This window comes from Hordeum vulgare, chromosome 5H (assembly GCF_904849725.1).
Source record: "Hordeum vulgare subsp. vulgare chromosome 5H, MorexV3_pseudomolecules_assembly, whole genome shotgun sequence".
NCBI classification, from domain to species: domain Eukaryota; kingdom Viridiplantae; phylum Streptophyta; class Magnoliopsida; order Poales; family Poaceae; genus Hordeum; species Hordeum vulgare.
In genome coordinates this window covers 475,053,265-475,125,353 of record NC_058522.1, presented here as the reverse complement: position 1 = coordinate 475,125,353, position 72,089 = coordinate 475,053,265, and the positions used below count along the sequence as shown (strand labels likewise).

The 72,089-nt window shown below is 43.4% G+C and overlaps 1 protein-coding gene across 1 annotated transcript; it reads right to left on the bottom strand.

Annotated features, from left to right (window-relative positions):
* Window positions 1–24,864: 24,864 nt before the first annotated feature.
* Window positions 24,865–26,928, bottom strand: LOC123398355. Its single transcript, XM_045092833.1, has 3 exons — window positions 26,836–26,928; window positions 26,563–26,664; window positions 24,865–25,909 (listed from the first exon to the last, which is right to left on the bottom strand). Exons 1-3 carry the CDS (start codon window positions 26,920–26,922, stop codon window positions 25,133–25,135), a joined length of 966 nt encoding a protein of 321 aa, XP_044948768.1. The 5' UTR covers window positions 26,923–26,928; the 3' UTR covers window positions 24,865–25,132.
* Window positions 26,929–72,089: the final 45,161 nt, after the last annotated feature.

Genomic DNA, 72,089 nt, shown 5'->3' with positions numbered 1-72,089 from the left:
TCATTGAGCTATCGTGGTTTGGATTTCACCTAAAGCTTTTCCTATGGATTGTTGCTATCATGGTGCTTGTCATTAATCCAAGTTCTAAATGTATCCTCTTGGTGTAAGAAGTGTTCATATCTTTGCTTTCTAATATCCTTGTTCTGTTAGTGGCTGGTTGTCACTTCGTTAGTTGAAAAGGTATCCATAAGCCACTACTATCTTGTTCTTTTCGTTGTTGTCCAACAACTCCGTCCAATTCTTCTTGCAAGGATGCTTGCCAAGTTCATTGCAGTTAGTAGTTGTCATTCTCTCTTCATTCTCTTCTTCCGTATGAGCTAGCTCCTATTCTATTGTTCCGGAGGCATTGTGATGTTGCTCTTTTGGGTCAATCTTGTTGTTCTATCAAGATCATGGTATTCCCTTGTTCTATTTACTTGTTTGTTGTGAATATTGTCTAATTCTCTCTTCTTATCGAATTTTTTGTCCCATTTTCCTACCGAATTGCTGTCGAAATTTTCCGTGAATTCTTGTTTCTTTCAAATAACAGTCCTCATCTCTTTGCAACTTTCAAGGATCATTGGTTTCACTCGTTTGTCAAAGAAGCGACTAAGTTTTTATCACTTGTTCTTTCTCTTCCTCTCCCCCTTTCATTCTTGGATCTCGGGGCGAGATCCTCTTGTAGTGTAGGAGAGTTGTGATAGCCCGATGTCGACGTTACATAAGATTCCCCTTTTCTTTCCGTTTTCGTCGTGTGTCTATATTCTTTTGTCGCATCATCATCGCATCATGCGCATCATCTGCATTGCATCGGCATCTTCGTTGCCGCCAGTTTTCAAAAGTTGCATTCGTTGTTAGTTGTCGGTCATCGTCGTTGGTCGTTCCGAGTCCGACCGCACTCGCACGCGCCCGCGGCATCGTCAAACCCTATTTTATAAGTGTGCGTAAAACTTTCTCTAATGAGGTGAAACTTGGCACGCGGTCGCGATTAGTTATAGCCAGACCGCCTGTCGAATTTCGTCGCGATCGGGGTCCGTATGGTACCCGAACGGTCGACCGTAGCGGCACCGTATACGGTCTACCGTCACACGTCTGTCGGTGTTTTAAAACTCGTTGCTGCGCCGCCCGTTCTTCCTCTCGTCTCCTGATTTCCCCTCCACACAGCCTCGTACCCGTTCCCGCATTCGGAATTATCCGATTCCGACTAAGCGGTTGGATCCAGAACGCGATTCCGGTTAACCTAGCCCCCCATTTGTCTATATATAGGCCCTCCTCCTAATTTTTAGACAACCATCCCTCTCCACCTCGAAACCGCGCCCCTAACCCTAGCTCCCGCAGCCTCTCTCTCCCACCAGCGCCGCCTGCCCACCAGGCCCGATCCAGGCCCGCCTTGGGCCCAGATCCGCCGCCCCCGCGAGCTCCCCAGCTCCAACGCCATGGCCTCCCCCCCGAGCTCCCTGCCCACCTCGCCTGCGCGCCGCCCCAACTCCCCGTGCCGCCCCGCACCCGCTGCCGGCAGCTCGCCGGAGCCCCGTGCCCCCCTCAGGCCCCGCTCGCGCCGTCGCCCCGCCTGCTCCTCTCGCCGACTCGCCCCCGTGCAGTCCCGCCAGCCAACCTCCGCGCCGCTTGCTCGCCCCGCGCCACGCCATGCGCCGCCGCCGCTCCCCTAGATCTGCCCGGATCCGCCGCCCCTCGCCTCCCGGAGTCCACCTCGCCGCCGCCTCCCGGCCCCCTCCCTGCCGAGGCCGGTGCCGCCATGGCTGAGCTCGGGAGCGAGCAGGAGAGGAACGAGAGTGTCCCTGCTCGTCGCGTGGGCCTACTCCTCCGCGTGGGACGGCCTCACCTCCCGGCCCAGCTCGGCCTCCCCACCGCCACCAACCGACCCCCCTCCAGCGCCTCCTCTCCAGGTCGGCCCAAGAAGCCCATGGTGAGCGCCTCCGCTAATCCCCGCCCGTAGCGCTATTTAATTATCTTGCGCTCAATGCCCTGTGTAGATTCGGCCCGATTCGGTTTTTCTAATTAATCCGTGATTTAATATTTTCGGGATATGCTAGATATTAAAACGCACGTAGATTATTATTCGTAAGTCGGAACGAAGCGAGTAATATATGTAATTCGTGTAGTTTCTCGTGTAGTATACGTTGGCGCAACTTGCCTAATTGTGTGACGTTGTTTAGCATGCCATATGCCTAGAAATGTGTGATGTCTATATTGTTTCGTCCCGTAGATATTTTTTTCGCGCGTACCCGGATTGCTCGAATGCCTTAGGTAAAATGCTTATGTTTTAGGAACCATTTTTCCATGCATTTTAGAGCGGTCATTTGTATTTTTGCATGTAGGGATTGCTGCTAGTTTATTTTCCCGTGTATAGGTTATTTTTCTCGCATTTATGTGTGGCATTATTTTTTGTGTTGCAGCCCCACATATTTTATACCTTTGGAAATGAGATTGTTGAGTCCCGTGTGGCTCACAGATTACTACAACACCAATTGCAGGTATACGTAAAGGTTACTTGACGCGAGCGCGTTGATTGTTCATTTGGAGTTGCTTCTTCTTCTTCTTCTTCATCGATCTAGGATGGGTTCCAGGTCGGCAGCCTGGGATAGCAAGGATGGACGTCGTTCTTCTTTTGTCGTTTGTTTCCGTCCGTAGTCGGACCCTGCTCTTACTCTTGATGATTATGTAATGTACTGAAGTGACTCTGATGTAGCTTGTGGCGAGTGTAAGGCAATTCTATTATATACCTCTTATTTTCAGTACATGTACTTGTAACGATATCCATTCTTGCGACACGACGAGATGCGCTTCTATCCGTGACGAGGCCTTCGTGCCAAATTGAGGATAGGGTCGCATCTTGGGCGTGACACCTAACCAATCTAGGAGGCACCACCCTCCAAAAGATAATAAATGCGGTAGAACGATGAACTTCTTGCTCTTGTGCTTCAAAATATAGTATCCTCAACACTCAATCACTCTCTCACCGATTTGGCATGGGTACAAGAGATTGATTGGGTTGAAAGCAACTTGGGGAGACTAGAGATCAAATTTCTAGTGGATGGATTGGAATCTCTTCATCTCAACACATTAGTAGGCGGCTCTCTCTCAAAAAAATAGATCTCACAAGTTTATGTGTATTCTGAGTGCTTCCTGTATGAATGATAGGTGGTGGAGGTGTATATATAGGCATCTCCAAAAATCCAACCATTACAACATTTTTTTCCAACTCAGTGACACCGACATGAATCTCGGTGGTACCGAGTTGCACTAAATGTGGCAACTTTTGAATTCTCGGTGAGACTGATACAGGAATCTCGGTGGTACCGATATGGTCACCTAGGGCAGTTTCCAAATCTCGGTGAGACCGATTTCAAAACTCAGAAATTCCGATTCTTGAAATCGACAAACCAAAAGTTTATCACTGGTTTTTTGGTGGCACCGAAGCGAAAGTTGGTGGTACCGATATTCTAGGGTTTGGCATAGGATCTCTCTCTAGAAAAATCGGTAGGGCCGAGTGGAAATTGTTGGTGGCACCTATTTTGATGTTTAGGCTTTGGAGAGAGAATTTTGTGGGAGAATGATTGAATATTTTTGGTGGCTATCTCTAAGCACTTGAGCAACCAATTCTTCATAGATACTTCACCCACTTTTAATAGTATTGGATTTCCTATGGACTCAAAAGTGATTTCTCACAAATATAAAATGTAGATTCCTCTTGCTTGAAGCTTGGCCAATTCTATCCATTTCCTTCCTTGGGGCTTCTCCATACAATCCTTAATTAGCCAATGCATGTTTATGGACTATGCCTGAAATTTACTAGGTAAAAGTATTAGTCCAAGAGATAATGTATGTTTTCATGAATTATCAAAACCACCAAGGATGCATATGTGCTTTCAATCTCCCCCTTTTTGGTAACTGATGACAACATACAACCAAAGCTTTAAATAAAGATAAGTAGTAGAATATGATAGCTTTGAAAGATACATGAGTAATACAAGCTCCCCCTAAATGTGTGCAATCCCTTTTAAGAGATGTTTGCTTTGGACTGCATGAGCACACACATATATAGTAGAAAGGACAAGACAAGTCATGTGAATCTTGTCTATATACATCAAACATATGAGAATGAAATATTTCCATGTTCAAGACTCACCCTTGCAAATAATATGTGCAAGAGAGAAGAGATCATCTTGAGCAAGGATATGATGCATATACTTACCTTGAGGTTCTTGAGCATCTTAGCACTAGGAGTACACTTGGGAAAACAAATGTTAGATAACACAAGAGTATTCTACTATAAAGATGCAAAGAGCTTCAAAAGTACCAAGATATAGAAGACATATTGAAAATAGGATTTAATGATAGATATGTCTCAAAGAATATTTAGAATTTTCTCCCCTAAGAATGAATATGTAAGATTTCCTGTCCCCCTGAATCATAGCATGTAGATATTGGGAGTAGGTAGGGTCAAACAAGTTCAATCCAAAGTAGGAAAAATAAAATGCAAATAAAACTTTCTCCGTTTATATCTCTCCCTCTTTTCTCTCCCCCTGTTTGTTAGGGATCCTAGATGATTCTCCCCCTTGTATTATGTGATCATTTAAAGTATCTCCCCGCTTTGACAATTTCGGGATAACAAGATTATCTTCCCGTTTGGCATAAATGGAAATGATCAATAAGAACTCAAAAGTAATAAAATAGTGGGATGACTAGGAAGTTTCTCCCACTTTGGAAAATGTCCTGAAATGCTAAGAAAATCACAAAGATATTGGGCGGTTATAGAATTTGGATTCTCCGGTGCAATATGGTTCAACATGACCAAGAAAGATATTAGGCCTCTCGGAAATTTCGGTTAGACCGAGTTTCCCATATCGGAGAGACCAAGTTGCAATTAAAAATTTAACTTCTGAACTCAACTAGACATAAAATATCCAAAAGTTTTGAAGAAGAAAAGAGAAGACAATTATATATACATATATATATATGAGAATTGAATGGTTCCAAGAAAGCATGCAACAAAATGTGAACCATGCAAGAATCTTCATCTAGATGTTGGGCGGTGACTAGGTCACCTATATTAGAGTATATTGACTTGAGGAGTCAAGCAAGAATGCTTGATCATAGGTCATACTCATTGTTAAGAACAAAATGGGGTTACCATTTTTTGACTAAGAATTTAATGTCTTCATATCACCTGAGTTGCTTTACCGCATGACTTGGTGTAAAGATATATCAAGGATACAAGTACATACCTTTGAATTATGTTGATGGCATGGCATGTAGATGAACTTGTTGTGGATGCTCAATGTTGATGAAGTTCATCTTGAGTTGGGATCTATCATTATTGTTTTGGTTCAGTTTTCACCTACATTGGTTAGTCATGCAAGGAAGAACATACTATATCCAAATGATGAGAGTGAACATTATCATCATATAGTTGTCAAGGATATGATTTTGTTGTCTTCTTCCTTCATCTCCGAAGAAAGGGTTGTTGATACTTGGCCATGACAAGATTGCTTTTGATGTGAGTTGATGTGAATCTTGTGGAGTGTAGTTCTTCCAAGTACCTACAAAATATTAGATGCAATACAAGGGAGCATGGTTTTCCAAGATATAATATAGTGCCATATCAATAGCTTCATGGAATAATCAAGTAATATCATGTCCTTGCATGCATCCGAGTGAGTATGGCTCAAGTTTGAGGCAACATTGATGTTCAACCCACTCCTCAAGTGACAAAATATTTTCTCATCAAGTGCTTTGGTAAAGATATCAGCCAATTGTTTGTAAGTACAAACACGCTTGAGATTAATATCTCCTTTACCAACATGATCACGAATGAAATGATGCCACACTTGAATATTTTTAGTTCGAGAATGTTGCCCAGGATTATGGCCAATTTTAATAGCACTTTCATTTTCACACAACAATGGAACATGTTTCACATGAATGCCATAATCCTTAAGAGTTTGTGTCATCCATAGTAATTGCACACAACATGATCCGACAGCAATGTATTCCGCTTCGGTAGTAGATAAAGATACCGAGTTTTGTTTCTTGGATGACCAAGACACTACAGATCTCCCAAGAAATTGACATGTACCCGAGGTGGATTTCTATCAACCTTGTCTCTGGCATAGTCCGAGTCGGAATAGCCAACAAGATTAAAAGTAGATCCCTTGGGATACCATATGCCAAAGTTTGGTGTATGTATCAAGTATCTCACAATTCTTTTCACAACCTTTAGATGACACTCTTGCGGTGTCGCTTGATATTGGGCACACATGCAAACACTCGACATGACGTCGAGACGGGAGGCACATAGATATAGCAATGAACCGATCATTGATCGATAAAACTTTTGATCAACCGGTTTGTCCTCCTTAGTGAGGTCAGCATGTCCACTAGTAGGCATGGGAGTTTTCATACCTTTGCACTCTTGCATGTTGAACTTCTTGATTAAATCCTTGGTGTACTTGGTTTGAGAGCTAAACGTACCTTCTCTCATTTGTTTGATTTGCAAACCAAGGAAGAATTTCATCTCACACATCATAGACATAACATATTTCTTGGACCTCAACCTTCCAAACTTCTCACTGAAATGTGGGTTAGTAGATCCAAAGATAATATCATCCACATATAGTTGGCATACAAATAGTTCGCCATTAACTCCTTTAGTGAATAAGATTGCGACAATTTTACCAATCTCAAAACCATTTTCAGTGAGAAACTTCATTAGGAATTTGTACCAAGCTCTAGGGGCTTGTTTAAGACCATAGAAAGCTTTACAAAGTTTATAAACATGATTAGGCTACAAGAAGCCGGGAGGTTTTTTGACATAAACTTCCTCCTCAATTTCACCATTTAGAAAAGAACTTTTGATATCCATGATGTAAAGACTAATACATGGTGATTGGCATAAGTGAGAAGAATTTGAATGCCTTCAAGTCTAGCAACGGGCGCATAGGTCTCACCATAGTCCATACCTTCGACTTGCATGTAACCTTGAGCTACAAGACGCGCCCTATTGTGTACAACTTGACCATCTTCATCTTGCTTGTTTCGAAACACCCATTTTGTACCAATAATGTTGCGCTCGTCCTTGGGCTTTTCCAAGAGTGTCCAAACTTCATTCCTCTCAAGGTTGTGTAGCTCTTCCTTGATACGTCCCAAACGTATCTATAGTTTCTGCTTGTTCCATGATCTTTTGGGTGACATTGTTATATGTTTTGCTACACTTTTATATCTTTTTACACATATTTGGACTAACCTACTAACTCAGTGCACCCAGTGTCAGTTTCTGTCTGCTGATGTCTTTTTTGCAGGGGCTTTTATCCAAATTTCCAGAGCCCCAAAAATCCCAACAAAAATATATAAAAATCAGCGTGGCGGAAGCTTCCGGAGCACCAGAGGTGGGCCGGCGGGGATCCAGGGGCTGCCCAAACGGCCTCCCTGCGCGGCCTGGCCGCTGGCCGCGCCCACAGGTCGCCTGGGTGGGCCCCACGCCCTCTGACACCCTTCTTTGGCCTATATTTACCCCTCCAATTGGAAACCCTTCCATCATATCCAGAATCGCGAATTTCTCCATCGTTCCGCCACCGCAGCGCTTCAGAGATCAGGAGCGTTAGGAGACCTCTTCCCGGCACCCTGCCGGAGGGAGGATTGACCTCCGGGAGCTTCTCCACCGCCATGGACGCTTCCCGGACGTGTCGTGAGTAGTCCACCTTGGACCATGAGTCCATAACCAGTAGCTATGTGATGTCTTCTCTCCAATCTTATGCTTCAATGATTAGCCCTTGTGAGCTGTCCTACATGATCAAGGCACCTATGTAATTTTCCTGCTATTGCAATGCTTGGTTTGTTGTTATCGGATGGATTATGAGATTATGTTCAGATTGTGATGAGTTATATATTTGATTATCCTTTTATATTATGTTCTTTAGTGATTCATGCATGTTCTCCGTAGCTTTTTATTGCTTTGGCCGAGTAGTAGATTGTAACTCCAAGAGGGAGCGTTATGCATGATTGTGGGTTCATGCCCCCTGATGTCTAGCCTGAGTGACAGAAACATGAGACTAGGGGATATGTTGTTGCCACCAGGGAGAAAAAAACGGTGCTTGTGACCGCGGTTGCAAGGATTGTTTACCTTACGCAAAGTTCGTTAATGTAGTTGTCTGTTGCTTTGAGTTTACGCTTTGGGTGGGGCTTGCAACTTAATACCAGTGAGATGTTCTGGATAGATATCTCAAGGTGGATGATTAGTAAGTAGATGCTGATAAATAAATGGTCTACTTGTCTTGTCGTACTGCCCATTACTATTGAGCCTCTAACTTTCAAGTAGCATAATTAGCATTGCGGTGGGTTTACAATTCTATCAATTGCCCAGCTGTAGTTTGTTTACCCATGCATAGTTGTTTATCGTCTTTGGGGGGAGAGACATCATGTGACTCAGGTCCATATTACAACCATTGCTTACACCTCCACCATTTACTGCTTTCATTTACTTTTCCGTTGCAATCACTATCACTATTCCTGCTTGTGTTTTGATCCTTTGCAAACTACAAGGCCGGAGAGATTAACAACCTCTCTGTACTCATTGGGAGCAAAGTTATTTGTTGTGTGTGCAGGTCCACGTCTTCTGCTAGCGCCACAGCAGCGAACACCTACTTGTTGATCCTCGGAGTCCTCCTGGTTTGATAAACCTGACAGTATCCGTGTAAGGGAAACCTGTTGCTGACTACATCTCCACCTTACACTTGGGGTAACCAACGAGGGGGAGAAGTATATCTATCAACTCGTCATCATTTGTGCATGGCATTCACTGAATCCGGATCTTGAAGTGCTAGAGATGAATGACTAATGCTCACAAAAGTTAGCTAAACAAGTTTTAGAGAGAGTGATTCTCCCGGTTTATATGTCACCAAAGATTCGATTCAGCGGATGATCCTTGTCCACTCTTGCTCGAACTCATGTCAGCTTTTTCCTGTTGGATGGTGGAGCTTCCTCATCATCTTCTTCTTTGTTGTCGTCGAAGGTGTCATCTCCTTGAGGTGGTGGTGAGGAAGGTTGAGGTGGATCATCACGATGTACTTCTTCCTCCTCTTCAAGATGTCGCGTACCGCTAGTGGATTCCTCCATCTTATTTTGTGGTTCGCCTTGATGCGAAGTTGGGGCTTCCACTTATGTTGATGAAGTGATTTCCTTCACCTCCATGGGACGAATCTTGCCGATGGACAAGTCTTCGATGACTTCTGAAGGTTCCTTATCTCCTACATCATCTAGAAATTGTTCGACTTGTGAACCATTAGATTCATCAAACTTCATATCTACCGTCTCTTCAACTTTTCGAGTGAAGTTGTTGTAGACACGGTAAGTGTGAGAGTTTGGTACGTAACCAAGTAGGAAACCTTCATGATATTTAGGAGAAAATTTAGAACGACGATGCTTATCAAGAATGTAGCACTTAGAGCCGAATAATTGAAAGTATCCAACTAGGGTTTGGTTACCGGTGAGTAGTTTGTATACCGTTTTACCGAGAAGCTTGTGTAAGTAGAGTCGGTTTATGGCATGACAAGATGTTTCCACGGCTTCAGCCCAAAAGTGTCTTGGCGTCTTGTACTCGTCAAGCATCGTTCTAGCCATCTCTAAGATAGTATGGTTCTTCCTCTCAACAACTCCATTTTGTTGAGGTGTGTACGTCGCCGAGAACTCATGTGAGATACCTTCTTCGTCAAGAAAGGTATCCACATTTGTGTTCTTGAAATCCGATCTGTTGTCACTCCAAACTTTCTTGATCTTCACTTCAAACTGTTTTTGAGATTTCCGGGCGAAGTTCTTCAAGATCTTTTGTACCTACGACTTGTCATCAAGAATGAATACCCACGTAAATCTGGAAAAATCATCAAGAGTAACTAGACCAAAAGAATTTCCAACGAGGCTCTTGTAAGCATTGGGACCAAAGAGATCCATGTGAAGCAGCTCGAGTGGCCTTCTAGTAGTCATGATGTTCTTCACGGGATGACTTCCACCGACTTGTTTTCCTGCTTGACAAGCACTACAATTTCTATCTTTTCCAAAGATAACATCTTTAACACCAAGAATATGGTCACCTTTGATAAGCCTGTCAAGATCACGCATACCAACATGTCCTAGCCTTCTATGCCATAACCAACCTTTAGAACATTTTGCAATAATACATGTGCGGGGTTTGGATCTTTTAATGACATCGACAATCACTAGTGGAAAACGGGCCTTTTGCCTGGACCCTTTAGTCTCGGCCTGCCTTTGGCCCGGGACTAAAGGCCCGGCCACGTCGCCCCAATTCCCAATGCCTCCCTCGAGGCTTTAGTCCCGACCCGTAAGGAGCCTTTAGTCCCGGTTCGTGTCCCAAACCGGGACTAAAGGGCTACGCGGTGGGCAGCCCGCATGTGCGCCACCTTTAGTCCCGGTTTGTGTCTCAAATCGGGACTTAAAGTCCTCTGCCTATATATAGCACAGCCCCCCTCTCCCCTCTTCCTTGCATTTTTCTTGGATGGAGGATTGTGGGTGGGTGCTTTCTCTCCACTTTTTTTGATGCACTAGAGGTGTTTGTTGAAATGTGTGTTAGAGCGATGCCGCTTCAGTTCACCGAACACAACTACGATATGAGATGCCTGAGCCACGCTTAAACCTCTTCCTCTTTATTTCTACTTATTCTAAAAGGTTAGCAACTATATTTCCTCGTTTAGACCGTGCGGTACTAATTTTTAGGATCGTGATTGTATTTGATATACTGTCATATAACACAGATGAGCCATCCATGGATGTACGGTGATCGACGCACAGCCACTTACAGAGAAGACGTGCATTCTTTTTGAGATGCAGCCGATGCGAACAAGCATGGTGGTGGCTATATGTTTTGTCCATGTGTTGAATGTCGGAATGAGAAGGATTACACTTCCTCAAGAGTCATTCAGAGCCACCTGCTTCGGTCCGGTTTTATGTCGGGCTATAATGTTTGGACCAAGCACGGAGAAAGAGGGGTTATGATGGAAGACGACGATGAAGAAGAAGAGAACGATGATGACAACTACCGATCTATGTTCCCTGAGTATGCTGATACCGCAATGGAAGACAATGAAGAAGAAGATCAGGATGAAGAACGGGAACCAGATGAGCCCGCTGATGATCTTGGCCGGGTCATTTCTGATGCACGGCGAGGTTGCGACACAGAAAAGGAGAGGTTGCAGTTCGAGCAGATGTTACAGGACCACAACAAATTGTTGTACCCAACTTGTGAAGATGGCCAGAAGAAGCTGGGTAGCACACTGGAATTGCTGAAGTGGAAGGCAGAGACCGGTGTGACTGACTCGTCATTCGAAAAGTTGCTGGTACTGATGAAGAAGATGCTTCCAAGAAAGAACGAATTGCCCACCAGCACGTACGAAGCAAAGAAGCTTGTCTGCCCTCTAGGATTAGACGTGCAGAAGATACATGCATGCCCTAATGACTGCATCCTCTACCGCGGTGAGAAGTACGAGAATATGGATAAATGCCCGGTATGCACTGCATTGCGGTATAAGATCAGAAAAGATGACCCTGGTGATATTGAGGGCGAGCCACCCAGGAAGAGGGTTCCTGCCAAGGTGATGTGGTATGCTCCTATAATACCACGGTTGAAACGTCTGTTCAGAAATAAAGATCATGCGAAGTTGTTGCGATGCCACATGGAAGATCGTATGAAAGACGATAAGTTGAGGCACACCGCTGATGGTCGGCAGTGGAGAAAAATCGAGAGAGAGTTCCCGAGATTTGCAGCTGACGCAAGGAACTTATGGTTAGGTCTGAGTACAGATGGCATGAATCCTTTTGGGGAGCAGAGTTGCAGTCACAGCACCTGGCCCGTTACTCTATGTATCTACAACCTTCCTCCTTGGTTGTGCATGAAGGGGAAGTTCATTATGATGCCAGTGCTTATCCAAGGTCCAAAGCAACCCGACAACGATATTGATGTGTACCTAAGGCCATTAGTTGATGAACTTTTACAGCTGTGGGCCGAACCAGGTGTACGTGTGTGGGACGAGCACAAACAAGAGGAATTTTACCTTCGAGCGTTGCTTTTCGTAACCATCAATGATTGGCCTGCTCTTAGTAACATTTCAGACAGTCAAACAAGGGATACAATGCATGCACACACTGTTTGGATCAGACAGAAAGTATATATCTGGACAAATGTAGGAAGAATGTGTATCCGTACAATCGTCATTTTCTTCCGCCCAAGCATCCCTTAAAGAAAAAAAGGCAAGCATTTCAATGGCGAGGCAGAACCCCGGGGGAAGCTTGTCATCTGTACTGGTGCTGAAGTATTTGATATGGTCAAAGATTTAAAAGTAATCTTTGGAAAGGGTCCTGGCAGCCAACCTGTTCCTAACGGCCCTGATAAGCACGTACCCATGTGGAAGAAAAAATCTATATTTTCAATTTTTTCTTCAAGTATTTGTTTTCTTTTCCAACCAAATTTAACTTCTCAACAAGAATTTTTATGTGGGTTGGAATTTCTGGTTCACATACCTCCTAGATTAAAAACATATATGTCGCGTTGGTCGTCATAATTGTCATAAACACTAAATAAAACAAATAGTTATAAAAGATAATATATACCACATCCGAATCATAGACAGGACGAGGGCCGACGGAGGCGGATACCAAAACCATCGCACTATATAATAACAAAAAATAATGAAAGTGAGTAATTTATACAAGTATGTATCTAAATCATACAAGTAAGATTTTTTTTTTCTTTTACAAAGAAGATAAGAACAAGAGGCTCACCACGGTGGTGCTCGCGACGAGATCGGCACGGGGCGATCGAGAATGGTGAGGACGGGCACGGGACGACACCCTACGCATGTGCAGACTCTAAGAAGTTAATTTGAGCATTTGAAATGAGCTACACTAGCAGTGACAAATGAAAGGATGAAGTAGCTAACCTTTTAAAACACTTGTGCAGTTGGTGCACGGCCAAACCTAGACAAATATTAAGGAAAATGGAGCTTGGAGGTCGAGCTTGGAGAGGAGAAAGCTTAAGTAGAGTGGCTCAGGCATTTCATCGAACTCGTCATGTGCATGAACTAGAGTGGCAAGAGCATGGCATGGTCACACTTCAACAACCAAAAAACAGGGGATATGGTGGGCAGGGGCGAGGGTTTATATAGGCAACACTTTAGTCCCGGTTCGTTCCACGCCCCGGGACTAAAGGCCCCTGCTTCCCGCCTTCTGGTCTGCCGAAAAAGGGCCTTTAGTCCCGGGTCGTGGCTCCACCCGGGACTAAAGGGGTGTCTTTAGTCCCGGTTCGAGCCACGCCCCGGGACTAAAGGGCGCCCCTGCTTCCCGCCTTTTGGTCTACCGAAAAAAGGGCCTTTAGTCCCGGGTCGTGGCTCGAACCGGGACTAAAGGGGTGTTTAGTCCCGGATCGAGCCCCGAACCGGGACTAAAGATCCACCTGTATAAGCGGGAGTTAGAAAATTTCGAACCCAAATCGTCCATTTCTCTTCTTCTTCCTCTCATTCTTCTGCCCGGCGCGGCACAGCTAGCGACGAACTCGACGATGCCGTCAGGCTGCCCGCCGTCCTGCTCGCCGCCGCCTGTCGTCCTCCTCGCCGTCGCCGTCGTCCTGCTCGCCGCCGCCGTCCTCCTCGCCACGCGTCGCCCTCCTCCTCGCCGCGCGCTGTCGATACCTCCGACCGGTAAGCCCCACGCCCCCTCATCCCCAACACTCCGACCAGCACAAGCAAAGAAGAAAAAGGAGAAGAAAAGAAGAAAAAGGAGAAGAAAGGAAGAAAAAGGAGAAGAAAGGAAGAAAAAGGAGAAGAAAGGAAGAAAAAGGGAAGGAGAGAAGAAAAGAAGAAAAAGGAGAAGAAAAGAAGAAAAAGGAGAAGAAAAGAAGAAAAAGGAGAAGAAAGGAAGAAAAAGGGAAGAAAAGAAGAAAAAGATTTTTTTTCTCATTTAATTCCTATTGTTATTAGGTCTGTGCTAGATTATTAGGGTTAGTAATATGTAGAATTAGGAAAAAGGAAAATAAGAAGAGGAGGAGAAGAAAAGAAGAAAAAGGAGAATAAGAAGAGGAGGAGAGGAGAAGAAGAGGAAAAATATAAGAAGAGGAGAGGAGAAGTAGTAGAAGAAGAGGAGAAATAGAAGTAGAAGAAGAGGAGAAATAGAAGAAGAGGAAAAATTAGTGTAGGGTTACAAGAAGAAGAAATATTTTTTTTGTCATTTAATTTTGCTATTGTATAGTGTATATGCTTATGTGTTAATAGTGTTTCTTAGATTATTGCTTAATTTTGCTATTGTATATGCTTAAGTGTTAATAGTTTAATTTTGCTATTGTATATACTAAAGTGTTAATAGTTTAATTTTGCTATTGTATATGCTTAAGTGTTAATAGTTTATTTTTAGCAAGAAAACTAAAAGAACTAGTTTAATTTTGCTATTGTATATGCTTAAGTGTCCGGGACTAGGCTCCGCCCGGCTGGTATTTTAGAGTTTAGGTTCTAGCCAAGACCCGGGACTAAAGGTCCTCCTATATAAAACGACACTTCGAAGTTTCCAACCCCTCTTATATAGTTTGTTAGTTTATTGGTTAATCAAACGTCTGTTTTTTGCAGAACTATGGATCCACATATCAGGAACCTCGAAGAGGAAGAACTTCTCGAAGATATAATCAAAGACGGCCCCGACGTTGAACCAGCTGAATCTTCGACGTCATATCTAAATGACTCCAGATATGGAATGGAGGTCGAGCGACACGAAGATGAAGCCGATGGGGCAGGAGATAGGTCCAATGACGGAGAAGGTGATAGCTCCACTGATGGAGAAGCCGGTGAAGAAATAATAAAGTCCGGCAAGGTATACATATGAAGTTCGACAATCACTTGTAATAAGTGAAAAATATTGGAGATAGCTCTATATTGTATACATATACATTCATTTGACGAATGTTTCTCCCTCTTAGGCCTCCACATCGAGCAAATCTATGAAACGAGGCCCGACTAGAAAGTTGGATGCACAGACGCATTACACCTTTGAGGTGATAATGCCTACGGGCGAACCCAAGCTTCCTAAGAATGCTGCTGACACATTCAAGAAGCAATGCGGAGTTCTCGTTAGGGATCACGTCCCGATCAGAGTTCGGGAGTGGAACAAGCGCAAAGGGGCAGCCGATAGTGACTATGTCGCCGAAAGGTACAAAGATAATCTTTGGAATGATCTCATGTCACATTTCAACCTGCCAGAATGTGAGAATGAAGACGCCGCACACAAACTGAGGGCCAAAGTCAAGCAGTGGACTCTAGAGAAGATGGCCGAACTGTTCCGTAGCTGGAAGAAGAAGCTATGGAAAAACTATCTGAAGACAAAGAAAGTGCCAGTATTCGAGGGGTATCTAGCCAAGCAGGCGAATCACTGGAAGGAATTTCAAGAGTACAAGGAGTCAGAAGATGCCCAGGCATTATCAGAAAAGAACAAGATAAATTTCGACAAGAAGAAATATCACCACAAGCTGGGGCCAGGGGGCTATGAGACTGCCATCCCAAAGTGGGATAAGAAAGAGCAAGATTTGATAGATAAAGGCATCGTACCTGAACCACTCCGTGATGAGTGGGAATTGAGAGCAAGAAATTGGTTCCTTGCGAATGGTGGGTCGTACGACGAAACAACAGGGGACCTCATCTGCAATGACGATCTTAGGATACCCAGGGAGAATTGGAAAAGGATAGTGAAAGAAATTAAGGAGGGACAAAGAAAGTTCACTGCAGATAGAGATAAAGATTTGCTCACACTGGTCCTCGGCAATGACGAACATGGAGGACGAACGCGAGGCTTCGGTCCTTCTTACCCGTGGTGGCTTGGGTTTGCCAGAGACCAAGACACTTACAGAAGCCGAGAGAGAGCAAAGAAGCGGCAGCAGGATGAGGAGAATGACAAGTTCAACCAGTTGCTTGCCAGGATTAACGAGCAACAGAAGCAGATTGATGAGCTTAGAGGAGTACCGCGCCAGGAAGATCCTGCACTTGATATTACCGGCGCCCCATCTAAGCGGAAAAGCAGCGTGGCTCAATCTGAGGCCCCACCCGACGATGAACGAAGAATGATAGAGGGTGGTCCCGGCTACCCCGTGGATGGAATCAAGGAGTCAACATCATGTGAACTCCATCAGAAATTCAAGAACATATCCATGAAGGTGGCCGTCGGACAAGCTTTACCTTCTGGCCCTGATGCACGCTGGCATGGCCGTGAGATTCCAGCTGGCTTTGCCAAAGTCGGGGTGGATGAAATCATGACGGGGTTTAATGATATGGAGCTCGACATAGCTGGACCCGAAGATGAGAGGACACTCGGAGAAGTACTGGATGGAGTCATCCTATGGGACAAGAACTACATCAAGCTTCCAGGCTCGGCCCCAAGGACAACACCGCCTCCGAGTCGTCGCAGGTCACCTACACCTCCATTACCTCCAAGCCCTCCACATGACGTCGGCCAGCACAACACGAGTCCATCTCGATCACCGCCGCCGGACTTGGGTCGTCCGTCTCCGCCGCCGCCCGCTCCGGATACAAAGCCTGAGCCTGCCACGGATACAAAGCGGGAGCGTGCCACCAAGAATGCTCCGCCGACGATTCCTAAGCCACAGAGCACCCCAAAGCGCAAACGGTCGCCCCTCCCAAAGGTACGTCATGCTAATCTTCCTATCAGACCTTATGATCGTACCCCCGAGGAAAACGCCAGGATAGCAAAGGAACATCATGATGCGCAGATGAAAAAGAAGGAACCCGAGCCCCGCCCGGAATACACCGAGAAGCAAATAGCATTTGCAAAATACTTCACGACCCTTCCATCTCAGTATGACTTACACCATAAGCCTGATGACTATACACGCACATTGCAGAAGGAAGTGAAAAAGAGAAGATCACGTGCAAGCCCTCCACATGACGTCGGCCAGCACAACACGAGTCCATCTCGATCACCACCGCCGGACTTGGGTCGTCCGTCTCCGCCGCCGCCCGCTCCGGATACTAAGCGGGAGCGTGCCACCAAGAACGCTCCGCCAACGATTCCTAAGCCACAGAGCACCCCAAAGCGCAAACGGTCGCCCCTCCCAAAGGTACATCATGCTAATCTTCCTATCAGACCTTATGATCGTAACCCCGAGGAAAATGCCAGGATAGCAAAGGAACATCATGATGCGCAGATGAAAAAGAAGGAACCCGAGCCCCGCCCGGAATACACCGAGAAGCAAATAGCATTTGCAAAATACTTCACGACCCTTCCATCACAGTATGACTTACACCATAAGCCTGATGACTATACACGCACATTGCAGAAGGAAGTGAAAAAGAGCAGATCACGTGCAAGTGCAAGTGGGAGCAAATCAAGTTCAACTACAAGCAAGAAAAAATTAGACGTTCCTCAGCTTGGACAACAGGCCAAACAGTCGATCCCACCCCTCAAGGTGTTAACCGAGAATGTTCCCCCTCCGGTGCAGGGGCTAGATTTAGAAAGAGCAAAGGAGTTGGCGGCTGCATGTGGTGTCTCGGTTGAAGAATTGTTGTCTACCCAAGACGACAGGATACCCAAGGCTGTGGTAGCCCCTAAGCCACAGTTTGTCATGGGTGAGCCTTTGGTCAGCAAAGATGATCTCCCAACAAATATGCGTTACTTGCATCAATGGTACTTAAATGAATCAAAGAATGGGAGAACGATGATCGTGTTGAGTGTCCCACAGGAGTACTACGGCCGCCCCGAACAAATCCATATCGACTTTGATGAACTCTTCCAGATGTACAATGGCGACGCCCTCGACAAATCGCTTATGAGTTGCTATTGTCTGTAAGTTTTTCAATTCGTTCTCTACATATAACTTGTTTAGTTATTTCAATTCATTGTCTATATATAACTTGTACTCTATTATGCAGAATGAAGATTCTGAATTGTAAAAGTAAGAGCATCCTAAATATTGGGTTTATTGACCCAGATAAAATACATATAGCAACGCTAACTAATTATCCCAAGGAGACGGAGGAAAACCTTCTAAGGCTTCTAACAGATCAAAATTTCTGTGACCACATACTGTTTCCATACAACTTCAGGTGAGGGTCTTTACTCTGTTGTGTCCATTCACTTATAAGTGTAATTGATAAGTTACTGACACATATATATATACATGTGCAGCTTCCATTGGATTCTGTTGGACATTCAAATTGATAAGGGAAGAGTTGATGCCTTCGACCCATTATCGAGACCCTTGGAACAGTTCCAAAGCCTGCAGGACATGCTCCAAGGGTAATTTCAATCATTCTTGCGCTCTATCGGTCTCTTTCAATAATTTTCTGATATATCAATTAATGAAAAACTTAGCAAATCATTATCCTTGTCGGACAGGGTTTGGAAGCGGTTCAAGTGCGTGACTCCCGGTATCGAGCATGAGAAGCTGACCTTTAGAGCGGCTCAGGTAAGTAGTAGTATGATATACTTCTATTTTCAATACATTTATGATGCTAGATTATTATTTTGATTATATATATTATATTCTCGTAAAGTGCGACCAGCAGCCACGGGGAACGCATCTATGCGGGTACTATGTTTGCGAGACCATTCGCACGTTTACCTCTGAGCACAAGGATCACAGATTCGACGTAGGCAATGAACATTCACACCTCTATTTTTACCCGTCATTCTTTGTTATCATGATTGATATTCATATTCATCTTCTCTTCTTATATAGCACACGGCCATGACGACGAAGGTCCTACCAGAGCAACGCGCGATTGCTGTTGCAGAGGAGCTTGCGACCTTTGAGGACGGAAGCTATAGATGACAAAGGACGATTTAGTGTAGCTAGGAGCCATTACTGATGTTCGTCCATGTAATCAAATAGACGGGCTCTAGTCCCAATAATTCAGATCTCCATATAATTGTACATATATGCTCGCTTGTAAGATAAGTTAACCTTATATATATATATATATATGCATAATTATTTTTATTTAAATTATATGAAAACTAATTCCCGAACACCAAACGAGGCATCACGTTAATCTCCCGAACACCTAAACCCTGAAATCCTAAAACCCAAAAATAATTTCATTAAAAAAACCCCGAAAATAAGCAAAATCTGAAACTCTTTAGTCCCGGCCCGTGTAACAAACCGGGACTAAAGGTCCTGCCCGTGGGGCGCTACGAGGCGCCCACGTGGAGCACCTTTAGACCCGGCTTGTAACACGGCCGGGACTAAAGGTTAGGCCTTTAGTCCCGCCCCTTTAGTCCCGGTTGGTGAACCGGGACTAAAGCCCCTTACGGGTCGGGGCTAAAGGCCCCGTCCCCACTAGTGAATGTATAGATCACCTCTACGAAAACCAGTAAAGACCATGTTATGATTGTCACTATGAAACACTTGGCAGTCAACTTTCGTAAATACAACATTGAAACCAAAGTCAGCTAGTCTAGATACGGAAAGAAGATTGTAGCTAAAGGATTCAACAAGCAATGACATTTTGAATGGAACTATCATGAGATATGGCCGCCTTACCGAGACCAAGTACCTTACCCTTAGAGTTGTCCCCAAAAGTCCCATACCGTCGTGGTCCATGGTCTGGCGTGATCTCATGAAACATATGTCTATCTCCGATCATGTGATCGGTGCATCCATTGTCAAGTATCCACTCCTTTCCTACGGACATGTAGTCTCTAAGGTTTGCCATAAGGCTAAGACTCCTCATGGTCTTCTCATACTCGATGTCAAGATCTTTGTCTTCAACATAGTAACCATGCTCCACATTGTCATCGTCACAGGGAATATCCTCGTCATAAGAATCAAGAATTTCATCAGAATTTTGACTATGGCGGTGTTGATGTCTAGGCATGCGAATGTCTTCAACAATGATGTTATTAATGGTAATGACATCTCCTTTAGCAAGCATGAGGTCACGAAGCTCAAATAGACATTTATCAAAGTGAGGATCATTCGGCTTCATCTTGTGAAAGGCAAAGATTTTTGGAAAAAGATATCAAGATTTTTTTAATGAGTAGTCGGGATATATTTTCTCTTAATCTTTCCACAAAGTATAAGCACATTCAAAGTTCTTCATATGATTAAGCACATTTCTTAGCAATGTTCTAATGATGGGATTAACAGTTTTACGATTACCAAGAATATTAACTTCATCATCATGAGAAGGATGTGAGGGATCAATGGGAGGCACATACGGATATTCAACATACTTGCGCAAATAGAATTCATCAAATATATCAAGCATTTCACCTTTCTGTTTTCTATAATACTCCCCATTGAGAACATGCACTCTGCAACTAAGATTCCCCAAACTAGACACATCCATCTTTCTCCAATGGTGATTAAACCAAGGCTATGGAGACCAAAGCTATTATACCAACTATGGGAACACTAGAAGGAATGTCTAGAGGGGGTGAATAGACTACTTGCAAAAATTAAAACCTAGCTTTTTTCAATTTTAATTGTTGCCAGATTTTAGCAATTCTAACAAGTCTAGTGCACCATACACATGCTAGTCAACATATATGGTAGCGGAAAGTAAGGACATTCCACATGTAAGTAAGGAGTAGAGTTTAGGAAGATCAAACATAAAGATGGACACGACGATTTTTGGCGTGGTTCCGATAGGTCGTCCTATCGTACGTCCACATTAGTGGATACTTCAACCCACGAATGGTAAAGACTACAAGAGTCCACTGAGGGATCCACCCACAAGGTGTCCACGAAGAAGTGGCCTTGTCTATTCCACCATGGCTTCCATCCACACAGGACTAGCCACACTCGGGGTAGATCTTCACGAAGTAGGCGATCTCCTTGCATGTACAGACTTCTTTGTTCAACTCCACAACACGAAGTAGGAGGCTCCCAAGCGACACCTAACCAATCTAGAAGGCACCACCCTCCAAAAGGTAATAGATGCGGTAGAACGATGAACCCCTTTCTCTTGTGCTTCAAAAGTTACTCTCCTCAACACCCAATCACTCTCTCACAGATTTGGCATGGGTAGAAGAGATTGATTGGGTGGAAAACAACTTGGGGAGGCTAGAGATCAAGTTTCTAGTAGATGGATTGGGATCTCTTGATCTCAACACATGAGTAGATGGCTCTCTCTCATAAAAATAGATCTGGAAAGTGTATGTGTGTTCTGAGTGCTTCCTCTACAAATGAGTGGTGATGGAGGGGTATATATAGGCATCCCCAAAAATGCAACCATTACAACATTATTGCCCAACTCGATGACGCCGACATGAATCTCGGCGGTATCGAGTTGCACTAAATGTGGCAACTTTCAAATTCTTGGTGAGACCGATATAGTAATCTCGATGGTACCGAAATGGTGACCAAGGGCAGCTTCCAAATCTCGGTGAGACCGATTTCAAAACTCGTAAATTCTGATTCTTGAAATCGACATACCAGAAAGTTGGTCACTGATTTTTGGTGGCACCGAAGTGAAAGTTGGTGGTACCGATATTCTAGGGTTTGGCATAGGATTTGTCTCTGGAAAAATTGGTAGGGCCGAGTGGAAATTGGTGGCGGCACCGATTTCGATGTTTAGGCTTTGAAGAGAGAATTTTGTGGGAGAATGACTGAATATTTTTGGTGGATATCTCTAAGCACTTGAGCAACCAATTCATCATAGATACTTCACCCCCTTTTAGTAGTATTGTCTTTCCTATGGACTCAAAAGTGATTTCTCACAAATATAAAATGTAGAGCCCTCTTGCTTGAAGCTTGGCCAATTCTATCTCTTTCCTTCCTTGGGGCTTCTCCACACAATCCTTAATTAGCCAATGCATCTCTATGGACTATACCTAAAATATACTAGGTAAAAGTGTTAGTCCAAGAGACAATGTATGTTGCCATGAATTATCAAAACCACCAAAGGAGCATATGTGCTTTCATTGGGGTGTTTGCTGTTTTGCTTTATGATGCCATTAAGAACTTATCTGAGGACAGATGGTTAGTGTTAATAGATTTTTGCCTCGGAGTGGATGATTCATTTTGAAATCATCTATAGTGGGTTTCCTATTGATGTTCCAGCCCGCTCCCCCTTTCAGTTTCCTTTTCCTTTAGCTTCCTGGGACTGTACCATTCATTACAATGACTGATATTGATGTATTTCAATTAAGCAATTAATGGAAAGGGGTGTGAGCCCAGTTGGAATAAGTTGTTGTATCTTCAGGTTGTGCTTCCTCATACGGTGACAATACTCATGAAGTTCACGGAAACAGAACGTGGAACGCTCCCGCTGAAGACGCGCCACATCCTTGTAATCAACCCACATGGAAGTGGCAGCCACAGCACTGCTGCCAACTACGGGATAGTTCTAGTCTGCTCCTCTGTCTAGGCACCATTTGTAGAACCATGAACGGAGTGTTGCAGAACTCATGAGGGAAATGCAGCCTCGTCATAATATCCGCTAGCATCACCACATCCTGCAAGGTGTCAAAGGAGGATTTGCGCGTGCCTTCTACTTTAACCGACCTGCCAGAGCGGTGTTGGAACCCCTCCAGTTTGATCCATACCCGATGTTCAATCACCCGCCCAAGGAGTTTGTTCTTCGCGTCCCAAATGTTTTCACAACAAGCCTCTCCATGACGCCTATTAATGAAGTGAGTGCCCTGCCAATGTTCAACTGGAATTAGGAAACATCACAAATACACATAGGATAATTAGGTCCTTGCTCTAGTTTCATCTCGTCCTCGGAGCCTTGAATTGCTGATAAAGGAACGACCATCAATGAATGAAAATAAGTTCCTGAAAGCTCCTTTATCTGTTGCAAAAGAATTAGATAGTTGCGTTCACATGATCATCATCAACCTAAATTTCATCAAAAAAAACTATATCAATGTAAACAATGAGTAGGTTAATCATAAATTCCTACTGGCCTTGCCACCACTGACCACATTGAAGTAAAAATGATGTGAACTAAAATGGAAGCTGAGAAAGCTTTCAAGTATAATAAAATGAGCAAAGGGATTATATGATCTTTGATGTTGTCGCTATGAGCCTTGACTATGTTCTCCAGCTTGGATGTGTCCATTACCAAGTGCGCGACTCAAAACTCAAAACGGAACCATATTACCGGAAACTATCACCCCACTCCTCTCCCCCCCCCCTCTCCCCCTCCCCTGCGCGCGACCGGAAGGGAACCCTAGCGCTCGCCACAGAGGTGGTGAGTGCACGACTAGCAGACTGTTCTTTCTTGAGCAACGAACTCATTGGGTTTCTGTTTGGGTCGGTTCTACGTGTCTGATTAGACCATAAACTTTCAACAGAATTAAGCCCTTCTTTTTGGAGCAACGAACTAATTGGGTTTATGTTTGGGTGGGTTCTACGTGTCCAATTAGACCATAAACTTTCATCCGAATTAAGCCTTGATTGATTCCTTATTAATCAAGATTTCTTTTGGGCTTAAGAAACTTATTTATTTGAATTGTGAGACATTGTAAGGACACCCAAACACTATTTCATAACTAGGGCTTTCAGACAACTTTGTGTTAAGACTCAATGGCAAGCACGCCCAAACACTATTTTGAATAAGGGTTTGTAGACAACTTGGTGTTGAGGCTCGAGACGGTCATTGCATGTGATTTTCCTTCCCCAAAAAAATGAGCCAAGCCATGTTTTACATTAGCAAACCACTTCACCTCATGTGACATGTCGACGTCTTTTTCAAAAACAACCTTCTAGTAATTGAATTGAATGTTAACGTTTTTGGTATTAATTTTCGGTTTTGTATGGAGTGAGATAAGTAAGGTAATAACACCGATGCAAGCCACGTAACGACGGAAGGTTTCAGCACCGCATGACTTACGTCCAATCTTGGCATAGACACCACCACTCTTTGAGTGGGAAGCAATGATGACGTGTTGATGTTGCTTCGCTCACTACAGGATTGCGTGGTGTTGATCTACTAATTCGGCGCCTTCCTTTTTGAGGGATGACGGGGTTCCTGTTCAAGACACTTTTTTTAGGAGGGAAGACTAGCTTTATTATTCAAAATCCACAACCAGTGGATACAAAAAGGATCTTGAGGGTGGAGCAACCACGCATAGTAAGAGAATTTATCTAGTTTATCAGCATCTACATTTGCGTCTCTACCTTCAAAGGTAATTTTACAGTTAAACAAAGAAACCCGAACGGAAACCTGTTCAGGACACTTGCTCGCCAGGTGTAGTGTAGACCCTCAGTGGGACGTGATCATGGGCAGCTCGATTCTAAAAAAATAGATATGAGTCTGACGACTGATCCCACTTTTTTTGATTTTTTTTTTGACAGGATCTGATCCGACATTCCCACGTAGCATTGACATCTACTTCCACACAGGCGACTAAAGATGGTATTGGACCATTTAACATTATATACTGTTTTTTGTGCAGATAATGGTAAGATTTCCCGACAGCGAGAGAAGGCAACAAAGCTTCCGTCACACAGACACAATAAGAGAAACCTACATCACACAGACACAATAAGAGAAATCTACAAGTATGTTAATTCCTTGGGCATACCTGGCATAGGACAGTATCAACAATTCTAAGGAGTTACCCAAGGAAAACCTACATATACGGGCATCAGCAGTTGGAGATGACTTCGAGATGCAGGTTTATATCGGAGCGTGACACTGTACATTGAGCAACTTCAGTAAAACATGCTGTAACTATGGAACTGAATGCAAATTTGATGCAAATCATCTAATACCAACATGCCGAGGTATACATGATTACATTACATGTAGACAAATTATCTTATGCGTTTGAATGCAAGCATCTAATTAATTTCATCACCATTTGCCATATATGTCTCAACAGTCAACAACCACCATATACCGAGGGTGTCGCCCATTTAGGTTTACAACACAAGCAAGGGTCTGAGATTACAACAACAACAAATGAGTTCACGGTGCCACGTCCGAGAGTCCCAAAAATCAAACCATCCAAGTCCAAAAGCAGTACATGAATTACAACAACACATGTTGATTGGATTGTAACCATCATTATCGAATAATACTTACTCTGTATCTAAATACTTGTACTTGGGTAGAACTAGACTAGTTCTCCTAATTCTCCCCAACTACAAGTAGAAACTGGTGCATGCATGCATGCATATCACTCACAGCCTGGCCCTGGCCGATACTGCTGGGGAGCTTGCAAGTGCAGCCGGTACCTCATCCCCATCCTCAGATGGCTTCATCTCCTCGCGCGCCTCGTTTGTGACGAACACGGACCAACCGATGTATCCTTTGACAGCATGGGCTGGAAGTCCATGCATCTCCCCGGCCCTCTTTTTCAGCTCCTCAATTCTTCGATCCAACTCCTGCGTTTGGGTTGGGGAGCCATCGAGCTCTTCCACCATCTTCTCCATCTCCGCGATCAGCAGCCGCTCCTTCAACGCGTGCTCCCTCAAACGTAGCAAAGACTCGGAACGCTCATGGAAAAGGGACACGAAGCGGACCGCGAGAAGACGTTCTACTTCATCGTCATCTATCCCCATAAAAGCGGAAGCCACGGCGTCGCCGCAGACGGCCGCGGCACCATCTTCTGGCCGCCAGCTGCTCCTCTGCCCAGGCACCATGGGCAGGACTTCAAACGGAGTGCCTCCGAACTCGCAAGGGAAATGCTGCCTCATAGTGATAACGGCTAGCATCGCCGCGTCCTGCAGGGCGTCCAAGAATTCATGGCGCGTAGCTTCCAGTTTAACCGACCAGCCAGAGCAACGCTCTAGCTTGATCCATACTCGATGCCCAAGAACCTGGTCCTGCCAGGTGATCAGCTCTTCCAAAAACCTTGGTTGGGAAAGTCCACCCAGGTGGCTGATGGCAGCCCGCAGGAATGACAGCCAGCCACCACCTGACAGCTCGCCCTCGCTCATGACTCGTGGGTGTATTCCCTGCAACCATAAAATGATGGGATCAGCGTCGTCAATTGTCAACTCATCACTATAGAAGAGAAAAAGAAGTCATTATTTCAAAGCTGTAGTTCTATATATAATCTTATAAACCCAGGCATATGGTCTACAAAAATTGCATGAAGCCACCCCAAATTCCTTGCAACCACCGCAAAGCGCAAACATAACACCTTATTACATTAATTAAGTGCATCTCCAAGAAATGATGTAAAATGGCAGTGCAAAAAACTGCCATGGCATTTGGAGCCAAAGAACAATTACAACAGATGACACATCTCTATTTTGTGATGATTTTTTTTGGGCAACCACAAATTTTAGCTCCTGCTGCACATTTACAGCGCCACTAGCGGCTACATAAAAATTTGTACAAGTATGGCGCGCGGGTCACTCCTGGTATAAAAAAGGAAGATCGGAAACCGAACCTGAAAAGACCGAATAAAAACAGGTTTGCAAAACAATATGACGAAACTAAGTATGATCAAATCGGTCCTCTATTATGCAGGACCGAATAGTCCATATAGACTGATTTAAAAGCCCACACACACAACACAATATTTACGTCATGTTTATCTAATCTTTTGTAAAAGAAAAGAAATAGAACTTGAAAAGGTGACTGCAGTTTAGAAGGTACTGACCTGTTCAAACGCAGACAACAAACTATTGACTTCGGGGCTTATGTTTGCAGAGCATTTCATTTCATCGTCATAAAGATCATCTAAACGATCCAACAATCCATCCTGGAACAAATAAACTAACCATTAGGTGTCTCAGGCAAGACATGAGGGTCGATGCTTGAAGGTCAATAACTTAGAAGCGAAGTTGGTTAGCACAAAAGTGTCTTTCTTCAGTGCCCTCTTGCCTCATGTTTCCTGATAATCTTCAAACATAGAGATGAGAACTAAGCTAACCTTTGCTGCTGAATATTCTTCTTGTTCGTCTTCCGATATATTGTATGGTTGAAATGAACTTTGAGGCAATAGAGTGGGAACAGCCATCTCTAGTGGACCTGAAACAAGTGCCGCATCAGGGTTAACTCACAGTGTATTTAGTCCCATTCTAAATAGGCATGCAATTCAACCATACCTAAACAGGCTACTAATGATGATACATGAAAACTGAAAAGGCACATGACGCACGAGCAAAACTTGATAAAGAGTTACCTGTTTAATTGAATTATTTGGAAGTTTCAGTTCTATACCATGAGTGACATAATTACTAATATCTAGAATCACATTCGTTTGAAACTTACCGTCAAATTTGGGCTCGAAATTCATACCACTAGCATCATCAGTTTGCTCCGGCTCTCCAAGGTGAGGCTCGATCACTCTGTGTTCAGGAACAGAAAGGATTGAGGCTTGAAAATTTTCACCGCAGGCGTCTCCATGACACCCATTAATGAAGTCGGTTCCCTGCCGATGTTCAACTGGAATTAGGAAACATCACAACTAGACATATATATCTAGGTTACTGAGAACCAGGGAAAATAACCTTCATGCTTCTAATAGGTCCCTGACCTAGCTTGATCTCATCCTCGGAGCCTGGAAGTGTTGACAAAGAAACGGGCATCGAATCAAAAGATGCTTTCCCGCAAACTGCTGATCCTGAATGTTCCTTTCTCTGCTGCTGCAAAAATATATTGCTTCAAAAAATGATCAAACTAAAACATGAATAGATAATCATAAATTTCTCAGCGCTACTGAGTTCCATAAAAAAACTTTAGGTTGATGTTCATTTATCGCAGATGATACTGATACAAAAAGAAGAAGAAAACATAAACTCCACACTTCTTTTTTCTTTGTGTGTTGATTCAGGAAGGAATGGAGGAAAAACAGTACAAAGTAGAGTTTATGATTAACCAGGTAGAGCCACTGATCCACCAGCACTACCACTAATAGCTACTGATCACTAGTTTCTTTGTTGCCTACTTGCGCTGGTGTTCTCCAGCGCCTGATCCACCGGCACGCCTAGAGCATATCTCTCTTCACCGACAACGTGGTTATCTTTTGCCACCCCGAGAGCTCCGAGCTGACGGCCATCAAGGCACTCCGACACACCTTTGGAGTTGCCTCGGGTATGCATATCAACTACAATAAGTGCTCCATCACTCCTATCCAATGCACCGACAACATGCTGGTCACCATGGGCACGACTGTCTCCTGCCTGGTGGCGCCCTTCCCAACCAAATATCTCGGCCTCCTGCAATCCGTGCACAAGCTTCATTCTTTAGCGCTCCTACCTCTCACCGAGAAGCTTGCCAGGAAGTTATCCATGTGGCATGCATCTCTGCTCACCCGTGGCGAGAGGCTTGCCCTCCTACTAGCCATGTCGTTCTACCCACCCATTCTCAAGCAAGCTACCGGTCTGATCCGCGACTTTCTTGGCACGGACGAAGAGGGCGAGAACCGGCAACTGCCCGTTCGCGATCTATACCAGGTTGGCATTGCCCTGCACATCCGTTGGTTGTGGTTACATGCTACCAACCACCAACGACTGTGGATCCACCTCCAGCTTCCTTGTGAGATCGAGGTCAGCCAAATCTTCCGTGGGTCCATGTCCTGGACCTTGGGAGACGGCGGGCGTTGCAAATTCTAGACTGGTCAATTGCTCAATGGGGCTTCTATCGTGGAGTTGGTGCCCACTTTCAAGAAGCTCGTGCCTCGACGAAGAAGAAACAGCCGCCTCGCCTGCGATGCCACCCCGCGGCATGCTTGGATCCGAGACATCAACGGAGCCCTTGGGTCGGCTGCTACCGTCGAACATGTCGACATTTCGTGCCGCCGTCACGACATCACGCTCGGACAGGAGCCTGAAATGATGCGTTGGTGGTAGACTCAGAACGGAATCTACTCCGCCAAATCCTGCTACCTGGCTCTCTTACACGGCTCTATACATGCACCCTACTAGCAGCTGACATGGAAGAATGGTGATCCCATGGGCGTCAAAATGTTCCTTTGGCTCGCCGACTTGGACCGATGCTGGACTGGAAGTGTCTAGCCCGCCACAATCCTCCTCACTCACCTGTTTGCATCCTCTTTAACCAGGAGCAAGAGTCTATACAACATCCTCTCGTCGGATGCGTCCTATCTAGCATTGTTTGGCATGATATCTTCCACTCGTGTCGCCTCACCACTTCTATTGGTGGATCAAAGCAATCGAGAACTAACCTCCATGCCCACCTGGTATATATGGAGATATTGAAATGTGTGCGTTTTTGACGGCGCTACTCCTTCCCATGCCCACCTGGTCAGCAATATCCAGGAGGACGCTCGCACATGGGCGAAAGCGGGTGCTAGAGGGCTTAGCAACATCATACTTGAAACATAAACCCTATGAAGCTGGGGGTTGAGCAACCCATACTTCACTCTTCTCCTCCGCATCCCCACTAGCGCCCAAGAGTGTGCACGCTATGTGAGGACTGCCACTATGTAATTTCTACTCCCCTATCAATGGAATGATGCTCATCATGCATATTCGTGAAAAAAGAACCACATGTCGATCTTGCAAAGTATAGGGAGCCTCCTTTCATTGCTCCAAATAAATCGGCGGCCAATTATCTGCGCTTCAGCAAGTTCCAGATCATTCACCACTTGTCTGAATTTGGTCATTAGTCCACGGTTGAGACGGCCATTGCTTTTGAATTTTTGTTTAAAAAGACCACTAGCCGAATATTATTATCAAAAAAGACTACATGCGGTATGAAATACGAGAAAAGACCTTCACTTCTCGTGGCGGCAGGCGCGCCAGGTGACGCGTGGCACCTGCCGCCACGGGCCGAGGCGGCTAGGCCCTGCCGTCACCCGGCGAGGCGGCCGGCCGCGCAGGTGTGCCTGCCGCGAGCGCTCGAGGCGGCAAGCTGCTCACGATAGGCATGGTCGGGCATGGAACTGGATGCATGTACGTATGGACTTGGGGCTAGCGCATGCACATAGTCAGCCATAGCGCTAGCTCGTCGTGGTTAGGACTGAATGCATGCACGTACGGGCTCGGACTGAATGCATGCACGTACAAGTGCGCAGCCTGCCGCCTCGAGCGCTGGCGGCAGGTCCCACCTGCGCGCGGCCGGCCGCCTCGCCGGGTGGCGGCAGGGCGTAGCCGTCTCGGCCCGTGGCGGTAGGTGCCACGCGTCACCCGGGCCTGCCGCCACGAGAAGTGGGGGTCTTTTCTCGCATTCGATATCGTATATGGTCTTTTCTGACAATAACACTCGGCTAATGATCTTTTTGGACAAAAATTCATTGCTTTTGTCCTCGGCATCAAGGATTAAATTGAAATCTCCTGCGGCGCACCACGGCCCGAGACAGATGTGGTGCGCAGCATTCTTATTTCATGCAAAAACTCATCCTTGAGCGCATCTCCAGCACGTCCATAAACGATTGTGGGCCACCAAATGTCTCCATCACTCGAGCGCAGCTGAATGGAGACAGAAAACGAAAGGCAAGAACCTGCACATCCGTGGATTGCCACGCTAGAATAATACCCCCAGCCGTGCCCACAGCCGGCAAAGCCATGAAACCATCGTAGGCAGAACCTAATTAAGATCTGATTGATAGGCTTTGAGTTACAGTGTTAAGCTTGGATTCAACCAAGGCCACGACCGATGCAGCAGCATCAACAGCCGCATCGATCCCTAACTACCGATCGACCACCGTGGGCGGACATTCCACACGACCACGTTGATATTGGCTGCGGACATTGGAACAAGGCCACGCCATCTGCAACTAGAGGTAATCCTCAGATGCCGGCCTCTATCTGCACCGTCTCCATGGACAGCTGGATGGCGAAAGGTGCACCAAGCACAGCCATGATCAGGAAGGGCACGATCCTCGTCCAAGTCTGCATCAAGCGCCTGGTTGGGGTCAGCGACTCAGCGTTCGGGGTCGCATACTCGCATGGTAGGGGTGGCGCTGGAGGACAAAGATGGCCTGAACATCGGAGGAGGCCGGCATGTGGATGTGGTTGCTGATGACGCGGGAAAGACCGTCCCCGTCTCGAACGCCGGCGGCTCACGGCCAGTGAGGACGGTGGAGATGCGCACGGCGAGGAGGCACCGGCTGCTGGACGCGGCGGAGGAGATGCACGACATGCCGAGAAGTGACTACGCCCGTGGAGGGCGAGGGGCCGCAAGCCCAGTCAAGGGCGGCGCACCGTTTTCGCTCGAGATGGGGGTTTAGTCGGACGCACCTCAGATTTGGAGGAGGAGCCGAGCACGGCGTCGGCGAGGGCGCCGACTGGGTTGGCGGACGAGGACGATCCCGGCGCCGCGCAGCCGGCGTGTCCGGTCACCAGATCGCGCATGCCCATCTCCGCTGGCAACGCCGACGGCCGACCGCGTGCCCGCCCGAGGTCGCCGACGGCGTCGGGGCGCTGCTGGTGTAGGTGATGGGGTTGGGAAAAGGCGGCTCGATCGGGGGGTTTTGACTTTTGAGTCGATCGGCACTTGTCTCGGGCCCTGTCTACGGCTATTTGTACCATCGGCGATTAGGGCTAGCTCCTTGTCTCACATGCCCCGCGTGGGAAAATTGGGATGGCCCATTTTAATTTATTTTGAGATGGATGTGATATGGCCCATTTGAATTGCACGAATTTCGTGCCAAATTTTATGAGAATATTGACAACAAAAAAGAACCGAATAGAGGGCAGTTTTCAAAAGTTTCAGATGAACCAACAACCTTCCCTAAAAATTAACAATGATTTCAACAACCTTATACCGTTGCTCCAAACTCAAATACATGTCTTAGTTAGGACTTAAACATGTCTACCCTTCCTACCAAGTAAAATATGTTTTTAATTTTTTATTTGTTTTCTTGAAACAGTAATTTTCGATGCAATCTTTTATTAATTATCTTAACCGCTACTTATTTGTGTTTATGCGACTACATAGAGTTGCTTGTTTGAGTTTGAGTTACAAGAACCTTGTAAGCACATACTATATCATAATTAGGGCTCTGAGAAATCAGCCTGCTATTAAGGCTTGAGGTGTTGATTGCATATAGTTTTTGTTAAAAAATCTCTATTATCCGCCAAGCCATGTGTAAACATTATTAAATCACTCCACTTCATGTGATATGCCGGCCCCTACCCCAAACAACCCCCTGGAGGTTAAATGCACATAAGCTTCTCGTTATTGGTTTTCTGCTTTGTATGAGATGTCAACCAACACCGATACAAGCCACATAACTACATGAAAGCCGATCACGGTGAGGGATTTCATTAAATAGGTCCTAGACATCGCACGTCAACAGAAACAACTTTCGAGGGATTAAATATACGTAACTTGTTGGATGTTAATTTTCCGTTTTTAATAAGGTGTTAGGTAAACCATGCAAGCCGCGTAACTATGTAAAAGGCCTAGCACTACAAGGAAAATAATAAATGTATTTGTATTGCGGACAACCACACATTGAGCAACATAAAGGAAAGAAGTAAAGAAAAACTTTAATACAACACTCAACTGAGCCACACGGGTTCACCTGCTCCTTGACAAGGGAATGGGATTGACTTATACCAAAACTCAAAAGGTCATATAGTTTTATTTTCCTAAACTTCCCAAGATGTATAGGATAACTCCGTCAAATAGTGTCAATTATCTTTTGAAATGGTATCTCATGAGGAAAAGCACCAGCCTTACAAAGAAATGGGACCTAAATTCCGGCGAAGGATCGGTAAGCGTCCATGATCACAGGCTTCTGAAACTATTTCGCAAAACTGCAACCTAAAATATGTGCTCACACGTCTCATGCATCATGATTGGCACAAAGAGGGAACGCGGCATTATCTGCTGATCCCGGGTTTCAAGTGTGTTTAAGAAGGATTTTTTTTAAATGAAGCAATCGACAAAATCATCAACCAACAACTATGATTTTGACTACTTTATATCGTTGCGCAAAGTCCAAACTCAAATGCATGTCTTAGGACTTAAGCTTTCCTACTCTTCCTACAAAGTGAACCGGGTTTAATTTTTTGATTACTTTCTCAAAACAGCATTATTTTAGCCAATCTTTCAAGAATTATCCTAATCAAGCCACTTGTTATTGTTTATTTGTGCGACTACGTAAACATTGTTCCGTGATCGACACAGACACCACCACTAGGAGAAGGGACACTAAGAAAGTGCGACATTTGATGAGCTCACCACCTTATATACAACCCGCTTGTTTGAGCTTGAGTTGCGGGAACGCTACAACTTGCAAACAACCACTATCTTGTAATTACGGTTCTTGGGCGTTGACTTGGTTTTAAAGCTTGAGACGTTGATTGCATGTAATTTTCATTTCAACAATCTCTATTATCAATCAAGCCATGAGTAAACCTTATCAAACCACTCCATTTCATGTGATATGTCAGCGTCTATCCCAAAAGAACCTCCTAGAGATTAATTGCATCTAATTTTTTGGTTATTAATTTCTTTTAATTTTGTATGAAGTGTCACGCATCAACAATGCAATCCACATGACGTCAAAGCCCAACACTGTGAGGACTCCCATCAAATAGGTCATACACATCACCTTTTAATAACAACATATTTCGGGATATTGAATGCCCAGAACTTTTCTGGGTAATAAGTTTTTGATTTTGTATGGGGTATTCGCTAACACCAATGCAGGCTACGTAATTATGTATAATGTTGAGTACATGAGGACTTCTATCAAATAGGTCATAGATGCAGCCTTGACTTTAAAGGGGCACTTTAGAAGTTACCGTGAATGTGATATGACGAGGCTACTGCAAGATAATACATCGTTTCTTCTAGGTTGTAGAAGGAACCATTTAATTATGCTAAACAAACTTGCAAGCACAACAACAGATATGATGGTCATGCTCAAGACGGTCGTTAATACACAAGGCATGGCATCTTCGTCGCGAGCTTAGCAGTAGACAAGCCATGTGGCCCGAAAATCCCACTGAGAGACTAGCGATAAAGGAGCCTGGCGGATCGGATAAGACTTTATAGAGACCATTTTGCCCCCAGAGTCTACACGGAGGCAGGTAGATTGGATCTATCCCTTGTAAAGCCCTAGCCCACTTTGTCCATACAAGGAGGCGCTACAAGGCTCTCATTCCCATCTACTTTCATAGACCTAGACTCTTGGTAGCAAAAACATAACTCCCCATTGTAATCCCTCGCACAAGGTATCCCATCACGAATACAAACACAAAGCAGGACGTAGGTATTACTCCTCATTGGAGGCAAACCTCGGTAGACTCTCTATGTGACCTCCGTTTTGGTACTTCCGACCACGCTCATACCCTACCGAGGGCACTGATACGTCCATTTTGCATCATGTTTTCATGTTGATATTTATCGCTTCTTTGGCTGTTATTTCACTTCACGGTACTATTCGTATGCCTTTTCTCTCTTATTTTGCAATGTTTACATGAAGAGGGAGAATACCGGCAACTGGAATTCTGGCCTGAAAGTGGAGCAAAGTTGAGATACCTATTCTGCGCAACTCCAAACGCCGTAAAAATCGATGAGGATTTTTTTTCCGATTTACCAAAAATACTGGGCCAAAGAAGTGCCAGAGGGGCACCAGGGGGTGCCCACAAGCCTGCACGGCGCGGCCAACCCCCCACCCCCAGGTCGCACCATGAGGACTTGTGGGCAGCCCACTGGCGCACTTTCTCCCCTCTTTTGCTATATGGAGGGTTTCGTCCAGGAAAAAATCAAGGAGGAGCTTTTTCGTGGTTTCGCCGCCGCCACGAGGCGGAACTTGAGCAGAACCAATCTAAAGCTCTGGCAGGACGATCCTGCCGGGGAAACTTCCCTCCCAGAGGGGGAAATCGTCGCCATCAACATCTTCATCAGCACCATCTCATCTCCGAACCCTAGTTCATCACTTGTAACCAATCTCCGTCTCGCGACTCCGATTGGTACTTGTAAGGTTGCTAGTAATGTTGATTACTCTTTGTAGTTGATGCTAGTTGGATTACTTGGTGGAAGAGTTTATGTTCAGATCCTTGATGCTACTCATTACCTCTCTGGTCATGAATATGATTATGCTTTGTGAGTAGTTACTTTTGTTCGTGAGGACATGGGATAAGTCATGCTAATAGTAGTCATGTGAATTTGGTATTCGTTCGGTATTTTGATATGTTGTATGTTGTTTTTCCTCTAGTGGTGTTATGTGAACGTCGACTACATAACACTTCACCATTATTTGGGCCTAGAGGAAGGCATTGGGAAGTAGTAAGTAGATGATGGGTTGCTAGAGTGACAGAAGCTTAAACCCTAGTTTATGCGTTGCTTCGTAAGGGGCTGATTTGGATCCACTAGTTTAATGCTATGGTTAGACTTTGTCTTAATTCTTCTTTCGTAGTTGCGGATGCTTGCGGGAGGGGTTAATCATAAGTGGGATGCTTGTCCAAGTAAGGGCAGTACCCAAGCGTCGGTCCACCCACATATCAAACTATCCAAGTAACGAACGTGAATCATATGAACATGATGAAACTAGCATGAAAGAAATTCCCGTGTGTCCTCGGGAGCGTTTTTCCTCCTATAAGACTTTGTCCAGGCTTGTCCCTGATGTCCGTTATGCTACTGCACAAAAGACCTTCCGGTGGCACCAGAAATGGGCACGTTGACGGCACCAGGAATCCTTCTGCGTTGGTATTCCCTCGAAGCGGAGAGGATGATGTAGCACACCGGAGGTAAGTATTTCCCTCAGTTTGAGAACCAAGGTATCAATCCAGCGGAGGAGTATCTCAAGATCCTGCACAAACACAAAAACTTGCACCCAACGCTATGAAGGGGTTGTCAATCCCTTATAGATTGTTTGCCAAGTGAGAACTGAAAGCAACAAAGTAACAAAGCAAAGTAAAAGCAGAGTTGTAAACGATGGATGTGAATAGACCCGGGGGTCGTAGTGTTTACTAGTGGCTTCTCTCATGAAAGCAAGTAGACGGTGGGTGAACAAATTACTGTCGAGCAATTGATAGAACTGTGCAGAGTCGTGACAATATCTATGCAATGATTATTTCTATAGGCATCACGTCCGAAACAAGTAGACCGATACTTTCTACATCTACTACTATTACTCCACACGTCGACCGCTATCTAGCATGCATCTAGTGTATTAAGTCCATAAGAACAGAGTAACGCCTTAAGCAAGATGACATGATGTAGAGGGATAATCTCAAACCAATGATAAAAACCCCCATCTTTTTACCCTTGATGACAACTGCTTGATGTGTGCCTTGCTGCCCCTACTGTCACTGGGAAAGGTCGCCACATGGCAGAACCCAAAACCAAGCACTTCTCCCATTGCAAGAATCATAGATCTAGTTGGCCAAACAAAACCCAAGACTCGGAAAGACTTACAAGGATATCAAATCATGCATATAAGAAATCAACAAAGACTCAAATATATATCATAGATAATCTGATCACAAGTCCACAATTCATCGGATCTCGACAAACACACCGCCAAAGAAGATTACATCGGATAGATCTCCATGAAGATCATGGAGAACTTTGTATTGAAGATCCAAGAGAGAGAAGAAGCCATCTAGCTACTAACTACGGACCCGTAGGTCTGAAGTGAACTACTCACGAGTCATTGGAGGGGTGATGATGATGATGAAGAAGCCCTCCAACTCCAAAGTCCCCTCCGGTAGGGCGCCGGGAAGGGTCTCCAGATGAGATCTCGCGGAAACGGAAGCTTGCGGCGGCGGAAAAGTATTTTCAAGGCTCCCCTGATTTTTTGCGGAATATTTGGGAATTTATAGGCCAAAGACCTAGGTCAGGGGGCGGCCAGGGAGGCCACAAGCTTGCCCACCGTCGCCTCCCCCCTGGTGGCGGAGTGGGGACTTGTGGGCTCCCTGGAGCCCACCTGGCTTGGCCTAAAAGCCCCCTGGACTTCTTCCGTTCGGGAAAAAATCATTTCAGGGTTTTTCTTCCGTTTGGACTCCGTTCCAAAATCAGATCTGAAAAGAGTCAAAAACACGAAAAAAACAGGAACTGGCACTTGGCACTGAATTAATAAGTTAGTCCCAAAAATATATAAGAAGGTACATAAAACATACAAAGAAGGCAAGATAACAGCGTGAAAACATCAAAAAATATAGATACGTTTGAGACGTATCAAGCATCCCCAAGCTTAACTCCTGCTCGTCCTTGAGTAGGGAAGTGATAAGAATGAATTTTTGATGCTTTCATGCTACCTAGCATAGGTGTCCTTTGTAGTTCCTCTTATGTGACGTGAATGTTCAGATCCATTAGATTCAAAACAATAGTTTGCTATTGATGTGGAAACAATAATAATTCAAGCAAACTAGCAAAGTAATCATGAACTTTCAAAATAACAAGGCCAAAAGAAAGTTATCCCTACAAAAGCATATAGTCTGGCTATGCTCTATCATCATTGCACAACGATTTTAAATCATGCACAACCCCGGTATTGGCCAAGTAATTGTTTCACACCTTTACTTTCTCAAACACTTTCAACTCTCACGCAATACATGAGTGTGAGCCATGGTTATAGCACTATAGATGGTGTGGAATGTGGTGGAGGTTGCAAGACAAAAAGGAGAAGATAGTCACATTAACTAGGCATATCAATGAGCTGTGGAGATGCTCATCAATAGATATCAATGTGAATGAGTAGGGATTGCCATACAAATGATGCACTAGAGCTACAAGTATGTGAAAGCTCTTAAAGTAAACTAATGGGTGCATCCAACTTGCTTGCTCACGAAGACCTAAGGCAATTTTGAGGAAGCCTATCATTGGAATATACAAGCCAAGTTATATAATGAAAATTTCCCACTAGCTATATGGTGGTGACAAAACGAGAGACTCTCAATCATGAAGATCATGGTGCTTAATATGCACAAGTGTGGAAAAAGTGGTAGCATTGTCCCTTCTCTCTTTTTCTCTCATTCTTTTTTTTGGTGGGCTCTTTGGCCTCTTTTTTTATGGGCTTCTTTGGCCTCTTTTCTTTCCTCACATGGGACAATGCTCCAATAATGATGATCACCACACTTTCAACTCAAAACTTAGAGCAACTATGACTCTATATGGAATGCCTTCGGTAGTGTACCGTGGCAATGATCTAGCATGGCATAGACATCAATGGAAACATCATGCTAGCTATCTTACAATCATGCAAAGGCAAAGTAGACGTGGTGGCACATGTCATGGTGGTAGTTGCATGGCAATATATCTCGGAATGACTTTTGAAAAAGCCATAGTAGGTAGGTATAGTGGCTGTTTTGAGGGAGGCTAATGGTGGGTTTTGTGCACCGGCGAATGTTGCACGACACTAAGAAGATGGTGATGGTGAAAGGTGAAAGTGCATCTAAACCATGGACTCAACATTAGTCATGAAGAACTCATATACTTGTTGCAAAAGTTTTATTAGTAATCGAAACAAAGCATTCAACGCATACTCCTAGGGGAAGGGTTGGTAGGTATAAACCATCGCGCGATCCCGACCGCCATGCAAACGATGACAATCAATATACTAATCATGCTCAGATTTCATCACATAGCGGTTCACCATACGTGCGTGATACGGGAATCACTAACTTCGACACAAGTATTTCTAGATCCACAACACCTTACTAGCATGACTTCAATATTACCATAACCACAACTCAAAACTAATTGAGATGAATCAAACTTCTCTAACTATTCGATGCACATGAAGGTGGAAGTTTTCGTATCCCTTTGGATAACTACCCCTTTTGAGACTACTTTCAAAGCATAGATCAACTACCAAGACACGCACCGCTGTGCTCTAAAAGATATAAGTGAAGCACATAGAGCAAAAGTATCTAGCTCAAAAGATATAAGTGAAGCACATGTGAGCTGAATTGTCTACCAAAAGATATAAGTGAAGCTCGACAAAATCACGGTGTGTGCATGTCTCTCTCTATAGGTGTGTGCAGCAAGGATGATTGTGACACAACAAAAATAAAAGACTCCTACGATACAAAACGCTCCAAGCAAAAACACATAACATGTGGTGAATAAAAATATAGCCCCAGGTAACGTTACCGATGAATTGAAGACGAGAGAGGGGATGCCTTCCCGGGGATCCCCAAGCTTAGGCTTTTAAGGCATCCTTGAATCTCTTGGTGTGCCTTGGGCATCCCCAAGCTTGAGCTCTTGCCACTCTTTCTCTCTTTGTCCATAAGAACTTCACCCAAAACTTGAAAACTTCACAACATGAAACTTAAACAGAAACTCGTGATAACATTAGTACAAGAAAGCAAAGCACCACTTCCTTAGGTACTGTCGAAAACTTAAATTCTAATTTTGCTGATGTTGGGTTACTGTACTTTCAATCTTCCATGGCTAATACCCCCCCCCCCGATACTATCCATAGTTTCATCAAAATAAGCAACCAACACAACAAAAACTGAATCTGTTAACAGCAGACCAGTCTGTAGCAATATGTATATTTCGTATACCTCTGGTACTTCAAAAATTCTGAAAAATTACGACAGTCTGAAGAATTTGCGTAGCAATCAGCAACAAAAAGAATCAACTCAAAAGCTCTTACAGAAAAAAAAAATTTCTTTTCGTGAGCAGAAAGTTTCTGTCTTTTCCAGCATGACCAAACGATCATCCCCAAGACTAATCATAACGGTTTTGCTTGGCACAAACGCAAAAAATAAACACAAAAAACACAATCACAACAGAATTATGAAAGTGTGGAAAACACAAAACAGAAAGAAAAAGGATAGATTCGTTGGGTTGCCTCCCAACAAGCGCTTTTGTTTAACGCCCTTAGCTAGGCATTCAATGATGCTCTCACAAAAGACAAGAATTGAAGCACAACGAGAGCATCCTAAAGCATGTGAAAATCACATCTAAGTCTAACATACTTCCTATGCATAGGCATTTTATAGGAAAACAGATTGTCAAGACAACCAATAGTTGCCATATGCAAGGAAGAAGAAAGAGACAATAGCAATCTCAACATAACGAGAGGTAATTTGGTAACATGAAAGTTTCTACCAAAATATTTTCCTCTCTCATAGCAATTACATGTGGGATCATATTCGAATTCAATAATGTAACTATCCCATAGGATATTCTTTTCATGATCCACATGCATGCAAAGTTGACGCTCTTCAAAAATAGTGGGATTATCATCAAATAATGTCATGACTTCTCCAATCCCACTTCCAGTATTGTTGCAAATATCATATTCATCATGAGGTTTGAACAAATTTTCAAGATCATAAGAAAGATCATCACCCCAATCATGATTATTGCAACAAGTAGTGGTCATAGCAAGACTAGCATCCCCAAGCTTAGGGTTTTGCATAATTTTAGCCTGATTGTCACTAATAGGATTTATAGTGAAATCATTGCAATCATGCTTTTCATCCAAGGAGACCTCGTGAATCACTTCATGAATTTCTTCCTCACAATTTTCAGATTCACGCATCTTACGCAAAACTCCAAATAGATAGTAAATTGCCCTCAACTCACTAGCAATATGTTCCCCACGAGTGGGTCTCTTAAAGAGACAAGCAAGTGGATGAGGATCCATATCACTAGATTTTCAGCAAGCGAAGATGCAAGCATATTGAGGGCACATGGCACCCAAGCGAACAGAAAGCAAGCGAGAGAAAAGGGCGAACGAAAAAAGGCGAATGAAAACGGCAAATGTGAAGTGGGGGAGAGGAAAACGAGAGGCAACTGGCAACAAAAGTAAATGCAAGAGAAGAGTTTGTGAGACCTACTTGGATAGATCTTGATTTCTCCTCCCCGGCAACGGCTCCAGAAATGCTTCTGATGTCCGTTATGCTACTGCACAAAAGACCTTCCGGTGGCGCCGGAAATGGGCACGTTGACGGCACCAGGAATCCGTCTGCGTTGGTATTCCCTCGAAGCGGAGAGGATGATGTAGCACAGCGGAGGTAAGTATTTCCCTCAGTTTGAGAACCAAGGTATCAATCCAGTGGAGGAGTATCTCAAGATCCTGCACAAACGCAAAAACTTGCACCCAACGCTATGAAGGGGTTGTCAATCCCTTATAGATTGTTTGCCAAGTGAGAACTGAAAGCAACAAAGTAACAAAGCAAAGTAAAAGCGGAGTTGTAAACGATGGATGTGAATAGACCCAGGGGCCGTAGTGTTTACTAGGGGCTTCTCTCATGAAACAAGTAGACGGTGGGTGAACAAATTACTGTCGAGAAATTGATAGAACTGTGCAGAGTCATGACGATATCTATGCAATGATTATTTCTATAGGCATCACGTCCAAAACAAGTAGACCAATACTTTCTGCATCTACTACTATTACTCCACACGTCGACCGCTATCCAGCATGCATCTAGTGTATTAAGTCCATAAGAACAGAGTAACGCCTTAAGCAAGATGACATGATGTAGAGGGATAATCTCAAACCAATGATAAAAACCCCATATTTTTACCCTTGATGGCAACTTCTTGATGTGTGCCTTGCTGCCCCTACTGTCACTCGAAAAGGTCACCACATGGCAGAACCCAAAACCAAGCACTTCTCCCATTGCAAGAATCATAGATCTAGTTGGCCAAACAAAACCCAAGACTCAGAGAGACTTACAAGGATATAAAATATAAAATCATGCATATAAGAAATCAGCAAAGACTTTAATATATATCATAGATAATCTGATCACAAGTCCACAATTCATCGGATCTCGACAAACACACCGCCAAAGAAGATTACATCGGATAGATCTCCATGAAGATCATGGAGAACTTTGTATTGAAGATCCAAGAGAGAGAAGAAGCCATCTAGCTACTAACTACGGACCCGTAGGTCTGAAGTGAACTACTCACGAGTCAATGGAGGGGCGATGATGATGATGAAGAAGCCCTCCAACTCCAAAGTCCCCTCCGGCAGGGCACCGGGAAGGGTCTCCAGATGAGATCTCGCGGAAACGGAAGCTTGCAGCAGCGGAAAAGTATTTTCGAGGCTCCCCTGATTTTTTGCGGAATATTTGGGAATTTATAGGCCAAAGACCTAGGTCAGGGGGCGGTCAGGGAGGCCACAAGCCTGCCCACCGCCGCCTCCCGCCTGGTGGCGGAGTGGGGGCTTGTGGGCTCCCTGGAGCCCACCTGGCTTGGCCCAAAAGCCCCCTGGACTTCTTCCGTTCGGGAAAAAATCATTTCGGGGTTTTTCTTCCGTTTGGACTCCGTTCCAAAATTAGATCTGAAAAGAGTCAAAAACACGGAAAAAAAACATGAACTGGCACTTGGCACTGAATTAATAAGTTAGTCCCAAAAATATATATAAAGGTACATAAAACATACAAAGAAGGCAAGATAACAGCGTGAAAACATCAAAAATTATAGATACGTTTGAGACGTATCAGTCCCTTGCTACAAAAGGGATTGGGCAACTTTGTTGCACCGTTGCTACTTTTGTTACTTCTTGCTTGCTAGGAATCATCTCACCACACAATCACTTGTTACCGACGATTTCAGTGCCTGCAGATTTTACCTTGCTGAAAACCACTTGTCAGATCCTTCTCCTCCTCGTTGGGTTCGACACTCTTACTTATCGAAAGCACTATGATTGATCCCCTATACTTGTGGGTCATCAAGACTCTTTTCTGGCACTGTTGTCGGGGAGTGAAGTGCCTTTGGTAAGTGGAACTTGGTAAGGAAACATTCATATAGTGTGCTAAAATTTATTGTCACTTGTCACTATGGATACTAATCCTTTGAGGGGCTTGTTAGGGGTATCTTCACCTCGAACGGAAGCACAAATAGTTGCTCCTCAACCTGTTGCACCTACTGAAAATATTTGCTTTGAATTTCCTTCGTGTATGCTTGAGAAACTACTGGCTAATCCTTTTACACGAGATGGAACATCACATCCAGACTTGCATCTGATCTATGTAGATGAAGTTTGTGGTTTATTTAAGCTTGTAGGTGTGCCCGAGGATGAGGTCAAGAAGAAGGTCTTTCCTTTATCTTTGAAGGATAAGACATTGACATGGTATAGGCTATGTGATGATACTGGATCATGGGACTACAATCGGTTGAAATTGGAATTTCATCAAAAGTTTTATCCTATGCATTTAGTACATCGTGATCGGAATTATATTTATAATTTTTGGCCTCGTGACAGAGAAAGCATTGCTCAAGCTTGGGGAGGCTTAAATCAATGCTATATTCATGCCCCAATCATGAGCTCTCGAGAGAAATTATCATTCAGAACTTCTATGCTCAGCTTTCTCATGATGATCGCACCATGCTTGACACTTCTTGTACCGGTTTTTTTAAGGAGATATTGACTTCAAATAGAATTTATTGGAGAGAGTTAAATGCAACTCTGAAGATTGGGAGCTTGAAGAAGGTAAGAGTCAGGTATGAATTTCACGTTTGATTGCGTTAAATCCTTTGCTGAGACAAATACCTTTAGTGATTTTAGCGCTAAGTATGGACTTGACTCTGAGATAGTAGCTTCATTGTGTGAATCCTTTGCTGCTCATATTGATCTCTCCAAAGAGAAGTGGTTTAAATATCATCCTCCTTTAGAAGTCAATGTAGTTAAACCCACTCCAGTTGAAGAGAAAGTCATTGCCTATAATGATCCTATTGTTCCTAGTGCTTACATTGAGAAACCACCTTTCCCTGTTAGGATGAAGGATTATTCTAAAGCTTCAACTGTGATACGTAGAGGCTACATTAGAACACCTACACCCCCTGAGCAAATTAGAGTTGAACCTAGCATTGCTATTATCAAAGATCTTCTGTCTGAAGAAGTTGAGGGACATAATATTCACTTCTGTGAAGATGCTGCTAGAATTGCTAAACCTCACGCTAGAGACAAACATAGGCATGTTGTTGGCATGCATGTGGTTTCTGTTAAGATAGGAGATCATTGTTATCATGGTTTATGTGACGTGGGTGCTAGTGTTAGTGCAATACCTCAATCCTTATACGATGACATCAAAGATGAGATTGCACATGTTGAGATAGAACCTATTGATGTCACTATTCAGCTTGCCAATAGAGATACAATCTGCCCTGTGGGAATTGTTAGGGATGTTGAAGTCTTGTGTGGTAAAATGAAGTATCAGCTGATTTCCTCGTTCTTGCTACTGCACAAGATAGCTTTTGTCCCATCATATTTGGCAGACCTTTTCTCAATACTGTCAATGCTCATATTGATTGTGAGAAGCAAACTGTCACTGTTGGCTTTGAAGGAGTGTCACATGAGTTCAATTTCTCCAAGTTTGGTAGACAACCTCATCAAAAGGAGTTGCCTAGTAGGGATGAAACTATTGCCTTAGCTTCTATTGCCGTGCCTCCTACTGATCCCTTAGAGAAATACTTGCTTGAGCATGAAAATGATATGCATATGGATGAAAGGGATGAGATAGATAGAGTTGTCTTAGAACAATATCCTATCCTTAAGAATAACTTGCATGTTGAACTGCTTGGGGATCCACCCCCGCCAAAGGGTGATCTTGTGTTCGAGCTTAAACAGTTGCCTGATACTCTTAAGTATGTCTATCTTGATGAAAAGGAGATATATCCTGTTATTATTAGTGCTAGCCTCTCAGAGCATGAAGAAAAGAAGTTACTAAAAACTCTGAGGAAGTACCGTGCTGCTATTGGATATACTCTTGATGATCTTAAGGGCATTAGTCCTACTCTATGTCAGCACAAGATTAAAATTGATCCTGATTTCAAACCAGTTGCTGGTCATCAAAGGAGATTGAATCCTAAGATGAAAGAAGTAGTGAGAAAAGAAATACTAAAGCTCCTGGAAGTGGGTATTATCTATCGTGTTGCTCATAGCGATTGGGTGAGTCCGGTGCATTGCGTCCCTAAGAAGGGAGGCATTACTGTTGTCCCTAATGATAAGGATGAGTTGATCCCACAAAGGATTATTACTCGCTATAGGATGGTGATCGATTTTAGGAAATTGAATAAAGCCACTAGGAAAGATCATTACCCTTTGCCTTTTATCGACCAAATGCTAGAAAGGTTGTCCAAACACACACACTTCTGCTTTCTAGACGATTATTCTGGTTTCTACCAAATACCAGCTGCACAATCTGATCAGGAGAAAACCACTTTCACCTGTCCTTTCGGTACCTTTGCTTATAGACGTATGCCTTTTGGCTTATGTAATGCACCTGCCACCTTTCAAAGATGTATGATGGCTATATTCTCTGACTTTTGTGAAAATATTGTCGAGGTTTTCATGGATGCTTTTCTGTTTACGGGTCTTCTTTTGATGATTGCCTCAGCAACCTTGATCGAGTCTTGTAGAGATGTAAAGACACCAATCTTGTCTTGAATTGGGAGAAGTGCCACTTTATGGTTAATGAAGGCATCGTCTTAGGATATAAAATTTCTGAAAGAGGTATTGAAGTCAATAAGGCTAAAGTTGATGCAATCGAGAAAATGCCATACCCCACAGATATCAAAGGTATAAGAAGTTTCCTTGGTCATGTTGGTTTCTATAGAAGGTTCATTAAAGACTTCTCTAAGATTTCTAGGCCTCTTACCAATCTCTTGCAAAAGGATATTCCTTTTGTCTTTGACGATGATTGTGAGGAAGCCTTCGAAATACTGAAGAGGGCTTTGATAACTGCACCTACTGTTCAACCACCTGATTGGAACTTGCCTTTTGAAATCATGTGTGACGCTAGTGATTATGCTGTTGGTGTTGTTCTAGGGCAAAGAGTCTACAAGAAGTTGAATGTTATTCACTACGCTAGTAAAACTATAGACAGTGCCCAAAGAAACTATGCCACTACGGAGAAGGAATTTTTAGCAGTCGTGTTTGCATGTGAAAAGTTCAGGTCTTACATAGTTGATTTCAAAGTCACTATTCACACTGATCATGCTTCTATTAAGTACCTCATGGAGAAGAAAGACGCTAAACCTAGACTTATCAGATGGGTTCTCTTGCTACAAGAATTTGATTTGCACGTTGTCGACAGAAAGGGTGATGATAACCCCGTAGCAGATAACTTGTCTAGGTTGGAGAACGTTCTTGATGACCCACAACCTATTGATGATAGCTTTCTCGATGAGCAATTGAATGTCATCAATGCTTCACGTAGTGCACCTTGGTATGCTAATTATGCAAACTATATCGTTGCCATATATACCACCTAGTTTCACATACCAGCAAAAGAAGAAATTCTTCTTTGACTTGAGACATTACTTTTGGGATGATCCTCACCTTTATAAGGAAGGAGTAGATGGTGTTATTAGACGTTGTGTACCTGAACATGAACAGGGACAGATCCTACAGAAGTGTCACTCTGAGGCCTACGGTGGACACCATGCGGGAGATAGAACTGCACATAAGGTATTGCAATCAGGTTTCTATTGGCCCACTCTCTTCAAGGATGCATGTAAGTTTGTCTTGTCTTGTGACGAATGTCAAAGAATAGGTAATATTAGTAAACTTCAGGAAATGCCTATGAACTATTCACTTGTCATTGAACCATTTGATGTCTGGGGCTTTGATTATATGGGACCTTTTCCAAAATCCAACGGGTATACTCACATCTTAGTTGTTGTTGATTATGTCACTAAGTGGGTAGAAGCTATCCCCACTAGTACTGCTGATCACAACACCTCTATCAAGATGCTGAAAGAAGTTATCTTCCCTAGATTTGGAGTCCCTAGATATCTAATGACCGACGGTGGCTCACACCTCATTCATGGTGCTTTCTGTAAAACGCTTGCTAAGTATGATGTCAACCATAGAATTGCGTCTCCCTATCACCCTTAGTACAGTGGTCAAGTAGAGCTAAGTAATAGAGAGATTAAACTGATTCTGCAAAAGACTGTCAACAGGTCTAGAAAGAATTGGTCTAAGAAGCTCGATGATGCACTGTGGGCTTATAGAACTGCCTATAAGAATCCCATGGGCATGTCTCCGTACAAAATGGCGTATGGGAAAGCATGTCACTTACCTCTTGAGCTAGAGCATAAAGCTTATTGGGCAATCAAAGAGCTCAACTTTGATTTCAAACTTGCCGGTGAGAAGAGGTTATTTGATATTAGCTCGCTTGATGAGTGGAGAACTCAAGCATATGAGAATGCCAAGCTGTTCAAAGAGAAGGTTAAGAGGTGGCATGATAAGAGGATACAAAAGCGTGAGTTCAATGTAGGTGATTATGTCTTTCTATATAACTCTCGTTTAAGATTCTTTGCAGGCAAGCTTCTCTCTAAATGGGAAGGTCCCTATGTTGTTGAGGAAGTATATTGTTCCGGTGCTATCAAGATCAACAACACGGAAGGTAATTGTCCGAGAGTGGTAAAGGAAAGAGAATCAAGCATTATATCTCACGTACTCCCATAAATGTTGAAAGCAATATTATCAATACCATAACTCCCGAGAAATACCTAAGGGATGTTTATCAGCCTGTTTCAGACTCCAAAAACAAAGAGGTATGTGATTCGGTAAGAAAACAAAGTCCAAAACTTTTCCAGTAGGAAATTTTCTCCGTTTTGGAATATTTCAAAAAAATACAAAAATTGGAAGTAGTCCGGAAAGTGCGCGAGGAGGCGACAAGCCTGCACGGCGCGGGCCCACCCCCTGGCCGCGCCATGAGGGCTTGTGGCCACCTCGTGCGCCTCCCGGACTCCGTTTTCGTGCAGGGTACTCCTTCTGGTCTAGAAAAAATCATTATATATACTCCCGTTTGGTTTGACCCCTGCATCACGCATATCTCTTCTGTTTTTCGTTTCGAGCCTGTTTTCTGCCGCAAATCTAGGTCAAGATGTCTTCTCAGGATTTAGAGGGGGAGAGCTATGTGGAGGATTACCTTGCTAACCCCAAGGTCTATTGGGACTTGGATCCTTATGGCTAGACCACTGATGAGGAAGAAGATTATGATCCAAAGGGGAAGGAACAAACAAGTTCCAATGAAGAGGAGGCTCCTCTACCTCAACCTGGACACACTCATGTGGAGTTCAAGAAGTCAAGCCTCCCTGACTCAAGGAAGAATCCTAAGACCTTGTTTATCCCTTCTCGTTTCTTGCAGGAGAGTAAGCAGAAATTATGCCAAAGGGTATTGAAGCTTGAAGAGAAAAATGATGATCTGAGGGAGCAGAATTTTATGCTCAAGTGGAAATTAAACAAGCTCAAGACCTCTTCAACAACTCCACCACCTTCACCACCAAAGGAATACAACTGAGCATTGGTATGGGCAATCCCCTTGGCTTTTGCCAAGCTTGGGGGAGTTGCCCCGGTATCGTATCACCATCACATCTTTTGCCTTTACCTTTGTTTTAGTTTTCCTTTTCAGTTTTCTTTTTCTCTAGTAGTTTAAAAGTCTTAGTGTTTTAGTTTCGAGTTTTGCTTTGTGTCACCCCCGATGTATTCTTGCTCATGAGCCATATAATAAAGAGTGTCTTAGCTGAAGGGCTTTGCCTCTTGCCATGATCAAAAGAGTGAGAATAGAACAAAAGCATGAAAGATCATGTAATGATCTTATGGGAAGTGATGGCTTCACATATAAAAAGAATGAGGATTGAAACTTGTTGAGGGTAGGCAAACGTAGACCTTGGTCATTGTTGCAATTAATAGGAAGTGATAAATAAGGAGAGGTTCACATATAAATATATTATCTTTGACACCATCTATGATTGTGAACACTCACCAAACTATCGCATGCCTACAAGTAGATGTTGGACAAGGAAGACAACGTAATGCATTGTGTTTGCTTGGCTCTGAACAATGTTATATGATTAGAGATCCCTTAGCATGTGACGATTGCTTCCACCTCATATTAGCCAAAACTCCCGCACCAAGTAGAGATACTACTTGTGCATCCATAAACCATCAACCCAGTTTTGCCATGTGAGTCCACCATACCTACCTATGGATTGAATAAGATCCCTCAAGTAAGTTGCCATCGGTGCAAGCAATAAAAATTGCTCTCTAATATGTATGATCTATTAGTGTGTGGAAAATAAGCTTTATACGAACCTATGATGAGGAAGACATAAAAGCGACAGACTGCATAATAAAGTTCTTTATCACAGGAGGCAATATAAAGTGACGTTCCTCCGCACTAAGAGGACACACATCCAAACCTCAAAAGCACATGACAACATGTTCTTCCCTCTGCGAAGGGCCTATCTTGTACCTTTACTTTTTTCCCTTGAAAGAGTCATGGTGATCTTCACCAATTCCTTATCTCGCCTTTATCTTGGCTAACGTCATATGCTTGGGAAAGATCTATATTCATATGTCAACTTGGAGGTAGGCATTCATGAATTATTATTGTTGACATTACCCTTGAGATAAGTAGTTGGGAGGCAAAACTATAAGCCCCTATCTTTCTCTGTGTCTAGCTAAAACTTTGATCTCATGAGTACCACGTGAGTTGTAGCAATTGTAGAGAACGAAAGAATGATTGAGTATGTGGATTTGCTTTACAAGCTCTTATTTGACTCTTTCTGATGTTGTGACAAATTGCAATTGCTTCAATGACTAAAGGCTATCGGTTGTTACTTCTCGGTAAGGTTCTTGATCCATGCTTTACTTTGTGAAGGAATTATCACTTTAGCATGAGAGATTATATGTTGGTATTGTTGTTCTGATCTTGATCATGATGCATGCATGTTCGTATCTTGTTTTGTCGACACCTCTCTCCCTAAACATGTGGACATATTTATTGAGCTCGGCTTTCGCTTGAGGACAAGCGAGGTCTAAGCTTGGGGGAGTTGATACGTCCATTTTGCATCATGTTTTCATGTTGATATTTATCGCTTCTTTGGCTGTTATTTCACTTCACGGTACTATTCTAATGCCTTTTCTCTCTTATTTTGCAAGGTTTACATGAAGAGGGAGAATACCGGCAACTGGAATTCTAGCCTGAAAGTGGAGCAAAGTTGAGATACCTATTCTGCGCAACTCCAAACGCTGTAAAAATCAACGAGGATTTTTTTTCCGATTTATCAAAAATACTGGGACGAAGAAGTGCCAGAGGGGCACCAGGGGGTGCCCACAAGCCTGCAAGGCGCGGCCACCCACCCCCCCAGGTCGCGCCATGAGGGCTTGTGGGCAGCCCACTGGCCCACTTGCTCCCCTCTTTTGCTATATGGAGGGTTTCGTCCAGGAAAAATATCAAGGAGGAGCTTTTTCGTGGTTTCGCCGCCGCCACGAGGCGGAACTTGAGCAGAACCAATCTAGAGCTCCGGCAGGACGATCTTGCCGGGGAAACTTCCCTCCCGGAGGGGGAAATCGCCGCCATCGTCATCACCAACACTCCTCTCATTGGAGGGGACTCGTCACCATCAACATCTTCATCAGCACCATCTCATCTCCAAACCCTAGTTCAGCACTTGTAACCAATCTCCGTCTCGCGACTCCGATTGGTACTTGTAAGGTTGCTAGTACTGTTGATTACTCTTTGTAGTTGATGCTAGTTGGATTACTTGGTGGAAGAGTTTATGTTCAGATCCTTGATGCTACTCATTACCTCTCTGGTCATGAATATTATTATACTTTGTGAGTAGTTACTTTTGTTCCTGAAGACATGGCATAAGTCATGTTAATAGTAATCATGTGAATTTGGTATTCGTTCGGTATTTTGATATGTTGTATGTTGTTTTTCCTCTAGTGGTGTTATGTGAACGTCGACTACATAACACTTCACCATTATTTGGGACTAGAGGAAGGCATTGGGAAGTAGTAAGTAGATGATGGGTTGCTAGAGTGACAGAAGCTTAAACCCTAGTTTATGCGTTGCTTCGTAAGGGGCTGATTTGGATCCACTAGTTTAATGCTATGGTTAGACTTGGTCTTAATTCTTCTTTCGTAGTTGCGGATGCTTGCGAGAGGGGTTAATCATAAGTGGGATGCTTGTCCAAGTAAGGGCAGTACCCAAGCGCCAGTCCACCCACATATCAAACTATCAAAGTAACGAACGCGAATCATATGAACATGATGAAACTAGCATGACAGAAATTCTCGTGTGTCCTCGGGAGCGTTTTTCCTCCTGTAAGACTTTGTCCAGGCTTGTCCCTTGCTACAAAAGGGATTGGGCCACTTTGCTGCACCGTTGCTACTTTTGCTACTTGTTGCTTGCTATGAATCATCTAACCACACAATAACTTGTTACCGGCAATTTCAGTGCCTGCAGATTTTACCTTGCTGAAAACCACTTGTCAGATCCTTCTGCTCCTCGTTGGGTTCGACACTCTTACTTATCGAAAGCACTACGATTGATCACCTATACTTGTGGGTCATCAGGCACTCATGAATTTATGCACCGTTAGTTGGCGCACCAGGCATGGGCTGCGTCGACCGGAGACCGACTCCATATGGGATCTCCTTCAGCTTCTGACGGCCTCCCGTCTAGAGAGATCCTAACTTTCAGCTCCTTGACCTTCAACATGGACAGGATGAGCAAGACCTACATCAACCCACTGGTCTCCCCTGGCGGTGTCATGCACCGGGGTGGCTCAATGAGGGGATCCCATCAGAAGTCCTACCAGAGGGCCCACAAGTCCCGGCATTGGAAGGGAGCCCGAAGAGGAAGATAAGCAACCGACAACCATCTTGACCTCAAAGTTGGAGGCGGTGTCCACCCTAGATCACATCACTATATATAAAACCCTAGCCTCAACCATGTATATAAGGAGAGGTTAGGGAGCTCTCATTCCCGTATATACTTAGATAGACCAACTCTCGGTAGTCATCTCATCTACACCATTGTAACCCCTTGCACGAGTTATCACTCCATCATGAATAACAAACACAAGAAGGATGTAGGGTATTATTCCCTGAAGGCCCAAACCTGGGTAAATTCCAAGTGCGACCTCCAAACTGAGACTTCCATCTACTCAAGGACCCCTACCGAGGGATCTGACGGTTGTCTGCTCCAGCGGTTGGGGCACCAGGCACGTGATGTGTCAAATAGAGACCGTTCTTAGTCGGACCCCCTCTAATGATGTGACACCGTCTTCAGAGAAGAGGGTTTACAAAGAGTGGTCCAATATTCATGACATATGTTCGATGAATGGATGGGGATAACTAGCTAGAAAAACAAAAAATAAGAGATTATGACCCGACGAGGAGGATGCTAGTTGTAGCCTATAATCCAAACATTCGTCGATCTACAACCCGCAATACTAGCCCACACAACCACTCTCAAGTCATGGAGCATGAGATAGGTTTAATCCTCAAGGTAAATCACGAAATCTAACCCATACAACACGACCCATTCGTGGAGCACATATTAGGAGTGACTTCTCAAGGAATCACAAGAATAAGGATAACAAGAGCTCTCCAAGGAGGAGTCTATGTCTTTCATATTTTTATAGCAATGGAAAAAGTTCCCAACAAAGGGATGAGATATCCTATTTATATTAGGGACAATCCCCTAGATAGGTGTGAAATCAAACTAGCTTTGGGAACTAGCTTAGGTGTGAAACGGAACTAGATTTCGTGTGAAACTGAACCAGCTTCGGGAATTAATGATGTAGCTTCTTGAATTATCCTGTGTGGGATGGTTGTCTGTTCCGAATCAAACATTGTTTTGGTGGAATTGGAACAATGTTTCTTCAACATCAAACTCGAGTTCTGGAAATGTTTTGCAAGTGGGATATCTAACACTAGTGCAGAAAATCATAGTTATGGCATGGACACCCGATGCCACCAATATGGCGCCACCGTTAGAATTTAGTGGTGGCATTGGAGGCGACTCCAGCAATATTTTGAATACCTATGGCATTGGACAGGGTGGCACGCCAATACTGTCATATTTAGCTAATAAAAAATATGCCAGAATTTAGTGAAAACTAAACGTTTCATCAATTCACAAAAGATCCTACTAGATTCACAAACTAAACCTACCAGTAATTCAGAAAGAGAGTACCACCTTCACAAACTAAACGTTTTACCAAATTCACAAAAGAAAAGTACCAACTTCACAACGTATCGATCTGCCCCTCGCGACACTACCTAGTTTAGTCTAAGGACTAACTTAAGCTCACGAAGCTTATTCCTATTCATCTACCCATCCATGATGTAATGGGCTTTGTCTGTCTTCAGTTGAGTCCTATCCTTCTTCAGGACTTGTATTTCCTTCTTGGTCTGACTTATCTCAAGGTTCAGCGACTTGACCTGTTCTTCGAGACTGAAAATCCTATCGTAGACAATTGCATTCTCCTCGATAAATCTTATCCCTCTCCTTATTCAGAGAGTCATTCAACTCCTCTAGGTCCTTGATGGTACTCTTACATGTGACGCGATCAGCTCATGATTGAGCACGTCCATGTCACATGTCTGTTGCACAATGGGTCCTGGAGAAGGCGGACCTCGTACTTATGCCTGGCAAGGGTTTCAAATCATCAAAAATTAATTAACGGTTATATATATGGATGTTTGCAATGCTCATGCATGTTTTTTTTGTAACCTTAGTTACCTGCTTGGTGCTCGCGTCGCCTTTATCTTCGGCATACCCTGACCAGTGATCAGAGGAGCCTATCCAGATGCTAGAGTCGGCCATGTTGTAGCATCAAACATAAAATCTTGTGATGTAATTTTTTAGAGTGTATTATCAAAGAACTAAGTTTCTACAAAAAAGAACATAATTTGTGAAGGTTGACAAGCTATTACTTGTCAATCTATTGGGGTACAATTACATATTACTTGTCAATCTATTGTGGTACAATATCTTTCTTAACTACAATTATAGTTGGAAACTTCTTAGAAAGTCAGAGATACCAAATAAGATGGGGAACGCTACGCGTCCGCCGGATGATTCTAAAAATAATCCGTCACCTAGCTAGCCGTCAGATGCCCGAGATAACAGCTGTTTGATCTAACGCGCCCGCATCCCGCCGCATGGTCAGTAGTTATTCCCTGAAATGATGCTCGAGTTGCAGAAACTTTCGCTTTGTTGCAAGAAATAAACTTTGGATCCGTTAATTCCTGAAACAACGGTCGAGTTTCAGAAACAATTTGCTTGTTGCAGAAAAAAAATCTTCGCCTATCTGTAACATAGGTATTTTTACGAAAGAATTTTTTTGCAACAACGGTCGAGTTTCAGGAATTTTTGCAAACAAAGTCAGGTTGCAGAAGCACTGCCTCAGCCGGGATCTGGTCTGGCGCGGGGAGGCAGGGCCGACGCGAGTCGGCCAGCGGCAGGAACGCGCGGCGATGGCTGGGGGCTCCAGCGCCGGTGGCTGGGGCTTCGGTGGCGATAGGATCGGCCTGCAGCGACGCACCACGGCGAGGCATGTGGGACCGGTGGCGGAGGGGGTGGCGGGGCCACAGCAGGCCGGCGACAGAGGGGGCGGTAGGGTTGCAGCAGCCGACAGTGGAGGGGCGGCGAGCCACAGCAGGCCGGCGACGCGAGGTCGTCGGGGCGGAGGCACGGACTGGACAGTTTCTCTGAAACAACTGCCCAGTTTCAGAAACCATTTGACGCGGGGTTACATGGAGTAAGATCCAAAGGACGAGGAAGCGGTGGACAGTTTATTTGGATCCGTCGGTGGAAGGTAAGAGTTTCCCAAATAAGATAGTACCAAATTATTTTCCTCAAAAGGAATCCAAAATAAATCATTCAATAATAGGTATTTTAGCATGTCTATCAAAATCCATGAGTTGCCAAACTGGACTGTTTCACCAAGTTGCGTGAATTTACTAATTCTGCTACCGCATGACCTGTGTAAGGAACATCTCCTAAGGTTGGCTAAATTTAGTATGGGTATGTCTATTACTTTCTAACGGTGCTATTCTTTAAGAACTTGGAAATTGGAATAGTAATGTACTAGCCCCAGTTTGGCAGCTATAATCAGTCTAGTTCTTCGTAACATATCAATGAAACATAGACATAATTATTGGGGTACTAATTAAGTATGCCCACTTCATATCAATGAAACACACTATAGCTTGGACTAATTAAGTATGCTTTCTCTGGAAATATTTTCGAACCGCGTGGACTACATGTTGTGATAGTAACTCACTGAGACATATTTTTACTAGTCATCCATGGCAATCTATGTCCAAGAACCTTGGATCAAATTACACACAAGCACATCACCCCAACTAATGGTCTAACAATGTTTGGAATCCTATTTGAGATTCATCGATTTCCTACACCCTAAGAAGTGGCATTCCTAATTAGTAGTTGAATGGTGGTACAATACTTCTTTCTATACCTCTTTGGATATGACATGAAAGTGGATGGAGAAGGGCGACGTCGGCGGGGCAGTGTTGGGCGGGACACCATCGGGCGGAGATGGGATGCATCAGGAGACGCCGACGGTGGGCGTGGCAGTGGCGGGGATCGAGAGGAGGACATGCTGGTGGAGTTGGGGATCGAGAGCGACGAAAGGATAAGTTTTTTTACTCTGTCGGGCTATTAAAACCGAGTAGTGTTGGTGTGGGTCTAATGGGCCTAATGTACAACGTCAGCCCTAATATGTAACGCCGGCACTAAGCAAATAGCTATGCGTTCGAATTTGTTCAACGTCATCGCTATTTAAAATAACTAGTGATGGCGTTGGTGAGAAATGGGCGTCGCGAACAAGAGCTGTGGCTAGCCATTTCTGGACTAGTGTAAACTCATCCAAAACATTGTTTCAACAGCGCTAAAACATTGTTTCTTCAGCATGCAACTTATTTCTCCATGAATTCGCAACTCTATTTCTCCATCATAAAACATTGTTTCTCCATGGACTAAAAAGGTTGTTCGCCTTCTTCGGCATTGCACCTGAGTTCAACCAACAGCAAAGGAGGTGAAGGCACAACTATGTTTTCAAGTTCAAATGATAAACTAAGTTAGGGTTCACCTCATCATGTATTTGTTTTTTATGACTTCTTGTTATTGGACCGTTGATGATTGGTGGTGTGGTATCCATGGTTGGGATGTATTCATCATCCTCCCCCTCTTAGAAAGGAGTTGTCCTGGACTCTAAAGGCTCAAAGTACGCGGAAAGATCGAAGACATTGAAGGTTGGGCTAACACCATATTCTTCTGGAAGATCAATCTTTTAAGCATGACAATGAAGGTTGAGCTAACACCATATTTTTCTAGAAGATCTATCGTGTAAGCATTGTCAGTTATCTTCTTAAGCACGTCGAATGGGCTATCTCCACGTGGTTGCAACTTGCACTTGCGTTTCCTGGGAAAGTGGCTCTTCCAAAGATGCATCCATAGCAAATCTCCTTGCTCAAACATCATCTTCTTCCTTACTTTGTTTGCCTCTTCATATATTGTTCGTTCAGCTTCTCAATGTTCTATTTTGCCTTGTTATGAAGTTTCTTGACAAAATCAGCGCGCTTACTTGCATCAAGGCTAGTTCATTCCTGAAGTGGAAGGCAAAAGATCTATGGGAGCAATAGGTTTGAACCCATAAACAAGCTCAAATATGCAGATTTTAGTGATCGAATATACCTCCCTTTTATACAGGAACTCCAAATGAGGTAGGCACTCCTCCCACATCTTCAAAATCTTCTTTAGGACTGCATTGAGCATCACGAGCCATGTACGGTTTACATCTTCGGTATGTCCATCAGTTTGTGGGTGGCACGTTGTGAAAAATAGGAGCTTGGTTTCAAGTTTTCCCCGCAAGGTCTTCCCGAACTAGCTCAAAAATTTGTTGTCACGGTCTAAAGCAATGGTGTGTGAGTGTGGTACTCCATGTAGACGCACAATTTCCTTGAAAAATATATCAACAATGTGTCAAGCATCATCACTCTTATGACATTGGATAAAATGCGTCATTTTCCTAAAACAATCAACTATCACAAACACGAGACACTCCCCCTCCTAGTCCATGGTAACCAACAACAAAATCCAAAAAAAATTCCCATGGGTCATTCAAAATAGATATAGGAGTATAAAGAACATGAGGGTTAAAATGAGACTTAGCTTTGTGACAGATCTCTAACGCAGCACGTATTGTTCCCATGTCATGCCTCATTCTCGGTCAAAAGAAGTGGTCAATTAGCACACCCTCAGTTATTTTGGCTCCGAAATGTCCCATGAGACTATCAATTGAGCTTGCTGCAAAAGCAACAAACAAATAGAACAATCTCAGATGCACAATTTGTTAGCTCAAAATAAAAACCCAGCTTGCAAGTGAAACTTATCCCATCCCTTTCCCTTGTTGCACTTTGAAAATGGTTCAGCAAAATATGAGTTGTTAGCATACAGCCCTTTCAAAGTATGAAGATTTTTAAGTCAAAAGTACAAAAAATACATATGGGTGATTTTTTTTTAGGTGTACATACGGACATTCAAACGGATTTGCAGAATGTAGCCTAGCCCTTCCACGAAAACTCAAGCGGCAACCAAGCAAAAAACATGAATGCAACCAAACAAGCGCGCTCAATCATCATTTCGTCCTGGCGATTTTAGGTGTATTCTACACCTGTTTTCGGAAGATTCTCGAACCTTCCCTGAACCATTTTTCTCGGGGTTTCTCCTTTGTTTTGTTCTAGTTTTAATTTTATTTTTTACTTTTCCTTTATTTCTTTTATGTACATATTTTCTTTTCTTCTTATTTTTCTTGAACATCTTTCTGAATTCGTGAATATATTTTCAAATTCTTAAACACTTATGAACATTTTTCAAATATATGAACTTTGTTCGAAATCATATACATTTTTCTAAAATTTGTGAAATTGTTTTAAAAATTCATGAACGAGTTTTAAAGTCGTGAATATGTTTTTGAATTTGTCAGCTGTTTCTAAAAATCATGAAATTTTTCAAAATGGCAAACATTTTTAAAACTCATCACCTTTTTTTGAATCAGAGAACATTTTTATAACTTTGAGAACATTTTTGAATATCATGAACATTATTTTCTTTGATAATATTTTTAGAAATCATGAACATCTTTCAACCGATGAAGTTTTCTCAAAATTTGGGAATAATTCTATATATTCGAGAACATTTTTTGGGTTTTTTATATTTTTAATAATTTCATCAACATTATCTGAGTTCATGTCTTATATTCAAATTGATTAACTTTTTTTGAATACATACACATGTTTTAAAATCATGAACTTTTTTTAAATTCACCAACATTTTATGATTTCTAGAAAAAAAAATCCAAATTCTCATTTTATTCAGCAACGTGGAAATGGACAAAACAGAGAAAAAGAAACGAGCTAACAACCGGGAAAAAACAATGAATCAGCCGGAGTTAGGCCAGCCCATGTAACGTCGTCAAACTCTGCACCACTGCGCTTTCACAAGCCACAAGAGCTATGTCTCGCATTAAATGAGACCAAAAGTTCTCTCGCGTCGAGTGAGAACAACGTCGGGCCGAACCATATAAAGGGTACATACTTAAAAACAGAAAGAAATGGGAGGCGTCGATGGATCGATCCCTCATCCCGAGCGCTGCTTCGGGAGCCTCGCAGCGAGCTTTTCCATGCGTTATCATTGGACGCGTTCTTAATTATTGTTACATTTCGCGTTCTCAACGATTCCTCTGTATTTTGTTTTTTATTTCACCACACGTATTTTAGATTTTTTAATTTTTTTATTATTTTTTGGTGTTTTAGTTTTTTACCGGCCTTTTTTAGCTTTTTGATGAAAAAAATAAAAAAAAAACTTTGCGCAAAAATAAACATCTTCTTGTTTTTATTCGAGGCACGGTTTTACTTCCGCGAGAGTTATGGTTGTGCCTCTCGAAAATGGAAAAAGAAACGTGTTTTTTTGGAGGCACAGTTTTGCTTCAGCAAGATGCACAGTTTTACTTCTACAAAAGGCATGGTCGTGCCTTTCGAAAAGGAAAAAAACGTGTTTTCTGGGTTTTTTCGCGAGTGGCACGATTTTGCTTTCACGACAGGCACGCTCGTGCCTCTTGAAAAGGAAAAAACAATGTGTTTTTTATTCAAAAGGCATGATTTTGCCTTGGTAAGATGCACGATTGTGTCTCACGGAAAGAAAAAATATAGAAAAAAATGTGTTTTTTGATTATTATTTTTTCTATCGCGAGAGGCATGATTTTTTTTGTCTGTTTTTTTATGAAAAAAAATTCAAAACCTATCAACATGGGATCTAGTTTTTTGAAGATCTCGATGCGAGAAATCCAACAGTGAAAACGGTTCAAGATTTGAACGCGTGGTTTAAGAGATAAAACGTTTTTATAATAGGAATATACGAAAAAAGGAAAAACTCTCAGGTAACGACAACCTGAGATGGAAGTGATTTTTAAAAAGAATACTTTTTAATTAGTGATTCGTCCCTGATCTCTCGACTTACCTTGCGTGCTGGTAGCCGTTTGTTTCGTGATTACCTAGTTAGGTGCGGCCTATATTAGATGAAACAAGCTGTTTTTACGAGGTTTTTATTTATTTATTTTTCTGTTTTCTTTTTATTCATTGTGTTTTGTTCTTGCTTTCCCGGTTTCCAATGGTTTGTTATTATTTCTTTGTTTCTATTTGTTTCGTCTCTTGCTTATCATTGATTTTTCTGCTTTTCTTTCTTAATTTGTTTTTATTTATTTATTTCTTGGTTTTCAATAGTTTAATTTATTTTCATACCTTTTACATTTGTTACAAAGATTACTTTTGTTTTTTATTTTCTTTGATTTACACTTTTAAGTTTTTAGTTTGTGATTTTATTTTTGTTTTACCTTTTTATATATGTCTACCTTTTGTTTATATGTCTACAATATTTGTTATATGTCCACACCCTTTTTCTAATACAAGTTAACATTTTTCCAATACAAATTATTATTTTCAGTACATGATCAGCATTTTGAATACATATTTTTAAAAGTTTTCTAATGCTTGATTAACATTTTCTAATTATAATACTGACATTCTTTGACTACTTGTCAACATTTTCTTCTACATACTTTTAAACTTTTTTCAATGCATGATCAATTTTTTGATCATTTTTCTAATACGTGATCAACATTTTTTATACACATTTATCATTTTTAAAATGCGTGTTTGTATTTTTTTAAATACTTGTTCAATTTGTTTTTCATATTATTGATTCAGAAATTTATATACATGATAAAAACACCATGAGCTTTTAAATACATGGTCAAGATATTCTGTATACACATTCAACATTTTCTGAATGCTAGATTAACATTTTTCAAATACTTGTTCAATAATTTTTAAATGCTAAATTAAATTTTTATAAATACTTATTCAACATTTTTCGAATGCTTGTTAAACATTTTTTTAAATACTTGTCCAACATTTTCGAAATATTTTTGTTGAGTTTTTTGTGATATGTCTATTCAGAATATTTTAAAGTATAATAAAAATAAAAAATATAGCAAAATAGGAAAATAGAAAACAAAAAAAAGCAAAAAACGGATTGTGGCCTCCTGCGTGTGTGGGACAGCCCAGCTCCCGCTCCCTTCAGCGAGTCAGAAGTTAGACTCACTGAAGGCGGTGTATAGGGAAAATCCTATTTGCGGCTCCGTGCAAAGTGGTGTCGAGGCTTCGCACAGAGCGGACGGGGGATCGGGCTGTCACAGGTAGCAGGGCTGTTGTGTCCATTTTCGGGAAGAGAAGAGGTTCCACACGGTTTATCCGGTTTTGGGAAACTTCTAGAAGGTTCTCTGAACCTGTTTTTTCTGTTTCTGTTTAAATATGTTTTGGATTTTCAAAAAATGTTTTGGAATTTGAAAAATGTTCCAAAATTTGAAAAATGTTCTTAAATTTGAAAAATATTCGGAAATTAAAAAATGCTTCGCAATTTGAAAAATTATCCTGATTTTTCAAAAATGATCCACAATTTGAAAAAATATTCCAAAAATAAAAAAATGTTCTGGAATTTGAAAAAATGTTTCGGATATTGAAAAAATGTTTCGGAATTTGAAAAAATGTTCCGAATTTGGAAGAAAGTTTCAGAATTTAAAAAGTGTTGCGGAATTTGAAAAAATGTTCCGAAATTTGGAAAAATGTTCCAGATTTTCAAAAAATGTTCCAGAATTTGAAAAAATGCTCCGTAATTTTAAAAAATACCAAAAAATATATAATCCTAAAAATGTTTTTCTTCAAATTGGAAAAGAAAATAAAAAATAACCAAAAAAGAAAATAATTAGTAGAAAAGGAAATAAGGAACAGAAAAAAATAGAAAAAAAAATTGGGCCAGCCCGGGCGACCCGTGTGCGTTCGCTCGACAGTTGCCCGCAACAAGTCGCGCATAGGAGGTCCAAGTGTATAGGAGCACTCTTCGCACGTCCCGTGGCGTGCGGAAGGCCTCACCGAACATCGTGATAACACTATATCGAAGAAACCTTTTACGTGATGTTACGTAATTTCATTAACCAACGAATCGTCCTTCGTGAATTTCACGGGGTGGATAATACTATACCTACATACCCGCTACAAACTCCTACGTAACCCGTCCATCTAATCTTCTCGGGGCTCCCTGATTTTCATGGGGGTGGGCCCCTTCACCCCACATTGATCCACTAATAAATCTCCACATCAGCCATTATGTAAAATGCTTATGTAACTTTACGTGGATCTAACAAAGCTCAGGTGGGTCTAGACCTTTTACGTAGGTGTAGCAAAGTTCCCAAACAGGCTGATAGATTTTGATGCACGTTCGATAGTGTGTTTGGGGTGTTGTCCCGATCTAATTCGTTCATCGATGATGGTTTCACCTTTGATGAGTCACCTTGGAGGTTTGTAAAACTTCATATCAGCGATGGAATCGTGTCGAGCTCGAGTGAGAAGGTGATCCATCATTTTATCCTTTGGTAGGTACTATGGTGGTCAACCATCCACTCCGTCCACCAAGGGAGAGACTTCTCCCAACCCTCCACGACGCATGTGCCCTCCTCCCCCAACCTCCCCCATGCGGCGGCGGCACCCCGCACGGGGGAGCCCCTGCCCTCCTTCTACACAACCGCCCCACCTCCTCTCCCCTTCGCCGCCGTCGCCCGGGGCGTCATAGGGCAAAGCCCTTTGTGGCGTGGCGGCGGCGGTTTTCTCCTCGTATCTTGGTCTTGTTGGGAGGCGGCACTCCTTTCCGGCCAGATCGGCGACGACATGGCTGTGGTGCGGCGGCGGCAGTGGAGGACGGCACCAGCAGCGGCGGATCTGGCCTTGACTAAGTCGGGCTGAATCGTTGTGCTATCGATCTCAATTGTCGTCGGTGGTGCACTGCTCCTGGACTTGATCTGCAACACGAGGATGTGTGGGGCACCGGCCCTAGGCTTGGTGATGGTGGCCTTCTTCTTCATCGGAGCTGGTCGGCCGACTGGTTGTGCATGGAGTGGGGACGGGCGGCTGTCGGTGAATGCCGTGATCCGACTTCGGTCATGGCGGGTGACGACGACGCCTAAGCGTCGTTACCTTCTTCAAGGCGTCACCTTTGCAGTCCACGTTTTCCCACTCATAGTTCAGCCAGTGTCGGGTGATACGTCTCCAACGTATCTATAATTTTTTATGGTTCCATGCTATTATCTTGTCAACTTTGGATGTTTTGTATGCATGAATATGTTATTTTATATCTTTTTGGGACTAACCTATTAACTCAGTGCCAAGTGTCAGTTCCTGTTTTTTTCGTGTTTTTGACCTTTTTCAGAGGAGAATATTAAACGTAGTCCAAACGGAATAAAACCTGCGGAATTATTTTTTCCATAACAGAAGACATGCAGGAAACTTGAGAACCAAGGCAGGGGACCTCGGAGGAGGTCACAAGCCACCCAGGCGCGGTCTAGGGGCGGGCCTAGCAGGCTTGTGGGCCCCCTGTAGCTCCCCTGTCCTACTTCTTCCACCTATAAATTCCCTAAAAATCTGAAACCACGCGAGAGAGCCACGAAAATACTTTTCCGCCGGCACAAGCTTCTGTCTCCGCAAGATCCCATCTGGGGCACGTTCTGGTGCCCTGACGGAGGGGCGATTCGGACATGGAGGGCTTCTTCATCAACAACATTGCCTCTGCGATGATGTGTGAGTAGTTCACCACAGACCTTCGGGTCCATAGCTAGTAGCTAGATGGGTTCTTCTCTCTCTTGGATCTTCAATACAAAGTTCTCCATGATCTTCATGGAGATCTATCTGATGTAATCTTCTTTTGCGGTGTGTTTGTCGAGATCCGATGAATTGTGGATTTATGATCAGATTATCTATGAATGTTATTTGAGTTTCCTCTGATCTCTCATATGCATGATTTTGTATCCTTCTAATTCTCTTTGAGTTATGGGTTTCGTTTGGCCAACTTGATCTATAATTCTTGCAATGGGAGAAGTGCTTGGTTTTGGGTTCATACTGTTGGGGAACGTCGCATGGGAAACAAAAAATTTCCTACGCGCACGAAGACCTATCATGGTGATGTTCATCTACGAGAGGGGATTTCCGATCTACGTACCCTTGTAGATCGCACAGCAGAAGCGTTAGTGAACGCGGTTGATGTAGTGGAACGTCCTCACGTCCCTCGATCCGCCCCGCGAACCGTCCCACGAACCGTCCCGCAATCCGTCCCACGATCTAGTGCCGAACGGACGGCACCTCCGCGTTCAGCACACGTACAGCTCGACGATGATCTCGGCCTTCTTGATCTAGCAAGGGAGACGGAGAGGTAGATGAGTTCTCCGACAGCGTGACGGCGCTCCGGAGGTTGGTGATGATCTAATCTCGGCAGGGCTCCGCCCGAGCTCCGCAGAGACGCGATCTAGAGGTAAAACCGTGGAGGTATGTGGTCGTGCTGCCTTGAAAAGTTGTCTCAAATCAGCCCTAATTGCTCCATATATATAGGAGGAGGGAGGGGAGGCTTGCCTTGAGGCTCAAGGAGCCCCAAGGGCTGCGCCACCAAGGGGAGGAGGAGTCGTCCTCCAATCCTAGTCCAACTAGGATTGGAAGGTGGAGTCCTTCTCTCTTTTCCCACCTTTCCTTTTTTTTCTTTCTCTTCTTTTGGTTTTTTCTTTCTCTTGCGCAAGACAGCCTTGGGCTGACCCCACCTACTTGGTGCGCCACCCCCAAAGTCCTTGGGTCCTCCCGGGTGGGTGGTCCCCCCTCCCGGTGAAGATCCGGAACCGATTCTTCATTCTCGGTACATTACCGGCAATGCCCGAAAACCTTCCGGTAACCAAATGAAGTCATCCTATATATCAATCTTCGTTTCCGGACCATTCCGGAAACCCTCGTGACGTCCGTGATCTCATCCGGGACTCCGAACAACATTCGGTAACCAACCATATAACTCAAATACGCATAAAACAACGTCGAACCTTAAGTGTGCAGACCCTACGGGTTCGAGAACTATGTAGACATGACCCGAGTGACTCCTCGGTCAATATCCAATAGCGGGACCTGGATGCCCATATTGGATCCTACATATTCTACGAAGATCTTATCGTTTGAACCTCAGTGCCAAGGATTCATATAATCCCGTATGTCATTCCCTTTGTCCTTCGGTATGTTACTTGCCCGAGATTCGATCGTCAGTATCCGTATACCTATTTCAATCTCGTTTACCGGCAAGTCTCTTTACTCGTTCCGTAATACAAGATCCCGAACTTACACTAAGTCACATTGCTTGCAAGGCTTGTGTGTGATGTTGTATTACCGAGTGGGCCCCGAGATACCTCTCCGTCACACGGAGTGACAAATCCCAGTCTCGATCCATACTAACTCAACGAACACCTTCGGAGATACCTGTAGAGCATCTTTATAGTCACCCAGTTACGTTGCAACGTTTGATACACAAAAAGCATTCCTCCGGTGTCAGTGAGTTATATGATCTCATGGTCATAGGAACAAATACTTGACACGCAGAAAACAGTAGCAACAAAATGACACGATCAACATGTTACGTCTATTAGTTTGGGTCTAGTCCATCACATGATTCTCTTAATGATGTGATCCTGTTATCAAGTGACAACACTTGCCTATGGTCAGGAAACCTTGACCATCTTTGATCAATGAGCTAGTCAATTAGAGGCTTACTAGGGACAGTGTTTTGTCTATGTATCCACACATGCACTGTGTTTCCAATCAATACAATTATAGCATGGATAATAAACGATCATCATGAATAAATAAATATAATAATAACTAATTTATTATTGCCTCTAGGGCATATTTCCAACAGTCTCCCACTTGCACTAGAGTCAATAATCTAGTTCACATCACCATGTGATTCCAACGAATCCAACACCCATATAGTTATGGGGTCTGATCACGTCTTGCTCGTGAGAGAGGTTTTAGTCAATGGTTCTGAAAATTTCAGATCCGTGTGTTCTTTACAAATCTTTATGTCATCTTATAGATGCTGCTACTATGTGCTATTCGGAAATACTCCAAATATCTACTCTACTACACGAATCCGTTTCACTACTCATAGTTATTCGGATTAGTGTCAAAGCTTGCATCGACGTAACCCTTTACGGCGAACTTTTTAACCACCTCCATAATCGAGGAAAATTCCTTAGTCCATCAGTTACTAAGGATAAATTTTGACCGCTGCTAGTGATTCAATCATGGATCACTCTCTCTACCTCTCAACAGACTTTGAGTCAAGGCACACATCAGGTGCGGTACCCAGCATGGCATACTTCAGATTCTACGGCCAAGGCATAGAAGACGACCTTCGTCTATTCTCTTTATTCTGCCGGGGTCGGGTGTTGAGTCTTACTCAAATTCACACCTTACAACGCAAACAAGAACTCCTTCTTTGCTGATCTATTTTGAACTCCTTCAAAAACTTGTCAAGGCATGGATCTTGTTGAAACTTCCATTAAGCGCTTTCGATCTATCTCCATAGATCTTTGATGCTCAACGTTCAAGTAGCGCAATCCAGGTACTCCTTTGAAAACTCCTTTCAAACAACCTTGTATGCTTTACAGAAATTCTATATTACTTCTGATCCACAATATGTCAACCACATATACTTATCAGAAATTCTATAGTGCTCCCACTCACTTCTTTGGAAATACAAGTTTCTCATAAACCTTGTACAAACCGAAAATCTTTGATCATCTCATCAAAGTGTATATTCCAACTCCGAGATGCTTGCACCAGTCCATTGAAGGATCGCTGGAGCTTGCATACTTGCTAGTATCTTTAGGATTGACAAAACCTCCTGGTTGTATCACATACAATGTTTGCTCAAGGAAACCGTCGAGGAAACAATGTTTTGACATCCTATGTGCAATATTTCATAAATAATGCAACAACTACTAACATAATTCTAACAGACTTTTAGCATCGCTACGAGTGAGAAAGTCTCATCATAGTCAACTGTTTGATCTTGTCGGAAACATCTTTGTGACAAGTCGAGCTTTTCTTAATAGTGACTTATCACCATCATCGTCTGTCTTCCTTTTAAAGATCCATCTTTACTCAATAGCCTTATGACCATCAAGTAGTTCTTCCAAAGTCTACACTTTGTTTTCATACATGGATCCTCTCTCGGATTTCATGGCCTCCAGCCATTTGTCGGAATCCGGGCCCACCATCGCTTCTCCACAGCTCGTAGGTTCATTATTGTTCAACAACATGACCTCCAAGACAGGGTTACCATACCACTCTGTAGTAGTACGCGACCTTGTCGACCTACGAGGTTTGTAGTAACTTGATCCGAATCTCAATGATCACCATCATCAGCTTCCACTTCAATTGTTGTAGGCGCCACAGGAACAACTTCTTGTTCCCTGCTACACACTAGTCGAAGTGATGGTTCAATAACCTCATCAAGTTCTATCACCCTCCCACTCAATTCTTTCGAGAGAAACCTTTCCTCAAGAAAGAACCCGTTTCTAGAAACAAACACTTTGCTTCCGAATCTGAGATAGGAGATGTACCCAACTGTTTTGGATATCCTATGAAGATGCATTTATCCGCTTTGGGTTCGAGCTTATCAGACTGAAACTTTTTCACATAAGTGTCGAAGACCCAAACTTTCAAGAAACGACAATTTAGATTTCTCTAAACCTCAGTCTATACTGTGTCATCTCAACGGAAATACGCGGTGCCCTATTTAAAGTGAATGCGGTTGTCTCTAATGCATAACCCATAAACGATAGTGGTAATTCGATAAGAGACATCATAGCATGCACCATACCAAATAGTGCGTGGCTATGACGTTCAGACACATCATCACACTATGATGTTCCAGGTGGCATGAACTGCGAAACAATTTCCACATTGTCTTAACTGCGTACCAAAACTCGTAACTCAGATATTCATTTCTATGATCATATCGTAGACCGTTTATCCTCTTGTTACGACGAACTTCATTCCGAAACAGAATTGAACTTTTCAATATTTCAAACTTGTGATTTATTAAGTAAATACTCTTGTATCTACTCAAATCGTCATTGAAGTAAGAACATAATGATATCCACTGCGTGCCTCAGCACCCATTGGACTGCATACATCAAAATGTATCACTTCCAACAAGTTACTATCTTGTTTCATCTCAATGAAAACAAGGCTTTGCTCATGTGGTATGATTTGCATGTCACTAGTGATTCAAAATCAAGTGAGTATAAAGATCCATCAGCATGGAGCCTCTTCATGCAATTTATACCAACATGACTCAAGCGGCAGTGCCACAAGTAAGTGGTACTATCATCATTACCTCGTATCTTTTGGCACCAATATTATGAACATGTGTAACACTACGATCGAGATTCAATAAACCATTGAAGGTGATTTATTCAAGCAAATAGAGTAACCATTATTCTCTTTAAATGAATAATCGTATTGCAATAAACACCATCCAATCGTGTTCATGCTTAACGCAAGCACCAAATAACAATTATTTAGGTTTTAACACCAATCCCGATGGTAGATGGAGTGTGCGATGTTTGATCATATCAACCTTGGAAACACTTCCAACACGTATCGTCACCTCGCCTTTAGCTAGTCTCCGTTTATGCCGTAGCTTTCATTTCGTGTTACTAATCACTTAGCAACCGAACCGGTATCCAATACCCTCGTGCTACTAGGAGTACTAGTAAAGTACACATCAACATCATGTATATCAAATATACTTCTTTCGACTTTTGCCAGCCTTCTTATCTACCAAGTATCTAGAGTTGCTCCGCCTCAGTGACTGTTCCCCTCATTACAGAAGCACTTAGTCTCGGGTTTGGGTTTAATCTTGGGTCTCTTCATTAGTGCAGCAAATGTTTTGCCGTTTCACGAAGTATCCCTTCTAGCCCTTGCCTTTCTTGAAACTTAGTGGTTTTACTAATCATCAACCATTGATGCTCCTTCTTGATTTCTACTTTCGCAGTGTCAAACATCGCGAATCGCTCAAGGGTCATTGTATCTATCCTTGATATGTTATAGTTCATCATGAAGCTCTCACAGCTTGGTGGCAGTGATTTTGGAGAACCATCACTATCTCATCTGGAAGATTAACTCCCACTTGATTCAAGCGATTGTTGTACTCAGACAATCTGAGCACACGCTCAACGATTGAGCTTCTCTCCTTTACTTTGTGGACAAAGAATCTTGTCGGAGGTCTCGTACCTCTTAACAAGGGCACAAGCATGAAATCACAATTTCATCTCTTTAGAACATCACTTATGTTCCGTGACGTTTCAAAACGTCTTCGGCGCCTTGCTTCTAAGCCATTAAGTATTTTGCACTGAACTATCGTGTAGTCATCAGAAACGTGTATGTCGGATGTTCACAGCATCCACAGACGATGCTCGAGGTGCAGCACATCGAGCGGTGCATTAAGGACATAAGCCTTCTGCGCAGCAACGAGGACAATCCTCTGAAAAGTTTGCTACTATCAACTTTCAACTAAATTTTCTCTAGGAACATATAAAAAGAGTAGAGCTATAGTGCAAGCTACATCGTAATTCACAAAGACCATTAGACTATGTTCATGACAATTAGTTTAATTAATCATATTACTTAAGAACTCCCACTCAAAAAGTACATCTCTCTAGTCATTTGAGTGGTACATGATCCAAATCCACTATCTCAAGTCCGATCATCACGTGAGTCGAGAATAGTTTCAGTGGTAAGCATCTTTATGCTAATCATATCAACTATACGATTCATGCTCGACCTTTCGGTCTCATGTGTTCCGAGGCCATGTCTGCACATGCTAGGCTCGTCAAGCTTAACCCGAGTGTTCCGCGCGTGCAACTGTTTTGCACCCGTTGTATGTGAACGTTGAGTCTATCACACCCGATCATCACGTGGTGTCTCGAAACGAAGAACTGTCGCAACGGTGCACAGTCGGGGAGAACACAATTTCGTCTTGAAATTTTAGTGAGAGATCACCTCATAATGCTACCGTCGTTCTAAGCAAGATAAGGTGCATAAAGGATTAACACCACATGCAATTCATAAGTGACATGATATGGCCATCTTCATGTGCTTCTTGATCTCCATCACCAAAGCACCGGCACGATCTTCTTGTCACCGGCGTCACACCATGATCTCCACCATCATGATCTCCATCAACGTGTCGCCATCAGGGTTGTCGTGCTACTCATGCTATTACTACTAAAGCTACGTCCTAGCAATATAGTAAACGCATCTGCAAGCACAAACATTAGTTTAAAGACAACCCTATGGCTCTTGTCGGTTGCCGTACCATCGACGTGCAAGTCAATATTAACTATTACAACATGATCATCTCATACATCCAATATATCACATCACATCGTTGCCATATCACATCACAAGCATACCCTGCAAAAACAAGTTAGACGTCCTCTAATTGTTGTTGCATGTTTTACGTGGTGACCATGGGTATCTAGTAGGATCGCATCTTACTTACGCAAACACCACAACGGAGATATATGAATTGCTATTTAACCTCATCCAAGGACCTCCTCGGTCAAATCCGATTCAACTAAAGTTGGAGAAACCGACACTCGCCGGTCATCTTTGAGCAACGGAGTTACTCATAGCGATGAAACCAGTCTCTTGTAAGCGTACGAGTAATGTCAGTCCGAGCCGCTTCGATCCAACAATACCGCGGAATCAAGAAAAGACTAAGGAGGGCAGCAAAACGCACATCACCGCCCACAAAAAGTTTGTGTTCTACTCGACAAGACAACTACGCATGAACCTAGCTCATGATGCCACTGTTGGGGAACGTCGCATGGGAAACAAAAAATTTCATATGCGCACGAAGACCTATCATGGTGATGTTCATCTACGAGAGGGGATTTCCGATCTATGTACCCTTGTAGATCGCACAGCAGAAGCGTTAGTGAACGCGGTTGATGTAGTGGAACGTCCTCACGTCCCTCGATCCGCCCCGCGAACCGTCCCACGAACCGTCCCGCGATCCGTCCCACGATCTAGTGCCGAACGGACGGCACCTCCGCGTTCAGCACACGTACAGCTCGATGATGATCTCGGCCTTCTTGATCCAGCAAGAGAGACGGAGAGGTAGATGAGTTCTCCGGCAGCGTGACGGCGCTCCGGAGGTTGGTGATGATCTAATCTCGGCAGGGCTCCGCCCGAGCTCCGCAGAGACGCGATCTAGAGGTAAAACCGTGGAGGTATGTGGTCGAGCTGCCTTGAAAAGTTGTCTCAAATCAGTCCTAATTGCTCCATATATATAGGAGGAGGTAGGGGAGGCTTGCCTTGAGGATCAAGGAGCCCCAAGGTCTGCGCCACCAAGGGGAGGAGGAGTCCTCCTCCAATCCTAGTCCAACTAGGATTGGAAGGTGGAGTCCTCTCTTTTCCCACCTTTCCTTTTTTTTCTTTCTCTTCTTTTGGTTTTTTCTTTCTCTTGCGCAATACAGCCTTGGGCTGAACCCACCTACTTGGTGCGCCACCCCCAAGGTCCTTGGGCCCTCCCGGGTGGGTGGTCCCCCCTCCCGGTGAAGATCCGGAACCCATTCGTCATTCCCCGTACATTACCGGCAATGCCCGAAAACCTTCCGGTAACCAAATGAAGTCATCCTATATATCAATCTTCGTTTCCGGACCATTCCGGAAACCCTCGTGACCTCTGTGATCTCATCCCGGACTCCGAACAACATTCGGTAACCAACCATATAACTCAAATACGCATAAAACAACGTCGAACCTTAAGTGTGCACACCCTGCGGGTTCGAGAACTATGTAGACATGACCCGAGTGACTCCTCGGTCAATATCCAATAGCGGGACCTGGATGCCCATATTGGATCCTACATATTCTACGAAGATATTATCGTTTGAACCTCAGTGCCAAGGATTCATATAATCCCGTATGTCATTCCCTTTGTCCTTCGGTATGTTACTTGCCCGAGATTCGATCGTCAGTATCCGTATACCTATTTCAATCTCGTTTACCGGCAAGTCTCTTTACTCGTTCCGTAATACAAGATCCGGCAACTTACACTAAGTCACATTGCTTGCAAGGCTTGTGTGTGATGTTGTATTACCGAGTGGGCCCCGAGATACCTCTCCGTCACACGGAGTGACAAATCCCAGTTTCGATCCATACTAACTCAACGAACACCTTCGGAGATACCTGTAGAGCATCTTTATAGTCACCCAGTTACGTTGCGACGTTTGATACACACAAAGCATTCCTCCGGTGTCAGTGAGTTATATGATCTCATGGTCATAGGAACAAATACTTGACACGCAGAAAACAGTAGCAACAAAATGACACGATCAACATGCTACGTATATTAGTTTGGGTCTAGTCCATCACATGATTCTCCTAATGATGTGATCCTGTTATCAAGTGACAACACTTGCCTATGGTCAGGAAACCTTGACCATCTTTGATCAACGAGCTAGTCAACTAGAGGCTTACTAGGGACAGTGTTTTGTCTATGTATCCACACATGCACTGTGTTTCCAATCAATACAATTATAGCATGGATAATAAACGATCATCATGAACAAAGAAATATAATAATAACTAATTTATTATTGCCTCTAGGGCATATTTCCAACACATACCGTGCGGTGTACTCACCCAGTGACAGAAGGGGTAGCGAGGCACACATCGTGTTGTTGCCATCAAGGGTAAAAAGATGGGGTTTATATCTATTGCATGAATTTATCCCTCTACATCATGTCATCTTGCTTAAGGCGTTACTCCGTTAGTTATGAACTTAATGCACTAGATGCATGCTGGATAGCGGTCGATGTGTGGAGTAATAGTAGTAGATGCAGACAGTATCGGTCTAATTGTCTCGGACGTGATGCCTATATATATGATCATTGCCTTAGATATCATCATGACTTCGCACGGTTCTATCAATTGCTCGACAGTAATTCGTTCACCCACCGTAATATTTGCTATCATGAGAGAAGCCTCTAGTGAACACTATGGCCCCCGGGTCTACTTCA

Bases quoted from the DNA above. Each gene is read 5' to 3' on its own strand.
- LOC123398355 (XM_045092833.1), bottom strand. From the start codon at position 26,922: ATGGCTGTTCCCACTCTATTGCCTCAAAGTTCATTTCAACCATACAAT. The intron at 26,665-26,835 runs GTTAGCTTAGTT...TATTTGTTCCAG, and splicing joins AAGAATATTCAGCAGCAAAG to GATGGATTGTTGGATCGTTT. The intron at 25,910-26,562 runs GTCAGTACCTTC...TTATGGTTGCAG, and splicing joins TGTTGTCTGCGTTTGAACAG to GGAATACACCCACGAGTCAT.